Raw genomic sequence first — 72,089 nt, forward strand, 5'->3', positions numbered from 1 at the left:
AGTAGCTTTGTATAAATCATTCCCATTAATGATTATGTCTTCCTGATGTAAAACCTTAACATGAAGTGCACAACAATTGTTCTACTACCAGGGTAACAGGTTCTGTGGCAGTAAAATCAACCACAGGCTAGGTGAATCATAGAATCATAGAATCATAGAATCATAGAATCAGTCAGGGTTGGAAGGGACCACAAGGATCATCTAGTTCCAACCCCCCTGCCATGGGCAGGGACACCTCACACTAGATCAGGCAGTCCCAGTCATTATTGGGTAAATAGCTATATAGGAATAACTAGAAGTTGTAGGATCCCAGTTAAGTTTGGTGCCACTGTCACTGTGACAGTACCCATGTTCCAACTCAGCTTTACTTACTAGGAATCAGCCAGTCTCTTTCAGTCCTGGACCTCATTTTCCATTTTATCCATATAAATTTCCTTGTGTCTCTGACACTGGGTCACTCAACGAACCATCTGTATCGGGCTTAAAGAAAAGCACTGAGCTTAAACCCTTACTTCTGGAGGGGAAGTAGAATTTTGTACCAGAATTAGCAGTAATAGGCTGTTATCAAGATCTGGATAACACTCAGTTTTACAAGGGATCAAGACTGGGGCTCTGAAAAAAAAAATAAAAAAAAAAATAAAAAAAATAAAAAAAGGAATGTATTTGTTGCTCTGGAAAACTAAACAGCTTGGTAGATCTCAAATGCTCCAATAAAATGTCGGGCACTGGAGATCTGTTTGCACTCCTCCCATTTTCATTCTGTTCTTTTACACAATCCTGCCACAGACCCTCCGTGTTCTTCCCAGTGACCCTCCATGTTCTTCCCAGGGACCCTCTGTGTCCTTCCCAGCGGCATTCCGTGTTCTTCCCAGGGACCCTCCACATGCATGGAAAGAGAAGGCTCAGGCTTGGCAGAAAGTAAGGCTGAGCAGTTTTTTCTGCTGATGAAGCAACAAAACGTCACAGGGTGATTTCTTTTTGCCTGAAGTAATGATTGCAGTGTTGTAGGAAAGCAACTAGTGCCAGAAAGTTAATCATCAGTCCCTTTGCACACTTGCTTCCCACACTCTGAAAAATCAGTTCTGTGTGTTAGTGGAAGCTCCTCATACTGCCTTTGCATCCATGACACTGAATACTCTGAAGTGACTGCTCTGCATTTTACCATCCTTTTCCCTGTAGTGTTAACTGTGTTCTTAGGCAAATTAAATTCACACTGGTGATCACCACTGAACTGCTCAAATTAAAACAGGCTTCAAAATTTCATTTCATTATTGCATCAAAGTATGAATTACCAAGCTCATCTAGAGATGCTCAAATGGAAAATGACACAGTCTCTTACCACACAAAGAGATCACTTGTTAGGATTACATAGATGCAGAAATCTTGACTACCACTTAGGAAAGGTCTTTTTGGAAAGGACTGGAAACACAGTGGAACTTACAAATCTTGTGTGTTGAAAGCTCAAATCCTTATTATTCTTACTTAATGATAACTCATAGCATGACTCCATGCAGCTGAGGAAATAAATCCCTTACCTCCTTATGAGTCCAAGAATAGCTCTTCCTGAACACAGCAATTGATGAGAGCCTTGCCCAGATTAATGCAAGTGCTTTCTAGTGCACTCTGCTTAGAGGATCTCATCTTTCCAGTATTTGTTATGCTTATCTGAGCCTCTGCTTAACTCCTTTGCTCTTCTATGTTTCTCCCTGAAATATTGATTTTGATCAGAGGCCAGAAAGAAGGTGGAGTTTTCCAACAGTCAAACCACAGAAGCTGGGACTGCGAGAATTAAAGACATCAAGGAAGAGAGTGGCTGCTTCTCTGGAATCAGCACTTCACCACCACTGCAGGGAGGTTTCCTAAATGTTCACAGCCATTAGCTAATTACAGACGCTTGAATCAGCTCTCATTTCGCTTCGTTTGCAAGGCCTTTCTTCTTTGCCTTGTCACAGTTTGGATTCCTTGACAGAAAGCATCAATACTCAAAGTGAAGGAAGAAGTTACAAGACTCATCAATCCATATTGCTGTGTCTTAGAGTTAACTACATGATGGTGCTTTGTGAGGCAATGTGGGGATTGCTCGCTAGGCTGTGCAGACAGAGCCCCTACAGCTGGGAAGCACACTTGTAGGGTTAAGATTCAAGCATACCCTCCTTCCCCCACAATGCTCCAAAGCTTCTGGTTTATTTCAGAGTCTGTATACCCTAAATAACATAAATTTGGAATAAGCCTCCAGCTACATTCCTCCTATGCATGTTTAGATGACATTTGCAGTAAGACAAATATACAAAACAGCAATAAAGGTGTATCTTATATCCTCTGAGACCAGAGGCTTGGTTTTCTTTAGCAAAACTTCAGTTCCCTCTTTCAGATACTCAGAAAAGTTGTATTCAGCTGCCAGTAGCTATTTAGCAGTTAGAGCACAGTGGAGGGTGCTGGGTTCCTCCTGAGCACTAATCTCACAGGCTGATGCTCCTTCATTCTGCAGGGCTTTTCAGCAGCAGGAGTGTCATGCAGCAGGACTATCTCCCTTACATGCCTTGGAAGACATCCATGTTCTTATCACATCTTCCCAGAGAAAGTCAGAAGCTTGGATTATTTGTTTTTTTGAGAGATTGCCTTCAGAGTCTCAGCCAGGCACAGAAATGCCTCCAGAAAGGGGACTGTGAGGTGTTGACTTCAGCTCCCTGCCAGGCTGCACTCAGAACATAATTCCACTTCAGACAGGCTTGAATGAAGGAGAGCTCACACATCTGAGATGTTCTCAGGACATGTGGATAGGAACAACTTGTACACAAAAGTAGGTCAGAATTGTCAGAAAATTGCTAGAATTGTCAGAAAAATCAATTTGGATGGGGCAATCTTCTTCAGGTGTGTGGTATCACTTTCAGTGACATGACTGAGCAAAAGTTGGAAATCTATCAGTTCTTCCAGTCTAGGCAACAGGTGGCTTCAGTCATGGCTAATCATATTAACTATGCTGTGCAAACTTCTCCCATGCTTGAGGATAATACAGGTGTGGAGATCAAGGAATAAATTCTATTTCTAGTAAGATTTCCTTTCTGTTGTCTTTTCTTCACCTGAGATACACAAAATGCTCATTACACATGAAATAACTGATCTTGGCAAGTTTGGTTTTTTTTTAAAAGATGAATACCATAAGTTTATTTTATGCTGGAAGCTGGACCATGGGCAACTTATATGGACCCACTATCATCATATAGTAGTAGAACCAAGAGATTCATATTTTTATTGTAGTTATCTAATAGCAAGTTGGTTTTTTTTAATATTTCATCCATAGGTTTATTTGGTTTCAGTGAGCAGTCTGAGTGACTCTCACTGAGCTAGCTTTAAACTCAATAGCTTAAAAGCAAGTTATCTGTGTTGAATTTGAAGCTGAGTTTCTGCCCTTTCTCAAATAAGCAAAATTGAGATGATGGAGGTTCCAGTGGTTGCTGATTTTGCAGTTCCTCAGGTATCTTATTTAAATCACAGAATCATAGAATATATCAAGACTCACTGTGAGTTGCACTGCATATCTCAGAACTTACCATTTACCCATAGCATCTCCAAAGGAGATGTCTCAGTTCTTTTTTCAGGAATTAATCATATTTTGTATTAGTTACCATGGCTTCAGAAGGGAATTCAAAGCAGCAACAAACTTCCCCATTACAAGAGTGTTCCAGCTCAGAGGTGAAATCTCAGAGCTGGTTAGCTAGGAGTTACACACAGAGGATGTTAGGAGTTGGAAGGGACCTCTGGAGATCTTGGAGTTCAAACCTCCTGCCAGAGCAGGACCATAGAATCTAGCATAGGTCACACAGGAATGCATCCAGATGAGTCTTGGAAGTCTCTGGAGAAGGAGACTCCACCACCTCTCTGAGGAACCTGTTCTAGTGCTCTGTGACGCTAACCTCATGTTGAGGTGGAACTTCCTGTGCTGTAGTCTACATCCATTGCTCCTTGTCCTATCACAGGGTGCAAGTGAGAAGAGGCTGTCCCTTGTCCTTCACAGCATATAAATGTCACAGATGTAATTCTGTTTCCAACAGCAACAAAGAAGACACAGATGAGGCTAGCCTGCCTTTACCATTTCATCTTCCCAAGTTACGATTTTACTTAAGCTTTTCAGATCTGTATCTCAAATACTGTAGAAACCAAAACCCACCAAGCCTGTGTGAGCTCACTCTGTCACTTCTTATCCACAACTTCTGTTGAGGTAATTTTCCACCCACATACTTTCTTGGACCTCCCATGGACCTTTCCAGGGTCCCTTCTTACCTCCTTCCTTTCCATGAGCATGGAGTCACCTAACCTGGTGAAGCAACAGTGACTGGTGGCAAGCAGTGCGTGTTGTCAGCAGGGGACAAGCCACCAGGCTAATGCTGACAGCAGCTAGCAGGCAGCTGTGGTGCCCATGTTTTAGAAGGCCCATGTCCTGCTCCCTATCTCTACCCTCTTTACAGATCCTTGCCATTTCAGTCTTGTTGAATTCTTGCACTTCTAGTTTCTCTGAGTCCTTCACTTTTCAGCACAGCATGTGGAGCATGGAGGAGAGGGGCTGCATGGCCCATGGGATTTATGCACAAGGTAGAGGTCCCAAAAGCTGCAAAGAATCCAGTTGAGTCAGCACATAGAAGCACAGGAGGGAAATTATGTTTGCTTTCAACTCTTGCCGTGTCTACAAGAGGACTCCCTGGTGGCACCTGCATACAGGCTCTGGAGGTATCCCCCAGACTCTCAGGATTTGTGGGTGAGAATGCTGCAGCAGGGCAGAAGTGCAACTGGGTGACCACAGGGTGACCCCCTCCCTTGATGCTGGCATCTTGTTTCTCTTGATCTCACTGGCATAGTGTTCAGCAGGCAAAGAGAGGCTCTATGGAGAAAGCTTAGCTCTGGGATGATCCTTTCTGTGCAGGACCATCTACATAGTAAGCTGCTGAGGTCCTAAGGGGAGGGTCCTGGACGATGCATGATTTTGCTCAAAGGGGCAACCAGCCAGAGCTTTAGTGTTTTGACAAAGCCAAAGAAGCACAGCACTGACCCGAGGCAGATAGATTTGACTGTGGAGTAACAGCCAGGCTCAAGATACGTCATGCACAGGCAACCTGCACCTTGCCATAGCACCTGGGCAGTGATCATTCCTGAGTTTCTGCAGTGGCATGGAGCTCAGTGGCTGTCAGCCCTCCTCTTCAGCATGTGTTGTAGCAGAGGGATAGTGTGTCATGATAGGTATGTCACTGTCAGCATCAGTGGGGAATCCCAAGTCTAAAAACCCCTCAAAAGTATTTTGTATCGCCACCTACAGCAATAAGTGTAGGTTATAAATTTTGCATGTGGTCACTGTGTTTTTCCAGAGTGTGTAGGTGGCTGTCAGCTTCCTAATCCTGGATTTATTGGCAGCAATGAGAGAAGAGAGGAGGCTCTCATCAGGGACGAAAAGAACAAGCCTATTGTTGACTCTTCTAGTGGTGGTTAGATTCATTGGAGTCCTTACAGGCTCCTGAAGATGGTTCTGCAAGAAACTCCCTGATGTTTATAGCACAACCCAGCCCTGCCCTCAATCTCCCTTTCTCATACCCACATATCGAAGGATAATTCTGCAGCAGTACCCTCATGGCCACTGATGAGGAGCTCAGACAATCAGGCCACGCTCTCTCTCCTTGCAGGGAGATTTCCCAGGGCAGCATCTGACATCTGAAATAGGAAAGGGATAGTTTGGGAGAAATGGCAGTAATGGGCTACAGCAGTGTTCTGCCTGGGGCTGAGACATATTGGGGGCCAGCAAGTCCCATTTGCCACGGATGGGAAGCCCAACTTCATTTCTAGGACTCCTTCCATAAACCCTCATTTTCCCATACAAAATAGTAGTTGAGACTACAAAACCACAAGCTGAAGTTGACAGCATTTCCATCTGTAGCCAGTTGAAAGGTACAGGGAGATTTTACTGGAGCAGGTCAGCAGACCCAGGGTGAGATACACCTCCACACCTCCAAACTTTCCCATCCTGTAGCACAGAAAGACATCTTACCATTCATATGTAGCATCTTTCTGCTGTGACACGAATTCTAAAGCACTGTGAAAAATCAGCAGGTAACAATGCTGCTCACAGATTGGCTCCAGCTCCTGGATCTCCACAGCTGCTGTGCCAGGCTATAATTTATTATTAAACAAATGAGAGTTTATTCACTGTCCTCCATAGATTTTGGTATTTATTTCACAAATAAGAGGACTTTTTTTTTCTGTTTATGAAAAGAAAAAGTGCCTTGATCTGGAGTGCTCTTCTATGAAAGCCAGGCAAGAAAACACTTTGTAAGAAAACAAAAAGTATGAAAACCCAGAACTATTTCTTTGCATTATTCACATGCACTCTGCTACCCAAAGACAGTCAAGCTTAATTCAAGTGTTTCACATTGTGCAGACATGTGAGCAACTGACAGAAGTGCATAACTTAAATGTTGCTGGTGTGAGTGGAACTCTTGCATCCAGCAACAAGTATTATGCCATATAAATAAGTGACAGGTTTGGAAATGAACTCATTTTAAAAGACCTTGTCAATTTGAAACCTAGCCCCTCTGGAAAAAAAAAAAAAAAGGCATTTCAAAACATTTTCACTTTGATCTCTTCCCTGAACTTTCCCTGTCATTCTTAGCATCTTGGTTTTTTGTATGGTTTAAACTTGTTCCCTCTTGTTTTGTTGTGAAGAATCCACATACAAAAACACACACAAAAAGCTACAGAGGAAAACCAATCAACTGTGAAGATTGACATGATAAGGCAAAACAAGGAAAGTGTCATGACTGAGGAAAACACTAACATAAGAAATCAACATGGTATAAGCTGGTCAAATAATTGTTTCAAGAACGGGAGAGGGAAGGCAGGAGAGGATGTTAGATGACTTTATCTTCGTAAAACAACTCCCTGACATACCCACAAGAACACTGAGCCCCACCTCTTTACCAGGACAAACAACTCCCATCTTGCAAGCTCTGCACAGACCCCTTAACCCATGCAGAGTCACACTATTTTAATGTAACAGCACAGTTGGGAGCCACCATCAACATGCTATGCCTTGGTGCAGGGAGCTAGGTTTTCACAGAGCCGTCTGCAGCAGCACTGATTCCAGGCAAAAGGGTCTCAAAAGGCTTCTTAGCATTTCCCATTTTTGGCTCCATCCAGTGCTAAAAAATGACTCTGTTTAAACATAACTCACAGCTATCTCTTTCAGATCGTCTGTAAAATGTTAATGTAACGTGTTCCTATTTACAGATCCTTTTGCACTGCAAGAGCCACGTGAATCTGTTTCTATAGACAGGAGGGTGCCCAAATTAATCTAACGTGGAAGAAGGAGGAATGAGGAACCTTTGCAAAAGGCACCGTGAAATCCGCCCAGCGCAAGCGAGCCCATTCGCCGTGTGGGCAGGCGGCGTGATTAGTGATGGGCGACACTGTCCACCCTGGTGCCACAGAGCTTCTCGGTTCCGTTCTACGAGCCAGGCAAGATGTGACTCACGCAGTTTGCTTGCAAAGAAGGAGGACCATCTGCTAGTCATGAGCAGATGACAAATTGACTGCATTGCGTCTTGTCGCTACTTCCAAATTTGTAAGTAAACACATTTTGTAACCTCTCTCAGAATATTTGAGAGCTTCGATAATGGAAAAGTTTAAATTTATGTAACGCACCCGGGGTTGGGGGGGGTGTGGGGTGGATGGAAGGAGGAAATGTTTTATTCTGAATGGGATTCGAAAGCGCCCGCTCCAACTTGGTGCCAGCTCTCGAAAACTCCTGCCTGCGGAGCCGGGCGCTCCCCCAGCGGGGCCAGCGCGGCGGCGGCGGTGCCTGCGCTCCCCCGGGCGGCCGCCGCTCCGCGGTGCAGCCCCGGCCGCCGCCGGCTCCCGCTGCTCCTCGCTGCGCCCACCAGCACCCAGACCCCATCGCGAATGCATCCCAAGGCCGGTAGCCTCGTGCGCGCCTCTGCTAGCAATGGGAAATCTCTGATCCGACCCCAGCCCCCTCCCAGTCCAAGCCCCTGAAGCTGCCCTGAGGCGTTTGGTGGTGGGCAGCAGCTGCCCCGTGGGAGCCCTGCTGCTCTGTCACAGACGAGCCCAGTCGCCAGCAGGTTCTAACACAGTTTAAAGTGTGCGTTATGGCATCCTACACTGCCCAAGGAGGAGGGCAAGGATGCTGGGCAGCAGAGAGGCATAGGGTTTTGGCACCAGCACCTGCATCGGGCACCTCTGTGACTCAAACAGGCCAGGCCAAAGCTCTGGTTGGTAGTTATGTGTTGAATTTAAGCTTTCACATCCAAAGGAGTCTAAGGAATTTAAGCACCCATATCTTGCTCTTTCTCAGAATAAAGACTGAGAGAAGCAATGCAAAGAGCTATTAGAAAACTTTTGCTTGGCTTAGGAAGGCTATTGTCCAAAGATACACCCATGCTTTCTGAAGGACAAGAGCCTCTGGTAAACAAAAAATTTCATTAATTACAGCTATGAAAACTGTACGTTAAATGAGAACGTAAGAAGGCCCAAAATAACAGGACCATCTTCATCGTACATGAGTCCAGCCTTTAATTGCTCTTAGATATGATACAGTCTCCACTGAATACAACTTTATTGTTGTTAGAGAGGGACCATCCTTTTCCAGTTGATCTCATGGTGAATAACTGCTTTGCTGAGAGTCTCTGCCATCTGGACCAGACAGGATGATGAAGAACTAACCATGCTGTCTCTGAAAATTCAAAGTGGGGGAGTAGGGTGATGATGAACCCTGGGGGTGTGCAATTCATGTTAGGTATCCCAGGAAAACCCTCTGTTGCTATTCTGCCTCCTCTGTCCCAGCTCTTTGCACTTCAGTGCCTGTATTCCCCACTGCCTGACTGATTTCCTGACTTGCAGCTTTCAGAACCTCTGCTGTTTCTGAGTTTCAGCAATGCTGATCTTCCGAATGCTGGATGATGCAAGATGTCCCAGCCTGTCCTCAATCTCCTTGGTCATTGTTTACACCTGAGGAGAGAGAAAAGCAGCTAGAGGAAGAAAGTCAAGAGACAAGCAAGAGACCTCTGCAGCCCAGCTTATGAAATTGCAAGAAATGCACAGACCTGGGGAAAGCACTGGAGTCTCTCACTAGCCAGGCACCCATGAAGCCATCAGCCTCACTTGGAGGCCTGCTGGCTTCTCTTCCCTGATGGCATCTTCCTTCTGCAGATGTTCCTCTTCACCCACTCCACTTTTGGGGAACAACTACATCTGCTTATCTCTCCTGCTCTCTCTGTATCTTCATGCAATCTCTGTGCAACCTCACCTACAAGCATAAATGCAAATTCCCTTCCCCTGTCTATTTACAGATCTGCTTCCTGGCTCCATCTCTTTCAGTGTAGGCCTGTACCTCGACATCACCAAAAGATGCTTCCCCCCCCAAACCCCCCTTCTCCCCTCAAATGGGGCCCAGTGTTGTGGGAACAGAGCTGCTCAGCTGACAGCCCTGGGACATACTGCACGTCCTCAGCAGCATGCTGCCTGTCCCAAAGGCATTCCTAGGAGACATCTTTGCCTAAGACTTCTTCTCACATCTTCAGTGATTTTATTTTTTTTTCTGTATACCATCTTTACACCGTGGCCTTTCATCTCCTTTTAGCTAAAATTCCCATACAGGCTTCTGGCATTTCAAATCTCAGCTACTCCCACTTCTTTTTCTTTCTGGCCTCAACAAATACTGTCTCATCCAACTTATATCCAGCTTGAACATTGCTATGAGCATCCTTTCCTCATGGATAGCTTTGTCTGTGCTGCTGCTGCCTCTACCCTCCTTCCTCTGTTCTGCTACATGCAGCAGAACCCCTTTCTTCTGCTCAAAGCCCCCCAGTGCATCACTCACTAAGCAGATATAATTTCTTTCCTCAGCTAGCTCTCAATACAAGCCTTGCTTGCTTACTTGATAGATTTTCAGACAAGCACCTTTGCCCATTCACTCCCACCACTCCTCAGGTGTGAGACAGGCACATCACAAACACCCTCGCAGCCGCTCCCTTGTCTTCTGTCAAAATCATCATTAAAAGCCATGGAGGTTCTCCCAGATCATTTTTACTGTGGACTGCCCTTGTGCTGAGCTCATCTTTGATCTGCCAAACACTGCTGTTCCATCATTTCCTTCTGCTTTCCCTTCTCTTTGCCTGCTTTGTCGTTTCCCCTTGCCTGTGCTTCAGTGCTAAGCTCTCTAGCACACGGTCCATCTTTTTTCTTTAACCATTCAATACTCAATCTGGTGATGTTCCAGTCCTTGGTAAAGATTCCTGCAGACTATGGTACATCACTAAGATCTATTCCCTGGCACTACACTGCCACTCTAGGCACTCACTGGTTCCTGGTAGTAATTTGTACTTAACTTTGTTTTAGTACCTGAGTTCTGAAGGCAAGAAATCTGTAATATCAGTTGCCTCTAATCATGGCTGTCATTAAAAGTACTGGTAGACAACCCATAGAAATAAGTGGTATAATTCCTTGTCTCAGAATGAAGATTTGGGGTTCTCCAGTGTTACATTCTTTAACCCATTTTGCTGAAATTTAACGGAGTTACTGAAGTTTCATTTTCTTTCAGCTGGTAACCCCTCACCTAGTTCAAATGATTCATCCCCGCTGCATTCACTGCCCAGGAATGTTGGCTTTCAACAAACTACAGCAAATAATGTAAAATAAACACGAGTGTGCTTTCATCTCACAACAATCTGGGTTAAGTACATATTTCACACACTGCACCACAGGATACGTTAAATTAAAATCAGAACCACCAGATCTGGAAAACCCAATGCCAATTCAAACCACTGCCAAGTTATTTATGTATTCACTTATAGGCAACAGTGGGCATGAGTAGCAACCATTGCTTCGTTAGCCTTAAAATGTTCCATTTGACAATGTTTTTTCTCCATTAATTGAGGCAAATCAAGACTTTTAAATTGAAACTACTCTTAGTAGAAATTACTTTTATATCCCGTTGAGTTCCCTGAGATCCTTGAACAAATCTGAGAGCCTGCAGAGCCTACAGTCATGTCTCCATCTTCCTCTTATTTTAGTGTTCTACATTTTGAAAATTACTTTCAGTCACACTCTGAAAAAGCAACCTGGAATGGCTTCCTTGAAATTATACATGCATTTTTAAATGTCTGCTGCTTCATGCTGCCAGAATCAAGAAGTCTGGATCTTGCATGTATTCATTTTCTAGTCAAAAGATGTAGGGGAGCTACATTTGGACAAAATACTGTGAAAATTAAAAAAAAAAAAAGGTTGCAGAGACTGAGGTCTGTCAGGAAAATATCCATGGACTGGGCAAGACTCAGTTTTAATGCACTCTTACTCTAGATTTCCATAGTGTAACGTTTTATGAATCTAGCTTCTCATTCCAGCAACACGCAGATAGGAATTGTGCTTGCTTGTTGATTTATTTTGAAGATATGCAGAACAGGCATTATATTCCTTTAGACTTTACTATAAGACTAGAGATTCCCTAAAATTTTGAAAGGCTTTCTTTAAATGCCTTGTTACTGGGTTCAGACTTTAGTGGAGTCTAAAAGCCAGCAATTAAATTCTGGAGCTATCAAGAGGAAAAGACAATTATTGTAGCTAATCTCTTCTCTTTGCCTGCTTTATGGCCTGATTAGGCTACTGCTTTCCTTCTGCAGTGTCTGCTTGAAGAGAAGAACAGGGATGTTTTGGGGGATTTCTGGTAATGCACTCCTTTGACAGCAAGACTCAGCTCTTTCTGAGTTGCTTGGAAGAATCTGCGCTTATGGGAATGACTGAAGTGTCCTGGGGACAGAAAAAGAAACAACTTCATTTTAATAGGTTAATGGTTCCTGGATCCTGAAGGATCTACCACCTGCCAAAACTTCTGCTTGCTTTTCTTCTTTCAGCTTTCATGCTGTTATAAAGCTAGACAACATCTTTCCCTGACCAAGGAAAACCATTGACCTTTAGTGGTATTGACAAATACAGAAGAAGACAAATCCAGATACAAATATTTTCACCCATTGCCACAGAAACTCTTTGAGAGCCATATAGCCCTGTCTGGTCAGCTGAAATGTGAACTCAGTCCCTTGGCTGAGAATGGATGGAAAACCTTTCTCTTGCTAACAAAGCAGCACTATGTACTCTTCCACCCAGCACAGGAGGAGAAACATCTCTGTTCCTGAAACCTTGCTTCGTTTCTTTTTTAGATCAGATTTTGTATAAGGAGGAAAGCGACGAAACTTACTCTTAGGACTAGAGCCTGGAGGAGGTAGTGATAAGAAGAGCAGAGGAGTTGACTTTAAAATATGTGCAGGTTAGGCATTTTATTCTAGCTGTGTCTTTGAGAGACAAATTAATGTTTGCATTCCCAGAATCAGAACAGATTTTTCACAACTCTACTGATATAATTTAGGTTTAGAGCTCAGTTAAAATCCCAATACTGCCACAACTGACATTGGTGAAGAAAACAGGACATAGACGTTAGCAGCTTCTCCTTCTTCAAAATAAATTAATAAATAAATCAAAGACAAATGACAAGGTTTTCAAAATTACAGGAAAATTCAGCCTAAGATATTTTCTCAGTTGGCTTAAATGATCTTTGGATGCAGTGCTTGGAGACAATACTACTTCTAGAGGAAAATGTTATAATGAGGGAGGAGAGAGCACTGAATTTTAAAGCCACTGCAGAGCACAATTAGGTCCTATGTTCCTATGGACACCTACACATTCACTTAGAACAGCTTTTCCACTTCTTTCAATAGTTGAAGTCCTCCAGTTTTGTCTATATTACACATTAGGTGACTGGTAGGGCAGACTTGTACTGGGAGATGGGGAGCAGAAGCAGGTACATCACTGGAAAACCGAGGGAGTTCAAATTTTTATCCACACTTCTTTTATACCACTAATTGGTAAGTTAGTACCTCCATAGGCCAGCCCTCTACAGAGATGAATGGAAACCTTCCATGGTTCACTTCTCTCCCATCAAAATTAAATAAATGAATAAATAAATGAAAGCTAATTTGTTAAAACCAAAGGGGTGTATTTAACTGGGGTAAATTCAAAGAGAACTCATTTTGGAAACCAAATCTTTTTACAGTAAGTTTTCTAAGAAGGTCTCACCTGAACCTTCTGGAAGCAAATGTTTCAGTTTTTCAGTCTAAAACACAGCTTACTGGCATAGGAAAGAAAAAAATATTTATCAAGGTGGAGTAAGAATGAGACATTGCATTTTTATCAAAATGAAACTTTGTGAACAATTCTAAAAGATTTTGGAGTTTTTCTTTTTTTATAGGTGCATTTTGAAGGTTTAGTTTGATCTCACAGAAAATCTGAGAGAAGAACGGAGTGCCTTTGTTCCATTCTGAGAAATAATTTTTCAAACCCATTTCTTTCTCTGTAGACAAAAAAAAAAAAAAATCCACTGTCACCCATCCCTGATACTCATGAGCCTGTACCTTTTGTAACGACAGAGCTGGAGTAGGTGCTTTGTGGGAGCATTGCCAAAGAAAAGTCCTGTGCTGACAGGGGAATAGAAACTTCAGCTTATGGGTAGGAGTGGGTGAGCCTGAGAATTACCCAAGCACGTCCAAAAATTGGCAGCCTGGCTGGAAACCATCCAGGATCTCCAAGTGCCCAGAGTTTACAGACCAGCCCAGGAAACAGCCTGCTTTAACAGCTCTGGGACACCCAAGAGGCCTTTTTTGGTTAAGTGCAAACCTTTGCTCACACGCACATGCCCCACCTTAAGCAGCAATCCAGTCATTCTCAAAGAATGTCTTAAAAATAATTAAATGGCTTTACATCATGTTCCAGGAGATTAAATTTCTTAAAGCTACCAGCTTATAAGGTAGCATGTCAAAGTAATAAGAGGTCATGCATGGCATTATTTTCTACTTCCCATAAGGAGGAGTATCCTGCTACCTTATTACCCCTTTTCTTTGTTAAGGAGTCCTGGCTGAGGCTAAGTAGTGTCCCCTAGTCTCTTTAATATAAGTGCAGGATGCCTCATTTGGGATTGCTTTACCTCCTGTTATATCATGGATGTCTTCCAAACATGTGTGAAGAGCAAAAGTATGTCCTCCTCACGTGGAATTTGGAGATTCCCTTAATTTCTCCAGTGTTTGTAAAAACAAACAAGCAAGCAAAACAAGGAAATCCGCTAAATAATGCCAACATGGTACCTGCTGAGCTTGGGGCCCTATTTAGTTTCTCTTTTCACTTTTTTTCACTTTTGTAAGACTTAAATATCTGCATTTAAGACTATCTGTGTTAGATTAAAAAAAAAAATGTCATCAGCAATAGCCAGAAACTATTACTACAAACAGTTCTTGGAATGATGTGCTGTGAATAAATGTCTCAACCCCACAGTGAGAGAGAAAGGAGAATACATGATGGGGCACCCACAACAAGACATCTTCAAGGCAGGCTTGGCTTGCACATGGGCAGTGAGGCTCTCCCTGCCCAGCCCTTGGGTTCACTGGCAGCTTGGACACCCCTGCACACAAAAATGAGCAGGGCATAGAGTACTGGATCACAGCCCAGCTCCACTGATGGTGCCACAGGAGTTTGATGCAGCACTTCTCCACACTTCCCTTCCCTCTTATGCCACTGTTAGAAGTTTTTTGTTGCTGTTGGCTTGGGTTGGGCTTTGGGGTTTTTTTTGTAATGCCTTTCAGGTTGGCTTAACTGTGACTCTTAGGGGAACCTCAACTTTCTTTTTACAATAGGATAACCAAAAAACCCATAGGTGCCACTGTTGACCGTTACTCTACACTGCAACCCTGCGTGCTCGTTACAGTCCCTGACACCCCAAACTACAGTACAGATGGGGTTCTAACAAGTAATCCTGAGCAAGCTGCTAGTTTCCTTGGGGGGAGAAAGGGCATAATGAAGAATAAATATCCCAGGCTAAATGAAAAAGCTATTCCAAATTTTTCTCCCTCTTCTCAAGCACTTGATGGAAACATTATCGAGGAGGAAATAGGTACTAAAAGAGAAAATGACAGTCTATGAGCTTTGTGTCAGACTCAGAATATGAAAGATGAGAAAGGAAAGAAAGAGACAAAAGAAAGGGAAGAAATAATACCAAAATGAATGAAAGAGAGGAAATGGCCAAGATATGAAAAGAAAGTGAGAGACAAAGTGTCTGAGAAAAGAGGGGGAAGAAAATGTGAAGGAAACATGTGAGGCTGCGAAATAGTAGCTGTACATGTCTCTAGTGGAAAATAGTCATTATGGGGCACATATAAGCAAATATGACATTAAAAATTACACAATAGCAGATCAGTAAAGGCCGTGGGTAGGTCTGGATGGTTCTCCTCTAAATAAGGCAGCTGAAAGTCAGCGTTCCCTCATTGCAGGCATTGTGAAGCTAAAGTTCACTTGTACTGAAATGTTTCCTTACTTTGTATCATAGCCTGATAAGTGATTTGTTCCACTGGGAGCAAACCTTTTATCACCATAGCCCATGTGTGTTTTGTTGGCACAGTATCTGAAGCCCAATTATTCAATATACTTTTTCAGCTGGTGTGTATTTGTTTGAATTTTTAACAAAGGCAGGTTAAAAGAGTGGTTTTGGAAAAATTCTGGTTTGCACTTTCTCAGCTCTTCTTTTGCTAATTTCACAGCAAAATCCACTTTCTAAAGCACTGAGGAAGCTTAAATTACAAATCCTCTGCGTGTTTGTAATACTCCACTCACCCCCAGACGAATGCTTCTGGCAGTCATCATTCTCTCTGCCACTGTGCTGATGGGCTCTGGAAAGGCCACACACAGACACCTCTGCTTTCACTGAAGGACCACTGCAGGTACAATATATGTAGCAAATCCAAATGCCATAGACACAGTAAGCAGCTGGTTATCCCAATGCGAGTGCAGCTACTGCTTGGTAGTAGCTTTGACAACACGCTCACACTTGTTAAATCCCTCCTGTTCTTGATTTTATATGATAAATGGTAGCTAAAGCCATAATATCTGCTCTTTCTACCTTGAAGGAATCTTCTAGCCATAAAGTTTAATAACCAGGTGTCCTGTTACAACTAAAACTACCTGGAAATGGCACAGAACTTTTCCAAAATGTGCAATGGAATCATCATGCTTTTTTTCTCAGCACGTTTTTTTCCCTCATTCTGAATCTATTTATACTGTAACTTTTCTTTTGCTAGACTTCTTTCTCTTTGATTCTTGAATACAGCCTTTACATTAAAAAAAAAGGAAAGGAAAGGAAAAAAAAGGCCCGTTCTTTTCCTTGTACAGACATGTATGCCTCTGTTTAAAACGAAGAGCATCACAACTTTCTAGTATGAAGCATGTGATGCTTTATGGTAATAGCATATTTGACCACTTTGACCAATAGTCTTTGTAAGTGAAAAGTATGCAGAAGTTAGGCAAATATGAGTCAATAAGTAAATATTATGCACCAAGAGAGGCTGGTAATAGTTGCTCTACAGCACAGACTTGGTAAAAGTTGATGGTAGACTAAGCAGCCTGCGTTCAACAAACTATTTTCCGTCTTTGGACCCCCCCAGCATTCTTCTCATTTAGTGATGGCTGACACAATCAAAGCCATCCCCAGGCCACTAACCACATGCCTTGCAATGCACCCCTAGGGATTTCCTTGGAGATAAGTTGCAGATTGAGTCGTTAGAGTGCTGTTTGGCTGTAGCTCTGCTAGAAATCAGAGGGTGAAAGTAAGGAGAAAGCAATTAGACAGCAATAAACAAGTGTGGCCCTGGGTAGAAACCAAGACCCAAAACCTCTTTTGGACAGAGAACTTACTGAAAAGTTCAACCATCACTTCCCAAAAAGGAAATGGACTTGTTGTTTGTTCCCACTTGTCCAGGAAGAAAAGCAACAGAGAATAAATAAACAAGATTGCCCCAAATAAATATTTGTCTCTAAGTGTCAGTTTCAAACCAGTATTCTCTTGGAAATGAACTGGGAAGATCCTGAATGTTGTCTCTTCTAGTGGGATGTGAGAAATACAGGATGCAGCCACTGGACAGCACATGGACTTTTGAATACAGAAAGGGGGAAGTGGGACACTGCAGTGAAGACCTTTTTTTTCCTCATTTGCAAAAATCCTCGGGGCTAGATAAGAAAATGCCAGTGAGAGAGAGTGTAGGATAAGGTCAGTCTCACTTCTCAATGTGATCACACATTTCCCGTTCTCTCAGCCAGGGCTGTTGACCTGGCTGAAAACCGAAGGGAATTTTGCCATTTAAAAATGTTACATTTCAAACAAAAAGACTCAAATTTCCTACAGAGCAGAAAATTCACAACTTTAGGAGTTGTGAAAAATAATTAGTGCATTATTCTGAGACCTCATTTGAAATGTTGTTATATCTTAATGCATGGGGTTTCTTTTTTCTATTGATTAAAGGCCAGGCAGTGGTAGAGTGCTGCTCTAGTGCTCTAGTACTCACGTCACTACTGAGTGACGTGATCTGGCACCACTACCAATCCCTTCCACAGTCCCTTCCAACCCAAATTATTCTATAATAATTTCAGTGCAAGAATGTTACAATGATCTTGGGACAGTGAGGACCATGGGCATTATGTTCAGCAGGTAGTCAGCAGGCACAAGGGGGTGGTGGCATTGCACGGATACTGGCTCCATTCCTGCTGAGCTCCTTTGGACGGGGGGACACTGTGAAATCACAGTGCTGCTCACCTGTGGCAGTTTTAGGCTGTGCCTAGAAAATTTTTCACAGACCTTGAAGAGAAAGTGGTAGAATGTAGATGAATCAACATTGGATGCAAAAGGGAAAATAATGATAAGGTCTAAATAATCCCATTGGACAGACTACTAACATCAAGTTAGTTGCATAAACTAACTTTCTCTCTTTTCAACTTCCTTTGCTCTACCTCTGCTACTGCTACCTCTGCTTCTGCTACCTCTGCTTCTGCTGCCTCTGGCTTCTGCTACCTCTGCTTCTGCTTCTGCTACCTCTGGCTTCTGCTGGCTTTGCTGACCTTGAATATGTTCTTGTTCTGGTTAAGTACTAACAAAATACTCTTTGCTCCTTTCTTCTCTTGTCCCGTGTACAGGGGGGAGGGAAGGGAGCAGGGAGAGGGAAGCTGTTGGTGGCTCCCTGGTTTTGTCCAGGGGGGTTCTTGTGTTGTTTATAAGTTGTATATATATGTAAATATTGTATGTTTTGTATATATTAATTGCATTCCATATTTCTAGATTGTAGTTTTGCTTGTAAATATTGCTTCATTTGCTTTCCAACTGAACTGGGCTGGCAATTTTATGTTGGGGGGGAATTTCAACCCACCACATCACCACACAAGTTGTAACTCAGATTTACAGGGCCGTGGAGGAGACGTGGGAACACAGATTCACTACATCTCCTGTACATCTTTACATCTGCTCACTGCCCCCTTGCATAGCAATCCCTTTTAGACTCAAATTATTACATTTTAGAGGTACGAAATGGGAAAAGATCTCTTGAATTACCATTCCTATTCCACTCCTACAACAAGTGACCACATCCTACAAGGATTTTCAAAAAACCTACTCAGATTGCACCTTACAATGTTGGGCTTTTTAACGACATGTGCTTAGCACAGATATTGAAACCTGAGGTCATGATAACATTCTGACTGCAAAATCTGAAGTAACCTTTGAAAGTGGTATAAGAGGGTTCTTTTCTGCCTTCAAATGACATGTTATACCACAGTGACATTTGCCTTCTCCCTCACTGTGGCACACTGTCATTGTGTTGTTTATCTTTTGTTCACAATTGCTTGCAAAGGTCTTAAAAACCTGTGTTACACCACTAGCCATTTTTCTTGTTCTCTGCTACATTGTCATTTAGCATCATTGCTCAGCTGAACATTCCTGAGACAAATCTGGATGCATGGGACAGCAACAGTACTTGTTCCAGACACATTCAGCTGAGGCAGGATTTTACAAGCATTTCTGAAAACCTGTGGTACGTTCTGTAATGATCCCTCTGCCCAGAAGTTTTATGAAATAGTCAGGTTTCAAGGCCAGGAGTTATCATCATGATCATCTGCTCTAACCTTCTGCATAACATGTCCAGTATTTCATCCACTTAGTCCTTTAATACCCCTAAGAGAATTGCTGTTCTCTCTTATGTGAATGAACTCTCCTGAGCCAAGTAACTTCTCTTTAAAGTAAAAATATTCCTCAAGAAAACTCAGCCTTGCTTACATCACCTCTCAATATCAAATACCTTCTCTTTACGTAAGAGCTAATAAAATATGAGCAAGCTATCTGCTGACTTCATCAGTAAGTTAAGCAAATGGAGCTTCAACTCTGCCTTTGTGAGGCATAGTTTTCCACATATTCAAGGCTTTTTTTGTACCCTCTTTGAATTCTCTCCAATTGGTCTCATTCATTTTAAAGACAATGTACTCTGGAAAAGGTCTTGGAGTCAGTCTAGATATCCAAAACATGGCTGCCTATTACTGACACTATCCCAGGGGTCAAACCTCTTGTCTGGAAATGTGTAGCTCAACTTCCCTGTGCTGCCCATGAGGAGCTGCTTTAGGGCCTGGGAGCTATGAACCATTTCTTTGAACCTCCATGAGGAATCCAGGTAAAAAGCAAAGGTCACAGACCAAAGCTCCAGGAACCAGAACAAGAGAGAGAGAGCCTGCTTTTGAGGACATTTCTTTCTCACCAGTCCTGACACAGTTACCTGTTTAGGAGGTAGGGGTTCATATGTACATTGTCACAGCATTAAGGAGTTGCAGATCAGGGTCAGAGCCCCACTGTGCTGGACATTGCAGATCCAAAACCTAAAGCTGCTCCCTGCCTTGTGAACAACAATTTCTATCAGGGTTGTTTTGTGTTTTGGTTTTGTTTTTGTTTTTTTTTTGCTACAGACTCAGAGTGCTCACAGGGCTTTTGCTTACTGTTTGCCTCACTGTGGTTCAAAGTAAAAATTAGAGTAATGATCAACCTAGTTCTTCTGTATTTTTTTAATGGGTGCCTTACTTGCTTTCTTCCAACCCTCCAGGAGTGTTTCCAGCAGTTCAAAGGGCTTTGTGTGCTAGGAAATCATAAGCAGGTTATCAAATCTAGCTGACTTGTATATAGTAAAAATAATAGTAAAAACTTGTTTTCAGTCCTGCCCTAGATTAAAAAGATGTATACAAATATTTATATAAACAGAAGAGGGAGGATCAGGGACCTTCTGCAGGCATTAAAAAGAATGATGTAAGACTTCATTAGACTTTAATTCCCTGTTTAATTCCCAGTCACAGCTCCACTTGCCATGACTGGCTAGAAAAGATGTTCAGTACAGAAACTGGGACTAAACTCTACAGGAAGCAGTTGTGAAATATTTTTACTTTAGAACAGCTTTGTGAAAGCAGAGATTGTATTCATTGCTTTCACTAGGGGGAAGAGGTTCTGGGATGAGGAAGAGTTAAAATTCAGGGATACATGCCCTTACTTTTCTCTTTATTCCCTGAATAGTAACTGAGATTACTTCAAGCCATATCATTCAACTGAATTCATTTGGAAACAGGTCCAAGACTGAAGGAGAGGGCATCCCATCTGAAGCTTGACTTGCATCTCATAAAGAGATGGAGAAGATGTAACTGAATTTGATTCCTATTTAATATGGTGGACTTGGTTTCAGTTCATCTCTAAAAATAAAAAGTGGTTTATCTTTATTTAGGAAAGAAAAGCTGCAATAAAAATGAGGAAGCAATCAGTAGAGAGCATACTGGGAAGATTCTGGATCCTGGTGGCCTCTCTTCTCTAGCTGCACACATAAATTCTCATTTTTGTTCTGTGCGTACTCAACAGGTCTTGGATGTGGCTACTGTTTGTTATTTGGCAGATTCACAGTACTGTAGCCAAAGCACCAGCCCAGCTTTCTGGAGGAATTAATTCCATTTCAGCCTTCATCCATAATGTTGAAAAAAAAATCACCAATACAAACAGAAAACAGAAAGGTGATGAGGCAAATTCATTCAGTCAAGATTATAGCATTTCAAGTTTAGAAATGGTATGGATTTTTAAAACTATGTAAATTTTTCAAGAAGCACTTGGTGCTTCTTATCTTGCAATGAGTTTTCCTCAAATAACAAATTGGATGATTTTTTTTTCTCAGTAAAACCAAAATTAAATCCTTTAAGAGCAGAAATAGCTTTTTAGGAAAAAAAAAACCCAACAACCAAACACAACAACAATTAGTGTATGTCATCACTGCACTTCAGAAATGAAGCCCATCTGCTCTTTGAATCTTACTTCACTGAGCTAGTGTGGGCACACAGACCCTCAGTGAAGGGAGAAGAGGTGGCAGAGGAGAAGTGGATGAAAAGCTCAGCCAATGAAATTCAAGAGCAGTGCTCAGTGGAATGGGTGAAAAACAGTAAGTGTGAATGTCAAGCATGAGGTAAGAAAAGACATCCAGCTAACTTTTATTCAGCCTGGAGGGAATGTTTGATTACTCAGTCAAATTTAATTGTGAGCCCCCAGAAAGTGTGCCCCAGAAATTGTTCCCTGCACCAGAAATTGCAAGGCCACCTCTGCCAGTCTGAATCTCAGGATCATTTCATCATGTTGCAGATCTGCCATCCTCCCAGGAACCATATGGACCAGAGTTTATGGCTCTTCTTACAGGAACCGGAAATTATATTGCTACTGTTTCCTTTTGTTTCCTAGAGGGAAAGATGCTATGGAATTTTAAAGAACCAAGTGGAAAGGCAATGGAATAAAAGGAAAAGGAAGAGGCTCTGAGTGCTGAATTACTAGAGAGAGGAAGAAAAAATTACCCGTTTTCCAAACTTCCAATGCTTCCAGCAAGAGGGAAGAGCCACCCAAATGCTAAAAGCAAAGGAGTAACAGTAGTGGCTTGTAAGGTCTAAACCTCTTCCTCTACTATGTGTGAGGTTTGCACTTTTCATCTGTGTATGTGTATATTAAATTAAGTTATATGTGGGACAGCGATGTGCCCTTGTGGCCAAGAGGGTCAATGGCATCCTTGGATGCATCAGGAAAAGTGTGTCCAGTTGGTGTAGGGAGATTCTTTTCCCCTCTAATCTGCTTTGGTGAGACCACACCTGGAGTATTGTGTCCAGTTTTGGCCTCCCCAGCCCAAGAGAGACAGGGACCTGCTGGAGAGAGTCCAATGGAGAGCTACAAGAATGACTGGAGGACTTGGACATCTCTCCTATAAAGAAAGACTGAGAGAACTGGTTCTCTTTAGTCTTGAGAAGAGAAGACTGAGGAGATCTTACTAATATCTATAAATATCTGAGGGTTGGGTGTCAAGATAAAGGTAGTGGTCTTTTTTTTTTGCTGATACCCAGTGGTAGGACAAAGAACAATGGGTACATGCTAGAATACAGGAGATTCCACCTCAGCATGAGGAGAAACTTCTTTACTGTGAAGGTGGCAGAGCACTGGAACAGGCTGCCCAGAGAGGTTGTAGAGTCTCCTTCTCTGGAGACTTTCAAAACCCACCTGGATGCATTCCTATGCAGCCTGCCTTAGGTGATCCTGCTTTGGCAAGGGGGTTGGACTATTTGACCTCTAGAATTCCCTTCCAACTCCTAACTTTCTGTGATTCTTTGACTACTAGAGAGCTTAGGAATACCAAAGGGCAAGTGATATAGACCTTGTAATCACTTAATTGGTAACAGGACATCTTCTCTAAAACCTGCTCCTGTTTTTGTGATGAATTAAGCAAGTCAGAGGAGATGTTTTCTATAAGACAACACTGGCACTTCAAAGGGCATAATGGCCATCGAAAACTTGCTGTTGAAGTTTAAGCACTCCTAAGTACACCTGATGAGTGTCAGCACTGTTCCTGGTACCCTGCAGCATATAAAAAATACTTAACTCTCACTAAAGGAATTTCATGCAAATGCCCAGCCCAGAACACCCAGGAACTAGTGGGAGGGCTGTGAAATCAGTCACAAGAGTACAAGACTTCTGTTTTCCAAAAATGTCTTCCTAATGTGGATCAAAAATAACCTGGACTCTCAGGATTCTGAGTCCTGCTGAAAGTTACCTTAAAAACGCTGCTCTAGGTTTTGCTTTTGAAAATGTTGTGCCTGAGGACAATTGAAGGCAGCCCAGCCTGTGGAAAGCACACCAAGGGAACTGCAGAATCCTTGAATGTCACTGGATTTAGAAAGCAGATCTTCTAGCCACACAGTGTCCCTAACTTCCTGCTTACAAACTGCTTCAGTGTTGACTCAGTAGGAATAACACCATCCACTGAATCACCCACCCATCTGCAACACCTGCTTCTTCCTTAGCTGCTACGCCTGCCTTGTGATGACTCAGTTTAGCTGCTCTCAGCTTGTGAGATGGGAGAAGACCATACCTTAAGACACATGGGCTGAGGGGTATGAAAGGCCCCCTACTGATTACCAGCTTTCTGCAATCTGGGAGGCAATAATCCCTTGTCCACTCCCTGTGACCCCACACAGTTGGGGGTTGTTTTGTAACTTTTCCAGCCCTGCCTATCTGGAACACTTTCCTGCCGAGACACTGACTCACTTCCTCTTTAGGAAAAGCTCACCCAAAATCCTTTTCACTTTAGCTTATAAACTATTATTAACTCCATCTGTAAAGTAAAACTTTACTCATCAGTAGAGCTAGCTGGGAATTTTCCAGTGATGCACTTTTTTTTTTTTTCCCCCCATTGGAAGCTGTTGATTTGTTAAAATATAAATCTTTTTTAAGAAACACACCAGTTTTGCTTAGGTTTTCATCAGAAAAATTGCCTGCATCCAAAGAAAGAGAACAACACAGCTTAGCCAAGATACTAGCAGTTAGGTCACTGGCATAGCAAAACTGGGCTTTCTGGCAAAACAAGGACCTGAATCTGGTTCCCCTATGCTACACAATGCTGTAAGAACAATCATCACTTGGGATGGAGCATATTCACGGCCTCTCACTCATGCTGTTCTTTTAACTGACCAACCAGTGGCTCAAAGACTTGGTCCTGATAGCCTGTTTCCTACCAGTGCTTAACTCTAGGCAACTAGCAATTCAGGAAACCCATCACTTTTTTTGTCTCTTTCTCGTTTTCCTAAGGAACTTCTAAAAGTCTCAGGTCGTTTCCACATAGGATGAGGATGCTTTTAAAATCTTGAAAGTTTACACAGAACAGGAGAATTAAAAAGTATCCCACATCAGCTGTGTCTTTAACAACAATAGTCATAGAATGCTTTAGGTTGGAAGAGATCTTTAAAGTCCCAAGGAGCTTGTCACTCAATTCACTTTACAAACACATGGGCTTGGAGCCAACATTCAAGTGTTTTTCTCAGAACTGGTAGGAAACATCTTTGTGATATACCTCCATCAAAAAAGTGAGTACATCTGTCAAAGGGATGTAGGCATGAGACACTTCAGAGGAAATATATTTAATACATTTCTGATGAGTGGAGTGATGAGCTTCTGTAGCTAATGCACACTCAAAATTTGTTGGAACATCCTCACAATTGCACGTTTGGATTCTGCTATAGATAAAGCCTGGTTCTCTATCCATGCATCTGTGGTTTTTTTCATGGGCTAAAGAAGCAAGACTCTATTGGCAAGCGTAGCACCTTTTTCTTTATTTTCCAGACGTGGCTCAGGATGAAAATGTTTCAGAAGTTGCTTGAGACACTTACTTAAGAGCCAATTCTAACATTTAGAGATACATTCAGTAGCTTATTCTGTGTCTTCATCTCTTTGAAAATGTGCCTTTGTGCAGTGAGAGAAAAGCCATTCTTACCTGAATTATATCTCTATTCTGTATTCCCATAGTATTGCTCAGTAGGATTCGTGCCACTAATGGAACTCTTCCTGCTCATTGTAATCTGTTATTCGTCAAGCACTGAACTTCTGGGCATCTTACAAACTACAGGTTGCCTCCCATCTAACAGCCAAGAAGTCCTGGGACTGTGTACCACCATAGTGTTACAAGAACAATCGTGTGCTGTTCAGCACGGCTGCAAGCACCCATTTGACCAAAATAACCAAACAGGGTGGTATACATCCTTTTGGGAAGCTACAGTTGCCATTTAGGTTGGAATACCCTACTCTGTGAGAACACATTTTCTTCTAGTACTGTTTAACTGTGAGACTCCACAGTGAGAAAGGGCTTATTTCTTCTAAGAGAGCTTCATCCCTGAAGAGATCTCATTTCTAGGGAAAATGTCTGTCATCTGTTTCTAGAAAAGACATTCTTTCTTGGAGGTTTAGCCTTGGCCATGTCTGATTTCCACTTCCATGCTGTGAACCCATGTTGACTGCTAGAACAAAAGGACAGGGAAGGGAAATGTCTGTGCAAACGAAATTTGTAACCCAAGAGTGAAGAGTCTCGAAAGGTTTTGATTGCAAAGGAACAGGAAAGAAAAATTCCAAGCCAATCTGTCTTTTCCACCTCCTCTATTTGTCAGTTGCTCCCCCTCCTTTAGACTGTCAGATTTCACTCTCATTCTACTGTATGGGCACATAAATCTTGCCAGAAATGCTTCACTCACTTAACACCTACCTGCTGGAGCTTAGATTCAGAGAGTGGTGGGGGGGACAACCTCAAACCCTGGTAATTGTTATAAATCACAGTGTTGCTAATCTCTTTTCAAGAGAGTCAAATGTAAAGTCATGTTCCTTCTTGTGAAAACATTACTAGCCTGTGGGTGTCAACACAACCCTCTTTTCCAGGAAATCTGTTGCATCCCACAGTGACTTTGGAGAAATTGCACTCTGATGACAGTGAAGAGAGGCTGCTAGAAAAACATCACACGCCAATTCCATACAACAGCAACTTCCACAAGCTCTTGTTTTTGTAAGGTCAGCTCTCTCTAGTCTCACAAAAGGCAGAATTGAACTTCACTGAGATACGTATTTTGGGACAGTTGGTTTTACAGCATCATTGCTGTGAGTTCTTTCCCTACCCCAAAACTACATTTTCAGTTTCCTTATTAATTCCATGCCAAGAGAAACTACCCCATTTCTTTACAGCTCTCATGAAGAGTAAACCACAACTTCAACCACCTGGGTGCTACCTTTATACATTCTTTTACATCCTGTGTTCTAACAGTGGAGTTATCTCCTCCTCTAGGAGGACACCTCCTCAGCACCAAGCAGGTCAGCCCGGGGCACCTACACTGCTTTGATAAAGGTCTTGATCCCTCCTGATGAAAAGACCATCTCTGGTCCTACAATCCCTCCAGAAACACATCTACTTATAAGATCTCAGGAAGACCCCATGCTGCTTCAGATTAATCTCTGAAAGGTGTCCATAGACCAATTGCAGGGAAAGACCCTTTTCTATGAAGCATTTTCACAATTGAGTAAAAGAAATAAGAGATGCTTTAAGAAGCAAGGGCAGAGCCTCAGGCAGTCAGTATCCGGTGTATTACTGAAAGACAGCTCCCTTGAAGTACTGTAGCTCCACTTGAAGGAATGTAGGACTTCTTTGTTAGAAGCAAGTTCCTCATTTACAGGAAGATCCTTTGAATTGATCTGTGTGATGAGGAACACCATAAACTAATCTGAGATCCTTCTAGTTCCTGCAATGACCAGTCTGAATCCTTTGCGTTTACAATTTTTGTTTATGTGCTTCGTTATTATGTATTCATTTATTTGGGTAGAGAGAAAAGTTCCTGTATCTATTTGTGAGTGTTGGAGTAGTGTCTAGAGCTTAGACCACAACTTTGCCTTGGCTGTGTTTCTGTCCAAAATAATGACTCTGCTTGTGACAAGTTCATATGAAGTCATGGGGCTGTCTGAGAATGTTTCACTCTAGACAGCACTTATCCTTTCCAATCTTCCTGCTTCCTTCTCAACAGTTATCTCACTGCCAGGGTGAAGTCAAGACATCACCTTTTCACCCTGCCCCTCAGTTCAAGACAGATTTGAGTTGCTTGAATGTGTCCAGAGAAGGGCAACAAAGCTGGTGAGGGGTCTGGAGCACAAGCCCTGTGAGGAGAGGCTGAGGGAGCTGGGGGTGTTTAGCCTGGAGAAGAGGAGGCTCAGGAGAGACCTTACTGCTGGCTGCAACTACCTGAAGGGAGGTTGTAGCCAGGTGGGGGTTGGTCTCTTCTCCCAGGCAACCAGCACAGGACACAGTCTCAAGCTGTGCAGGGGAAAGTTCAGGCTTGATCTTAGCAAGAAGTTCTTCACAGAAAGAGATTTTGCCCATTGGAATGGGCTGCCCAGGAAATGGTAAGGTTGACATCCCTGGAGGTGTTTCAGAATAGACTGGATGAGGCACTTCGTGCCATGGTCTAGTTGATTAGTTAGGGTTGGGTGATCGGTTGGACTTGATGACCTCAGAGGTCTCTTCCAACCTGGTTGAGTCTGTGGTTCTGTGAACAAGCAATAGCACATACCACAGTCTGCATCTGTCAGCCTACGCATGCACACCTTAAGGCCTGAACAGGCAAAGCTGTGTGCTCACAGCCCCTAAGGGTGAGTTTTGCTGCTGACAGATGTACATGTCACCATGGGATACTTCATTACAGGAGGGCTGTCAAAAAAATAAACAAACTTTGAGCTACCAAACCCCAGATTTCTTCAAATGCAGCTATTCATGTAGAAATATGTACCTGACTCAGAATACAAGAGGAAGTAATGAGTTGGTTTTGCTCAACACATTATTGTTCACTTTCACCTCCCAAACAGGAGGAGGAAGAGGCCACCTCCTCCTTTTAAAACATACCTTCTCACTTTATTATGCAGTGAGGAGGTCTGGGGAACTGCAGCTTGAGTGCTGCTGCCTTTGGTAAAAACTCCACATTTTCTTTCTCCTTGTTTATGATTCTCTCCCTCCTGTGTTTCAGGCTCAGAAGAAATCAGCACAAGAACTGGCTTTTTAAAGTGGCTTGGGGCAACCATCCCACCAGAGACACCACTGGAGTCCCTACCTCACAGCACCAGCCATCCCCACTCCCTGGCTCCCTCCTTGGTGCATCTTCATTGCAGTGCTCTCCAAAATCTCCTTCTCCTTTGATAATATAAAAGTCTGGGAACATCCGAAGGAAACTTTTCAAAATATATCAACAATACATCAGGGAAGAGAAAAAGAAGGAAAAGTCACTGAAAAATAAATTAACCAGATGAGGAAAAAACACATACATGTTTTCAAATGACTACTTGAGAGATTTGAAAGAAGAACCCATCAGGAGGGAATCACAGAATTGTCAGGGTTGGAAGGGACCTCAAAGATCATTCAGTTCCAGTGCCCCTGCCATGGGGAGAGACACCTCACATTAGATCAGGTTGCTCAGAGCCCCCATCCAGCCTGGTCTTAAAAACTCCCAGGGATGGGGATTCCACCACCTCCCTGGGAAACCTGTTCCAGTATCTCTAGTTTTCAATTAATTGTTTCCTATCAAAAATCTGCAGTAAATTTTGATTCTAATATGCGTGTTCACAAACTGGCATCTGTTTTCTTCTGGTTCATTAATCCATTCTGGGAGGTGACAGCCCATAGCATGATCTCCTGGCAAGGCAAGGAGGTAGTTTGAGCTTTGTACTCAGCTCTGGTGAGGCCACACCTAGAGTATTGTGTCCAGTTTGGGTACCTCCATACAAGAGAGATGTGGAGGTGCTGGAGTGAGTGCAGAGGAGGGCAATGAAGCTGTGAAGGGCCTGGAGAATAAGTCTTATGAAGAGTGACTGAAGGAGCTGGGGATGGTTAGTTTGAAAAAAAGGAGGCTGAGGGGAGAGCTTATCTCTCTCTACAACTACCTGAAAGGACATTGTGGAGAGACTGATGTTGGTCTCTTTTCACAGGTAATTAGAGATAGAATGAGAGGGAATGGCCTCAAGCTGAGACTGGGTAGGCTTAGACTGAATATTAGGAAGAATTTTTTCAGGGAAGGAGTGGTCAGGCATTGGAATAGGCTGCCCAGGGAGGTGGTTGATTCTCCAGCACTGGATATGTTTAGAAGTGTTTGGATGTGGTGCTTGGGAATCTGGTTTAGGGGTGAACCTTGTAGAGCAGGGTTATCAGTTGGACTTGGTGATCCTGAGGGTTTTTTCCAACCTGAATGTTTCTGTGATTCTGTGATTCTGTAAACTGTAGATCCACTGACACCACATGGTACCATGACAATTTACACCACACAAGGGCCTGTTTGACCCTTTGAATTATCTGGCCCAAACATTACAGTTTGGATCCAAGTCAGCTTAATTTTGATGGTTAGCATCCTTCTTGTTTATTATTTACACAGCAGCAGAAATTTGAAGTCACAGCCAGGATGTTGTTCGTGCAGCGTTAGACGCTGTGACAACACATGCAGTGCTATTCCAAAGAGCTTTCATTCTTACTCTGTTGCTATCTGACATATTCCCACACCAAGTCCCTCCAAATAGATTTTCACCAAGTGCTTAAATGGCTAAGCTTTGGCCAAGAAGGCACCATGGAATTATTCACAATGGCAGACTAGATGAAATGTAAGCATCCCCAATTCATCCAATTATTTTTCAGTACAGGCTGAGGCCAGAAGGGACTCTGAACGTCATTATTCTTGATATTCCAGACATTCTTGTTTGGAGTTTGGTTCTATGGAAAGAAATAATAGTTTGTTTCATTGACAGCAGAGGACAAGTAAAAATTAGCACATTTTATGGGACATAAAAAAGTCCATTAGAAAATGATGTTTAGAGAGAGGCATTTTTCATCATGCAGCACAACTCTTCACCATGTTTCAAAATAAAAATATTGATGAATGTCACATGGTTATGCTTACCAAACACTGTTTTTTGAGTCAGCTATAAGTTTAGAGACATTGTAAGAGAATAGTATTGGAATGTGATGGAGAAAAGAAGGGGGAAAGCAGTGGTAATTTAAACTATGTATTTTTATTTCTTTTTTGGGGTTTTGTTCTGTTTTGGTTTTTTGGCTCTGTTCAATGAAGAAATTAATAATGGTTTACTGTAAATTGATTTTGGCAGGGATTCACTTTCATACTTTAGTTCATTTATTGCTCCTGTAAAACTGAACTGCAGCTCAAATCTAAACCATACATCAGACCAAGTGCAAGCTCCTGCATCTGGGTCGAGGCAATCCCAAGCACAAATACAGGCTTGGCAGTGACTGGCTGGAGAGCAGCCCTGAGAAGAGGGACTTGGAGGTGCTGGTGGATGAGAAGCTCAACATGAGCCACCAGTGTGCCAATCACATCCTAGGCTGCATCAAGAGAAGCATAGCCAGCATGTCAAGAGAGGTGATTCTGCCCCCCTGAGAGACACCACTAGTTACTCTTCTCCATCTGGACATTGAGCTGTTGACCACTAGCCTTTGGATGCAGCCATCCAACCAATTCCTTATCCACTGAGCAGTCCACCCATTGAATCCATATCTCTCCAATTTAGAGAGAAAGGTGTTGTGGAGGACTGTGTCAAAGGCTTTGCAGAAGTCCAGATAATGGCATCCATTCGTCTGCCCTTGTCTCCTGATGTAGTAACTTGTGGGTGCAGCTGGGGCTTCTCTCCCCTGGAAATTATTATCCAGGGAATAAGAGAAGGGCAATCTCTTTAAAATTACTTACAAAATGAAAGTTGAACAACTTCAACTGTTTCCTGAATGCATGTGGAATCTGTCTGGAAGAAACTCTGTAAACAGAACTACCAGTGAATCCAAAGTCTGTTTGAATTTTTACTGTAACATGAGTTACATTTCTGGCTTATTCAAATTTATGTGAAATTGAGATAAACTTCCAAGATTCAGTCACTTTTAATAGCATGAGATACAGACTTCTCAAACCTGCTGTGAAAGCTAAAACCTGGGCCAGCTTTTCATCCACAAGCTGAACTTACCATCAGTAAAAAGATGTTGCTCTCTTCTCTCACTTCCTATACTGTTTAAGGAGGGGAGAGGGAGGAAAGAGGAAAGAAAAGGAGCAGTATCCAGGACAGCTACAAAAATTCTTTCTGAAAAACACGATCCTTTCTCATGCCAGTGCTTCCACTTTGATCTAACCCTTTGTTTTATGCATTTACCAGCCTGCATGCATGTGCCAAATCTGCACAGGAGCTACACAACCTCTTTATGAGCAGGTCTAACTTCAGAGGTGACCCAGAAACTTGCTCAGCAAAGCACTCGCCTGCCACCCGTCAGAGGCTGGGTATGGCTGAATTGGCACCTTAACCCATACCAAGCCATCTCTGCCAACTCCACACAGGATTTTTCTAACTCCCTGTTCCAAAAAAAAAAAAAAAAATTCTCTCCAGCCAAAATCCCCTCCTGGCCTGCAAATATGTTCAGGCACACACCTCTGTGCTGTAAATGAAATATCTGGCGTATTGCAAAACCATACTGAAGGAGCCAACTGGAACAGAGCAGAGCTAGCACTGGGAGAAGGTGTTTGAGCTGTTCAATTTATTTACTACACATATGTCATATCCAAAGGAGCATGACACATTTCACTGTAATAGGCATGTTGGTGAGTATGAATTTATCACCTGATCTTTTGATAACCACTGACAGATACTTCGAGGACGACTGGCATTAGTAAGGTCCCACATGCTTAGGAGTACACAACTGTGCAGTAAATTGTGGGAGGCAGCACCTGACCATTTAAGACATGAGAGTCTTTCCTAGGAACAGTTCATACTTGCAACTGAGCCTTGCAGGCAGAAGATACTCCTTCTACTGTGTCCTGAGTAGGTAGCTCTTTATGTTTCACAAGCCTGAGCAAGAAATAAGGGAAAGAACTTTCAAGAGGGAAGAAATGGAAACGCAGCATCACCTTGGGAAAGAATAGCCACTCTCTGTATGAATAAGAGGCTTCCCTGGGCCAAATTCAGCAGCTGACTTAATTTCACACTTTCTATACATGAGTGGCAAACAGGTGAATGCAACTTCTACACATGTGCATCTTCCCCCTTCTGCATCTGCATATTCCCATCCTCTACATGTCAATGCCCAGCAGGCCCTTTACCACTCATGTCCACATTTACAATGATCAGTTACCTTGGTGCTCAGAGTGCATAGCAAGCTTGCCAGGGCTCCCCATTGCTTAGAAAAAATGGGTTCTGTCCCAGAAGATTTTTGGACCCGCAGCAGTCCATTGGGATAATCACTCCTAGCTGTGATAATTTCCTAACTGGCCTGCAGCTGGCCTGTGTGAAGCCTTTGCATTTGGGCTTTCCTTTCATTCACCAGCAAGGGGAGCAAAGGACACTTTCCTCCTTGGAACTTCTGACTACAAGGTTTACAGGTTGAGATTTGTTTGGGATTTTCCTCATTTGGCAGCCAGGTCCACTAACATCTTAGACCATGCTGTTACCTGAGTCCCCAGGGCCAAGCCTGCTGTGGTGCATTTTACTCAATACCCAACATGGAGAGACTTTGGTGGAGCAGCATCTTCGGGAGAAAGTACCAGTGCTTTTCTAAATTCCCTGAGCAACTCTTGCAAGTCCCTATGGGTGACTCAAGCCCAGCAGGCATTGCCCTGTTACTCTGTGAATTTTTGGCCTGCCATGTTAGGAGTCAGTGAAGGACTGCTGCTCCATAGGGAAGGGGAGCCCAAAGCCCAGCCTCCTAACAAGGCATGCATCAACTCTGAGGCTCATTGGACTCACTGCGCAGTTCCCTGTCCAGGCAGAAATACAACCTATCAAAAAGAAAGAAAAGGGTGGATGTTTCCTGACCAAAGGAGCCAAAATAATTCATGGCATGGCTGAAAAGTACAAAGGAAAGGCCAGGATCATGCAGGAGAGAGTAGGGGTGGGTTATGGCATGAGTAGAGGAGAAGAGAGAAGTACACATGTAGTGTTCTTGGAGATGGCAAACCATAGCATTGATTCACCTGTTGCAGGTGAGCACACATTGAGCACACATTGTTATGCAGCAGAAGAAAACCTGGTTATCAGCTCTATGAAAATGAGAGCTGCACATCCTCCCCCATGTAATAGCAAGAGACTTCTCTGAAGCATCTCGGTGCTTACATGAAGATAAAAAGCAGTCCCACGCCTGTTCTTTCCCTTTTGACCTACAGATGGGAGTAAAGAGCTCTTTACCTCTCAAGCTACGAATCACTGGGCTCACAATAAATATAGCAAACTCCACTGTAAGAAAGTGAAAGCCATAGGAAGTCAAGAGTCAAGAGGGATAGATTACCACATCAAACAGTCTTGGCAATATTTATGTTTTTCCATGCATTTATAAATTTCATGTGGTGCAGCTGACTTAGTATATAACCCAGAGAAAAAACAAACAAGCAAGCAAACAAACAAACAAACAACATTGGCCCAGCTTGGAAAAATCTCACATCCTTCAAGGTATTTGTCTAGGCTCACCAAGCTCATTTTTGGTTTTACATTAATATTCTGCAAGGACCCAGAACTAACCACACACCAGCAATTTCAGATGAGGCAATGTGGTACTTGGCCAAGTTTGCAGAGAACTCTGGATCCTGTCCCTGCTAGGTGAGTTTCTGGCCCTGCTAGGCTCAAACCCCCAGGTGATGTAGAGAGCTAGAAACTAGTTATGTTGTAGGCAGTCACTACCCCATGCCACTTTTCCAGAACAGCAGGTAAGTAACTACAGAGCCACGGCACACAGACAGTCCTGGTTTCATCTCCAGATGATTTTCTTTGCAGCTTGATGAAGGAATTTGCTGCCTAGTTTCCCCATCTCCTTTTCCTTCTCTCCCAAGTCCTGATGAAGTGCAATGCTTCTGTGCAAAACATGCTCCCATTGTTTCCCCTGCAGCACACTGAGTGCTGCACAACTTGTCTCCTTGATTCGGATCAGGAAGAGCACCAAGCAAGAGACTTCAAAAGCTCCATCTGTTTAGCCTGTCAAAGAGAAGATAGAGTTCTGTTTTAGTATAAGTACCTTATGTACTTTAATGGAGCAGAAGCCAAACATGAATCAATATCTGGGAGTTAAGTCTGGAAAAATTCAAATGAGAAAGAAGGCATGATATTTTAAGATGATTAATTGCCCAAACTGTGCCTAAAATACCACAGAAAGAGGTGAATCCTTTATCTCAACCCAGGTGCCTTTCTGGAAGACAGTCTCTAGGCAGATACAAGATGCCAAACCCAGGTTAAGGGTGGCTAGATGAAATTTTCTGGAAATCAGAATACTAGTTTATTTGGCCTCAAAGTGCAGATATTGACCAATCACTTGGGTTTAAAATGTATTTAAGTTAAATACAAAGGATTCCAGGTAAGAAAATCTGCTCGAAGATTAGAAAGTCAGTCTGTAGTTTATACTGTTCAAAGCCGGTAAACCACAAGAAAAAATTGTAATATTCCCTTCACCATGGAAACACAAATACACTGAGAAAAAAACCAAAAATGTTGGTTGTTGTGTGGTAGAAGACAAAATGGGGCATACAGACTGCGAAAGGAGTTGTTACAAATGAAAATAAAAAGAAAGGGTTGAGGCAATCTGGGTAACTTTGTTACAAAGACAGACCACATAAAGACCCAAGGACTCTGTGTGTAAAATGGATCCTGTAATCACAATGGGAGGAAAGCAGCAGAAGACACATTTCTTGAGAAAGATACTGGCAAACTCCAAAGACCACACTCAGAAAGCCAGGCATGCAACAGCAAGTCAAGGAGAAAGGCTATAAGGTAGCATGACAAGATGGAAAATGATGAAGGTTGAAAATCAAGGTATCCAAAAAGTTGGGTCAGCAGTTATTAGATTAAAAAATGTATGCCATTTCACAAATCTGAACTAATTTTAAAAGCATTCACTTCTCCTGGGACTGTGGAAGGACACCACTGTGAGGTTGTTGGTGACCATTTTTCAGTCAGGTGAGCAGTGTTGCTAAGACACAGATGTGATTTTCCTGATTGCCTGAGCCTGGTTATCGTAACTAATCTATTAGAAATAAATGCCTAAAATTACTATTTCACTGTGGACACAGAAATCAATGCCACAAACCTGAGGAACTACATGCAGAGAAAGATAGCTATAAATTTGAAGCTACTGTTTTGATTTCTGGGAGACCAGGGTCACAGCTCCTGCTTCAACTCCTATTCCCAAGGGCCCTGTAGCAGGGAAAGGCTTATGTGAATTCTGCCTTCTAGAGAGGAGGCTCAGGGGTGACCTCATTGCTGTCTACAACTACCTGAGGGGAGGTTGTAGGCAGGTGGGTGTTGGTCTCTTCTCCCAGGCAACCAGCAACAGAACAAGGGGACACAGTCTCAAGCTGTGCAGGGGAAGTTTAGGCTTGATCTTGGAAAGAAGTTCTTCACAGAAAGAGAGATTGCCCATTGGAATGGGCTGCCCAGGGAGGTGGTGGGGTTGACGTCCCTGGAGGTGTTTAGGAAGAGACTGGATGAGGCACTTAGTGCCATGGTCTAGTTGATTAGTTAGGGTTGGGTGATCAGTTGGACTTGATGATCTTGGAGATCTCTTCCAACCTGGCTGATTCTGTGATGCAGCACAAGCATCTTCATACAAGAAAGTCTCAGAATCCCTTTACCTCGGGAAGGGAGGCAGGCACTGTGGCATGCCTCTGCTTATTTACATGCCTGAAAAATGTCAGACAGCTTGTACCCAAAACATGTCTCTGTAGCTCTGCTGATCCTATAGGCTAGATGAGACCTCTTACATGACCCCTGTGCTTAGTGTCTGTGCTTCAATTCCTTATACCAGTAGCAGTATTTCTATAGCTCACTGAAATGTCACTAGGGTAAGTCCACTAACATCTGTGGGAAAGTTGCTGAGCTGTAGCCTGGTGAAGCAGGGTGCTGCCCACACCATGAGCAGAAGGAAGCTAAGAACTAGGAGTTCTCAGAAAGAGATGGATCACTACCTGTTCATTCCTTTATATGTCTTTTGGCCTATAAATTTTGTTGTTGCAGAGTCTTGCTTCTCTCCAGCAACTCCAAATTTCCAAAAGAAGCTGACAGCAGCTTGTCTCCAATAGTCCTCAATTTCCAGCATGTGTTCTGCTCTCCCTTGTTGAGGAAATCAGGAATAATTGGGAGTAAGCAAGGACCAAGGCTCCTTCCCATGTCAGCAGCTTCTAAGGGTTCCCAAAGTTGTGGGACACTGCAGCCTGTTACTGAGGGGTAGCAGGGGTTGGGTAAGCACCTTCTGCTTTACCTCTTTCTTTCTTCTGACAAAAAGCAGCTGTGTTTTTTTTTTTTGTTGTTTTTTTTTTTTTTTCCTTCAAAGCAGCCACAGCAGTCAGCCAATATTTGGTACCTTAAGGGTTGTTTCTTATGGGAAAAGAAGTTCGTTCTGAAGCCAGGTTCTTTGTGCAAAGCTGATTATTGAAAGAGGATGTCAGGAGCCCTATTTCCCTGAACTCAGCATGGGTGAACAATAGAACGCAGCTTCTATTTCAAGACTCTTTTCAACCAACACAGCTCATAAAACAAGTTCTTCTTTCTCTTGGTTTCCCTCTCTTCACAGCTTTATCTTAACAGCAGATGACAAGTAATTTTTTGGTGTGTCCTCATTTTCCATCTCTCTGGTTTTTTGCTGCAGACAGGACATGCACACTCATCTGGTGTGAATTCAGTCCCAAGGTTTTTTGTTCTCAGTGTTCTCATTCAGGCTACCATCAGGAACAAAGACAGCATTAATTTGTCCACAGTTTCACTGTCTAGAAGGTGTTATGCTTGTCAGATTCAAAGCAGAGATGTGGCTGCATATGGATCAAAGATGAGATACACTGAGGGCCGTTCACTCATCACGTTAATACCACCTCAGCTGTAACTTCCCCATCCTCTCCACTTGGCTTGCTGACATGTGCAATGACAAACCACTGAGGACAGTTTGTTTCCTCATATAGATGCACTTCAAGATAAAACCTCCATTTTCTAAAACTGTTGTACCAATTTGTGTCCACTTTCTAAGGGCACAGAGTCAAAAAAGGGAAATAGTTCTCTTGAACATGAAAAGGTACTTCTGTGAAGTACTTATGTAGTTCTTTTCTCTATACCCAAAAGACTGCTACATTGTGTTGCTAAATTGCTTGTTCTCGTGTGGCACGGCTTATACTTGATTCCAAGCTAAAACACATCCTAGCTCAGTGTTCTGGAAGGCTGTACATAACAGACAGGTTGACAGTGAATAGATCTTCAACTCATAAGATAATGCAAGATGCAGTACACAAGAAAGCATATGCAAAAGCTTCCGTTCAGCTCCTCAATCACTACTTGGCTTATTACCTCTTTTCCAGGTTGGCTTGTAAAGTGAGATGTCTCCTGTCAAACTGAGCCTTCACATTTTGAAAAGCCTTCTAAATCAGACCTGTGATAGAGTAGCACATAGAAGTGAACTGTCCAAATACATTTTTTTAAAAATCAGGTCAGAGAAATCCTGTCTATGAAGAGGGTCAAACAGTAGAAAAAGAAGAGAAGAGGAGAGAACAGAAGCAGCAGGGGTGTAAGGTGGGGGAATAGTATGGATGTCTTTCCTGTTCTCATTGAGCCTGAATACGAAATTAGTGAGGGGAAGAGGGAGAGAAGAGGAAAGCAGAACTAGAACAAAACTATTTTAGGCTCCTTTATTACTGACAATCTTTATTATTTACATATAAAGCCAGACTGGACAAAGAACTAAAAATACACCGTGTCTCATTGGGAACAATCCTATACCAGCAGGGAGATGTAGCAGTTGACATAAGTGGCCTTTTTCTATCATTAGCCCTTGTGATTCCATGCCCATTTCATCCACAGCATGTATGCTTCTTACAAGTCTCTCTGCAATAATAGTACCAGAAATACAATCCACTGCAGTGCTTGTTCTCTACACTGCTGAGAGGCTGGCACTTTTTAATGGTTGCTATATTGGTATGGACATTGATGACAGATGCCTTGATACTCCTCTCTAGCCCACCAATTTTATACCAGCATGGTGCAAACAGGGGAAAAAATATATCAGCAGAATACCTTATGCAGGTTTGGGGGGATTTCTACAGACAAGAACAGATGACACATTCTGCTACAAAAATCCTGGAGAAGATGATCACTGTTATCTGCCATTGATATATACACAACTTAACTTGGCAGCTTTTAAACAGGTTTCCACTTTCTCCCAGTTCTCTAGGCCTGGAGTTATCTGTCTTGAATACTAAAGAATACTTGTCAGTCTTGCAGCAGAAACTATTTCTACAGGGCAAATTCCTATACATTACCTGATAATAATAGGGCATCTTCATTACCAAAAGTAGGAGTCCTGTGAAGAGTTTCTGTTAATACTAAATTAGTCCCTAAAGCACTCTCTGGGAAGGTAGAAGGCCATACAGTGCACCTAGTGCAGGTTTTGAGCTCTAGCCAGCACTTGAATATCATACAGTCTTTCCCCTTTGATGTCCCCACTTGGCAGGAGACTCAGCTTGTTTAAGTATGTGAGTACTCTAATTGAAGCCAAAGTACTCAGGAACTTTGTTCAATCAGTTTTTCTGTTTCAGGATTTTCCCACTGAGGTTATCTGAAGACCATCTCTGATGTGGCTTTCTGGTTTCTCTGTATTATTAAGGAGCTGACCTGGCATGATGTGCTGGTCTATCCCAGGAAAGTATTATCTAGGATGACATTCCTCTCCATACAATCAGCTTCTTGTTGCAGGCTTGTGGCTTTGTTGTTTGGTGGGGACAGTTCTCAGGGAGGGGAGATCTTTGGGACTGGCTGGCTCACATTTCTTATTGCAGATGCTCTTGCAGCATCTGCAGACCTTTGAAGATCAAAAATCAATCCAAATACAAATAAGGGTCTTAGAAACATTTTAAATTCCAAGCTAGCATCATTTCAATTCAAAGAAGAGATCTTTTCTATGCACAGATTGCCCAAGAGTTCATTTAGGCCCTTCCCTCAGCTGGATAAAGGGTGACTGTCACATAAGAGTGAGAGCCCTGAACACATTAATCATGAGCTCACTTTGGTTGGTTTTGACCCAGTTGTATCAGTTTAATGAGAGAATAAAGAACACTCCTCATGAAAGTACACACCTCCTGCCCAAGCTGTCTAGTCTGTGATGTTTAGCATTCAACTTGACTGATGTTTATTGCAGCACTACATGCATGGGCAGGTGTATCAAATGCCTGTCCCTTGCATTTTGGATTCCAGGCACCTGTCATGCCATGGCTTAACAGCAGGAGCAGTGGCCAAGGCAGCCTCTGCAAAAGTCCTGAAATGTTGTTTTTTTACAAGCTGAAATATGGAGTGATAACTTCAGGAAGTTTGTCCATATTTTGAATAGGTAAATGAGGGAGGAAGCAAATACACAGATACAGAGCAAGTGAATTATTTAAGCTGGCAGGCCAGGAATGTAGAGATGTAGGATTTTTGGAAGAAGCTGAACTGGACTGTACTACTTCTTCATCAACAGCAAAAGCGTGGGTGTTCCGAATGCTATCAAGTCTTGGATTTTGGCATGAAATTTTAGGCCAGTACAAAAAGAAAAAAAGAAGAAGAAAAAAATCTGTTCAAATTAATCTTCACCAACGCTTCTGTACGTTAGCAATGTGCCAGTTATATAATAAAATGAAGCTGGGCACGTTGCCTCATGTTTGGCACTGTGGTCTATTTGCACTCAGCAGAGGTGCCTAAAGATCATTGGGCAGCAATTGGTTGGAAAGTCACACTATTGTTGCATGTTCTTAGATTATTAGTCACTCTTGGACAACTGTGATAATGCCACACAAAGGCTGAAAGAGCCAGAGGGCTTTTTTAAACCTGCTTCTCTAAGCTGATGAGGTTTGTGTCCTTCCACTGTATGCATATTTTTAATTGTGTGCAAGTACGAGTACCTGGAAATACTTTTGGAACCTGCTCACCAATTTAAAAGAAAAAAATCTTTTTCTTTTAAAAGAAGAGGAGAATAGATATCAAAGACACAAATTGAAACAGCCTGAGGAAGAGATAATTAAAACCTACATGGAGGAAAGGATGGGCAAGAAAGAGAGAAAGAATGAGAGACTATGAATGACTAGCTATGGAGAAAACTTCAGTTACAGTTCATCTCTTTGTGAAAATCATAGAATCATAGAATCAGTCAGGGTTGGAAGGGATCACAGGAATCATCTAGTTCCAACCCCCCTGCCATAGTCAGGCACACCTCACACTAGATCAGGCTGGCCAGAGCCTCATCCAGCCTGGCCTTAACCACCTCCAGGGATGGGGCCTCAACTACTTCCCCAGGCAACCCATTCCAGGCTCTCACCACTCTCATGGTGAAGAACTTCCTTCAAGAAGAAGAAGAAGAAAGCTGATCAAACTCAAAACAAAAACCACAGTAACCTAGGCTTCCTTTACTCCAGTGCTACGGGAGCTTTGATTGGTGTTTTAATTTCTTTAAGCAATGACATATTATTCCTGCACTGTATTCCTTTCACATACTACTCAGCTACATATAAAGGGGCTTTGAACAATGGGATTCTGGAATATTTAACAGATAAATTCAGAAGGGAGAGAGAGATTCTGTTGTACCAGTAGGACTTACCATCTCCCTTTCCTTGGCATCTAAAGAGAATTCCATTAGAGAAGCAAGAAAGCATGCAAAGTAAACCGCAATTTTTTCCCTACTGAGAGCTTCAGGCATACAAATGAGTTCTTGCCAGATAGCAAGTGAGGTTGTATCATTTCCAAACAACTGACTAAAAAACCCCAAAATTTTTAAAAATGCAGGCACCTTGAGGGTCCTCTCAGACACAAAACAACAGAGGTTATTTTGTAGAAGTGAGCTTTTCTTTTGGATTACAAATGTTGATGCTGAATTCACTTTCAAACATGTTTGCCTGTGTGTGAGTATGCATGAAATTATTAATCATTGGAAGCAAGGATTCATAATAATGGAGTTATTGACATTCTCTTGGCTCTGACATTGCAGATGTGATGCTGACAAGAAATGTTCCCACTGTTTGATGAAAGGGGTTCCCAGGAAATGCTAGTAGTAATCACTCTTCAAGCAGAAGATATTTTCTGTCATCTGGTTCTTGACAACTATAAATAAAGGAGTCAGTCTGATTTTTATACACTATTGCTACACTGTAAGAGACAGAGCGATTCAGCACACTGTTTGCATTGAAATCCATGTACACAGTGATGAGATTATAAAAAAAAATATGTATGCACCAGAATGTTTGTGTTTTAAGCAGTGTTGTTACACAAAGGTTCACAACAGCACTTTTTGGCCTTGCATAATGCAGAAATTCCATTTCTTGTGCTGTGGCTAAAGTGTGTCAGAAACAAATGTTGACATGCATGCAGAGGATAAAACTAGTATTTGTTTGCTAGCATAAAAGAACTGCTATTAAAAGCTACCAAAGTGAAATGCTACTGTTAATTTTCTTCCCCTTAGCTATGCTAAACTAAGCTCTTTGAAAACAGAAATACTGACAATACAGTGCGATGATGCAGGTATGCTGCTCACCATCCAGAGATAGCCAGGACTGCCAGCACTTCTGCAGTGAGCCCTAGGCAGTGAGTTCCTCTGCTGTGCTCATGGTCTCTGGGCAGCAAATGTATTCTGCACATCCCAGGAATATGAGTCAGTAACATGCTCTGACACGGGGAGCAGTTATTCTTCCCTTCCCTTCCCTTCCCTTCCCTTCCCTTCCCTTCCCTTCCCTTCCCTTCCCTTCCCTTCCCTTCCCTTCCCTTCCCTTCCCTTCCCTTCCCTTCCCTTCCCTTCCCTTCCCTTCCCTTCCCTTCCCTTCCCTTCCCTTCCCTTCCCTTCCCTTCCCTTCCCTTCCCTTCCCTTCCCTTCCCTTCCCTTCCCTCTATTTCATAACCACTTAGGAGGAAAACAATAAACATAAGCTACACAAACAACCCCAGAGCTACTAGGCAGACAGGTACAGAGGTACCAACCCAACATTCTGCATTTGAACATTTCTTTTTCTGTTTCCTTCTTATTCAAGCTCTTTTTACATTCTGTGGCCTCAATCACCATGACTTTCCTCATTGTCATCTGAGTTCCCAGAAAAGCAGTTTCCTCCTCCCTCATTCCTTCTAGCTTCAGGTTTGTGGCCATTCAGCCACATGGAATCCATCCCCTGGCCATCTGCAACACTAGAGAGGGCAATACCAGACAGAGAGTAAGAACCAAAAACTGAGGAAGCTGAAACCACCAATGTTTGTGTTACCAAATCTCTTATGAGAATAAATCTTCATAACCATAGACTAGCACTGGAAGATTATGCACATCTTCGAAAAGCAGATTTGACCTTCTGGCCATTCCCCCTCCTCCACCCTCTCACCACCCTCCCCCAATAATCTGCACTTCAGATTTGCAACAGTTTTTACACCAAATCCTTCACTGCATCATGGCAGTACCTGTTTGCAAGCAAATGGGCACACTGGGAGGCACGAGTTCTCAGGCTGTTTAATGACTGTACCAAGCATGGATGTGTCATTACTGTTCTCTCAAGGCATCACAGAGCCTTGCACAAAGTCATGTGAGAATGAGAAATCAGCTGAATCTGATCAGAAGGACTGGGATAATTAAAATGAACTCTGTGAGGAACTGTTTGTAAAATGGCATGCAGGATTCTTCCTTTATCAGCTTATTATTCGACCAAGTCTTTGCAAAGCTTCACTGTCTCCACTGGAGCACAGCGCAAATAGGAAAACAGTTTCATTTCCCCCACCCAGTCACTGTACTCCATAATTTAAGCTGACCATACTTTTCCATTCTTCACAGAAATTTTCCACAGTATGGATAGGGGCATATAAATTGTTATTAAAATGTTCTAGCTGAGGAAAGGGAGGCAAGCTGGCCAGAGCTGTTTGGAAAGAGCAGCCCCAACGGCATCTATCTTCTCCTGAGCTTGCTCAGAGCGTGAAGAAGCAAAGAGATAATAACAGATTTCTGATGTTACAGGAAAGGCAAGTTCAGCAAAGAATTTCAAGACCACATGGGGAGGTTTTCTTGGAAAGTAGCTTTCTTATTGAGAGATAAACAGATAAACCCAGTATTGGCAGGAGACGTGGAATATTACCCATTCCGTGATGCTGCATTGTATGCAAAGGGAAATTTCAGTCAGCAGAGGGGAGAGAGGAAAAAGAAGCATCAAGCTGGCTTGTTGTAGAAGGAATGGATCCAACATGACATGATATACTGCTGCTGCCAACAAGCCAACCAGTATTGGTTTTTCCCTGCTGTCCATCTTAGAGCATGGTAAATTCTCTTCCTTTCCCTACTGTCAGGGACTGATTTGCTAATACCCTGCTGGCAGATGCATGACAACATTTGTTTTGGTTTTGTCCTTTGCTTTTTTTAATTTCTGAAAAAAAACTAGACACTTGGGAAGAAACAAATGCCATCCACTCATCCATTTTCCTCAGTTTAAGGAAACAGGGACAACCCCCTGTTGATTTAAATAACCTTTTTCAAAGTAAAAAACAACAACCAAAACCTGCTATGACCTGTTTTGTGAGGTCCCACCTGGAATATTGCATCCAGTTCTGGGCTTCCCATTTCAACAGGGACAGGAATCTACTTGAGATAGTCCAAAGGAGGGCTACAAGGATAATTAAGGGACTGAAGCACTGCCTTGTGAAGAAAGGCTGAGAGACTTGGGGCTTTTCAGTCTGGAGAGAAGAATACTGAGAGGGGATCTAATAAATGTATATAAATATATGAGTGTTGGGTGTCAGGAAGGAAGGGACAGCCTCTGCTCACTTGTGCCCTGGGGTAGGACAAGGAGCAATGGATGTAAACTACAGCACAGGCGGTTCCACCTCAACATGAGGAGGAACTTCTTCCCTGTGAGCATCACAAAGCGCTGGAACAGGCTCCCCAGAGAGATGGATTCTCCTTCTCTGGAGACTTTCAAGACCCAACTGGATGAATTTCTGTGTGACCTACACTAGATTCTATAGTCCTGCTCTGGCAGTGGGGCTGGACTTGAAGATGCCAGAGGTCCCTTCCAACCCTTAACATCCTGTGATCCTGTGAAATGCAGGATGCAACAGTCTGTGCTCCATAGCTACTGCTGACCCATAGCAAACAAGTTGTAGGGTAAGGACTTATAATCAATGTGCTCCAGGTTTTATTGTAAAATATAGGTAGGAAATCAAGGCCAGTTTATGGTCAAAAACATAATCTGGCTGGAGACCTGTACAGTGAATGCTTTTCCATTTCTCTCTTTTTTCATGTCCTCCAACACAAAGAATTTTCTATCTAGGACTTTCCAAGTTTGCCAGAGATGTCCTGGGCAAAATGCATGTGGCCATGCAGATTCAGAGGCATGGTCACCTCCACTATGTTGGACTCACTTGTGCTTGGGTAGAGCATCCACCTAGGATTCAGATTTCCCAGTTGTCTTTTTTATCTGCCCAAGAACTCTGTCCAGACAGGATCTGAAAAATACTTGTCCATTTTGCCTGAATTTCTAGGTGATCAACAGTCCAAAAGGAGTGATATTTCCAGTCAGAAAGTGAAACAGAATCAACAAAACCCAGACACATGACAATTGTATCTCTCCCAACACAGATGGACTGGATGCAAGGTCCCCTGGAAGGTACTTTGATCTTTGTACCTCAGTTTCCTTTATTTACATTACATTACAAACTGGAGTCTATTTGTGGTGGGTTGAAATTACACCACCACCACCCCCAACTAATCTGGAGAAAGTACCCCCAAAATAAAATTGCCAAGCTAGCTCAGTTTGGGATGGAGGCAAATGAAGGCATATTTACAAGCAAACTACAGTTGTATCAATTCCCACTTGTTTCAGCAAATCTCAGCTCAGCCTTGTTTCTGCACTCCTGTCAGTGAGCCCTGACTGGCAGCTGAGGAAATTAGAGAGTGGTGCCTAACTGCAGGGTATTGGAGAGCTAAAAGTAACCTCGAATGCCATACAGTAGTCAGTATGTAAATGTGAGGCTTGACATATGTGTAAGAGGTGCCTCAGTGGAAAGAGAGAAATGGAGACCAACCTTAAATCCATTGCTGATCACAATTCAGAAATGAAAGAACAGGACCACGGATTGAGGAGTTATGGGTTCCTGAAACTCTTTGGAAGAGGAAACTGCACCACTGAATTCAAGCACCACGACTGAGATCCCCAGTTTCCAAATTCTTTCCAAACTGGCAGTTTAGCCAAACTGTCCTGGGAGCAGCAGGTATGTTTGCAGTAGAACAGATGCTTCCTGGGAGCACGTAGAAATCACTCCACTTGAGGAGAAATTTGTCATAGCAATAAGGTAACAAAACCTCTTCCCAGAACAAAAGTTCAAACCTAACATAAAACAATCGAATGCAATTTTTTCCTTATTTTCTTCATCCTTTCCCCCTCATTAGCCACATTACATGCGTTCGAAGGAATTTATTGGGTTTTTTCAGTGATGTTTCATGGGCAAAATGTGCAAATTAAGGATATATCAGACAGACAAAAGGTCAGCGACCAAAGCCAAGTGGATAAAAGTTTCTAAAAGCTAATAATTTCACAGATCCTTACAGTTGCATTTTGTTTGCTTGCTTGCTTCTTGTTGTCTGCTGCATAGCAGATTCTGTTAAGAATCCCCAAAACTGATGTTTTTATGATCTGAAGCACTCTGTATGTTATTTATGTCAGAATCACAGTATCACAATATCACAGTATATCAGAAGTTGGAAGGGACCTCAAGAGATCATCAGGTCCAACCCCCCTGCCAGAGCAGCATCACTTAGGGTAGTCTGCACAGGTGTGGTCTCAGCAGGTGTGCTGGTTTGAGGCCAGACAGAGCCTCTCTTGCCCCAAGAGGGACCAAAGAATGACACTCACACAAACAGATTGGAGAGTGATGGAAAGTTTAAATGGAAAAGCAATTGGTGAAACAAAAAAAAAACAAACTACAAGCATAGTGCCAAGGATATCCCAAAGCACAAAGCCCCTTACATAACACCCAAAGGCTTCCCAATTCTTCCCTTCTCCCACCTGAGGGTCTACCCAAACCCCCCAGGGCTCTTTCTTCCCGCCCAATGCTAGGCTAGCCTCAGGCTGGCCAGGCCCGATGCTGCCCCCCCCCCCCGTCTCCTCCTGGCATTAGGCCTAGACAGGCCTACGAGGCCTGTAGCTGCTCCCCCACTGTTACCCAATAGGGAAGCATCTCCCAGGGGATCAGAGAGGGAAGAGGCAGAGAATGGCTTTGCAGATGGGTTGATAGGGGGCAGGATTTATGGGTCGAAATACACCGTTTCCTCTGTCCACCTTACTGGGTGGACACTCGGAGCACCGGAGGTGTGACTTATGTGGCAGTAGCAGGAGGCACCCAGCCTGAACTGCCACACCAGGGCAGAGTAGAGAGGTAGAAGAACTTCCCTAGCCCTGCTGGATACAGCTTTCTTGATGCACCCCAGGATCCCATGGGCTCTCTTGGCCACAAGAGCACATTGTTGTTCCATGGAGAACTTGCTGTCCACCAGCACTCCAAGGTCTTTCTCTGTGGAGCTGCTTTCCAGCAGGCAGCCCCTAACCTGTCCTGGTGCCTGTTGTTATTCCTCCCCAGATGTAGAACCCTCAATAGAACAGTTTATATAAAAACGAGGTGTCTTGCAGCAGTCAGTTCAAACTGAGCAATTTGTATGCAAGTGGAACTAATAAAAATAATCATTTTTAGTAAGTCCAATAAAAATGATTGCCAAGTCTCCTGAGCCTCATAGAAATACTTGCAATAAAGACATTTTTAATAAAATTTTTAAAATATTTTTTTTAAAAGGAAAGAAATTAAATATATATCATCACAGGATTCAAATGGAAAGCAAACATTTTCTGAACAACTGAGGAAAAGAACTTACACCTTGATTAAAGTCTGTTTTAATTCAGTTATTGATGCAGCATGGATATGTTAGTAAGGAATATTATTTATTTTTAAATCTTAGATTGTTCACTCAGATCCCATTTATTCATGCAGTTATTCCAGGAGAAGTGCTTAATCCCAGGGAAATTTCTCTTCCCAGACTTAAGGAAATAAGGCAGATATTTAAGCCTCTATTGCAGCATCTCCATAGTAAGATATAGAAGTATCTGGTCAGAGAAAGGAGATGAGGGAAAATGCTTTCCTTTTACTCAGCACTCCTTTGCTGAGAGTCAGGCTCAGCCCATATCCAGCCTAACACAGATGTGACTGTAAGAAACTTTACTTCCTATTTGCCAGAAAGAGTCTGAAATACCACTCTAAGAAGATGACACTTTTTCTAAAAAATAAAAACCCAAACAAGACAAAAGAAAACAACCAAACCAAACCAAACCAAAATAACTAAACAAACAAAAAAACAACCAAACAAAAAACCCCAACAGATTTTCTGGGTAGAGACTACAGTATATTTGTATGCTGTTAAGAGAGTGACCCTTCACTGGAATAGCAAAGTACACAGCTAGCTAGTGTTCAGCTGAGTCAGCATTAGTAGTAAAGAGACAGTGCTTCCAAGGAAGGAAGCAGAAGATGCGTCATTAGTTTTGGGAAATCAAAGTCCTCTTTCCCTCTGATTGTGGCAGGGACAATTTTACAACAGGTACTCCCCCTATTTCAGTTTTGTTGATTGTGGTTGGTTTCATTCCAGCTTCAGAGGTTGAGTTATGACATGGGCATTTGCTAACGAAATCTCTTCTGATTCACACTCAAGGATGAGAGTTTTATTATTGATATTAATATTCAATGTATTGCATGCCAAGATTGTTACTTATTAAAAAAAAACATATTTGAAGCTTGGGGATTGGACTAGATGACCCTTAGAGGTCCTTTCCAACCAAGACTATTCTATGACTCTATGACTCTATGATTTGTTACATGGTGATACAGTAAGTGTGATCTGCAGTGTGTCATTGCAATAAAGAAAGAAAGCTGTGTCCAGCAGGTCTAGGGAAGTTCTCCTACCTCTCTACTCTGCCCTACACACCTGGAATACTGTGTCCAGTTTTGGGCTCCCCAGTTCAAGAGCCAAAGAGAACTGCTGGAGAGAATTCAATGGAGAGCCACAAGGATGATTACGGGACTTGAGCATCTCCTCTATGAAGAAAGACTGAGAAACCTGGGGCTGTTTAGTCTGGAGAAGAGAAGACTGAGAGGGGATCTCATAAATATGCATAAATATCTGAGGGGTGGGTGTCAAGTAGAGGGGGCCAGGCTCTTTTTGGTGGTTCACAGTGATAAGACAAGGAACAATGGGTTCAAACTTGAACATAGAAGATTTCACCTCAACATGAGGAGAAACTTCTTTACAGTGAGGGTGACAGAGCCCTGGAACAGGCTTCCCAAGGAGGTTGTGGAGTCTCCTTCTCTGGAGACTTTCAAAACCCACCTGGATGCATTCCTGTGCAGACTACCCTAAGTGATGCTGCTCTGGCAGGTGGGTTGGACCTGATGATCTCTTTAGGTCCCTTCCAACCTCTGATATATTATGAGACTGTGATTGCCTTTGCAGGAGGCAAATGGGCACTTACCTTACTGAGCCTATGTCTGCAACTAATCCAAGGCAACAACACTGCCGTTTGCTATGCCGTGACATCCCTTCTCTCACAGCATGTGAACTCATGCTCTGAGGACCTGCTTACACATCCCCTCTGGGTAGATGGGGAACACTTGACAGAGGGTTCTTATGTCACAAGATTAAACAGTCACTTTCATGCTATTTTTTTTTCTTTAAAGTACAGAAAGCTGTAAGTAAGTGTCTGCTAATTTGCCAGTAAGAAGGAAACATAACTTGTTAATGCTTGCTTATAAGGAAAGTCCTCAGTCAGATTTCTCAGACAGAGAAATCATGTTTATAAATAATTTCCAGGCTATGATCTGGCTGGAGGTACTCAGTGTCCATGGGATTTGTGTTTTGAATTACATTTTTGGTAAATGGACTCACTTTTTGCCTTGCTTGCCTTACGCTTATAAGCCTCTGAGAGAATCCAGATAAAAACGTTCCCCTGATCATTCACCAAAGATGTGCCCACCCAAATTCAGGTGCCTGTTGGTCAGAAAAGCAGAGTAGCTGGGTTAGACAGCTAGTTGCTGCAGAAGCTATTTCTCCTGTTTACTGCAATTCCTTCAGCCTCTGGGGAATCATGACTATTAGCTGTGCAATCATTACATCAGCAGGAACAAAATCATAGAACTGAGGCCTCCCCACCGCAGCCACAAGCCCAGATGATGAAGACAAAACAAGAAGTGTTGCCACTAGTCATCATCAGGCAGACTTAGGCTTGCATATTTGTGGGGTACACGAAATGAATGACTTTTGGCATGGTACACACTTAGTCACTAATACACAAACGCCAGTCATCCAGCCTACTGTTCTACATTACCAAACTGTTTTCATATTCTGGAAAATAAGTATTCCTGTGAAGTCATCCCTCCCAGGCTGCTCTCTTTTCCTAGATCATATCTCTTTCAACCTGTGAGCAAAAGTCTGGACAGCAGCATGAGAAAAGGAATCATTAGAGACACTTAATTAGCCTCTAACATTTTGACTCACAGGTACAAGAGTGGTCATTCCTGATGTCAAGGTTGCCAGTGACATATGGCAGTGTAACACATGTCTGTCTGAAACAGAAATAAATGGATGTCTAAAATGAGCAACCAAGCTCACAGTGAGACATAGGTGAGGTAGTTTGGAAGATGAGATCAACCAGTTATCTCTTGACAGTACAGTGTCATTTTTTGTGAGCTGTTTCTTGATTGAGGACAGCCAGAACAAATTCAGTGACAGTGATCACCAGCAAAGAGGAATATGTCTTTACTGAAAGTACTTTTTTCCTCCTCTGATGCTTAGTGATGTACTCCATCAGATTCAAGTCCACTAGGGGGTCAAGGAGGCTGAATCAGATGTCAGCTTCACAAAACAAGTCTGGAGAAATACCATCTGATTTTATCTTCCAAATGACACAGTTGCTATCATAACCTCTCAAACTTTCACTCACAAGTTGAACAACTCATGTTAAAATATTGACAGTACACACCTGCTTGATTTCTTGTTCTGACCATCCCCAAATTCCCCAGATCTGTCCAGAGAATTAATGTTAGTCACATATCTTTTCAGGAAACTTGCCCATCAAGTGCCTTTAAAAAACACTAACCTCTATTTTGTGGCAATGTAAAGCAGGGAGAAAATCCCTGCAATTTTCATACACACTATTTTAATTTCTTCATTTTGACCTGCAGGTATATTACAGGTTACTGTTCTCATGCTAACAATAAATTTAAACATCAAAACAAAATGAACTCAAAGAAGGTCCTGCACTTGGGTCACAACAACCCCAAACAATGCTACAGGCTTGAGGAAATGTGGCTGGAAAGCTCTCTGGCAGAAAGGGACCTGGGGGTTCTAATCAACAAGCAAGCAGTGTGCCCAGGTGGCCAAGAAATCTGATGGTGTCTTGGCCTATATTAGAAATGCTGTGTCCAGCAGGAGTAGGGAGGTGATTGTCCCCTTGTGCTGAGCTCTGGTGAGGCCACACCTCAAGGGCTGTGTCCAGTTTGGGGCACCTCAATACAAGAGAGATGTGGAAGTGCTGGAGCAAGTGTGGAGGGAAGTAATGAAGCTGTAAAGGGCCTGGAAAATAAATCTTATGAAGAGTGACTGAAGGAGCTGGGGCTGGTTAGTTTGAAAAAGAGGAGGCTGAGGGGAGACCTCATTGATCTCTACAACTACCTGAAAGGATGTGATGGAGAGGCTGATGCTGGTCTCTTCTCACAGGTAATCAGCGATAGAATTAGAGGGAATGGCCTCAAGTTACAACTGGGTAGGTTTAGACTGGACATTAGGAAATTTCTTTTCAGGGAAAGAGTGGTCAGACATTGGAATGGGCTGCCCAGGGGAGGTGGTTGAGTCACCAACCCTGGATGTGTTTAAAGGTCATGTGGATGTGGTGCTTGGGGATCTGGTTTAGGGGCGAACCTGGTAGAGTACGGTTATCAGTTGGACTTGGTGATCCTGAGGGTCTTTTCCAGCCTGAATGTTTCTGTAATTTCTATAATTAAAATACTGCAACTTTATTGAAACTGAGACCTGATATTTCTGAAATAATCTCAACAAGGTATTGTGCCAGTGATATAAAACTGTTTAGTTTTACTGTGCCTTGGAAGAAGAAGAATCATTGGCATGGTACCACAATGTTCCCTAAGGCAATCATGCAGATTAACCACAAACACAGATAAAAATTTCTCAAGGGCAATCTCGGCATATTTTCCTAACCACAGAAGGCATGGAGGTAAAATAACACCCATTAGCCCTTTGTATAAACAGTTGCAAGTTATTGAAGATACTGAAATAGAAATTTCATATAAAAAAATCCTGGATTTTGGGGAACTGCAGATGGAAAGCTGGGAGCCGGCAGCTACTTCACGTTCCACAGACAGGGTTTACATTACAATGCAGTGATCTGATGTGACAGGGATCATATGCATTCCCAAAGGCAGCTCCTCAGGCCCACAGTCCTTGAGTAGTCATGAAAATAAGGTGTCTCCTGAGACATTTCAAACCTAAGGTTGGAGAGAGAAGGGCCATGTGGTTTACAACACTCTTGGATAAATCCAAAGTAGCCTTTCCTCTCATGTCACACCAAGACCATTCATGAAGTATCCAGTTCTCTTCATCACAGCAGAATCATAGAATCATAGAATCAGCCAGGTTGGAAGAGACCTCCAAGATCATCCAGTCCAACCTATCACCCAGCCCAATCCAATCAAGTAGACCATGGCACTAAGTGCCTCATCCAGTCTCCTCTTGAACATCTCCAGTGATGGCGACTCCACCACCTCCCTGGGCAGCCCATTCCAAAGGGCAATCACCCTCTCTGTGAAGAACTTCCTCCTAACATCCAGCCTATACCTCCCCTGGCACAACTTGAGTCTGTGTCCCCTCCTTCTGCTGCTGGTTGCCCAGGAGAAGAGACCAACCCCCACCTGCCTACAACCTCCCCTCAGGTAGTTATAGACATAAGTGCTGTGCTAGGGGAGTAAAATAGGAAGAAAGTATTTGGAACTTTGCCACTTTTCCAGAAAATGAATTATAGTTTTATGAAAATGCACTCTCAAGAACATTTTTAAGAGGTTTTTTTAATGTGTAGTCCCTGACACCTCCACCCTCCCCCACCACCTTCCCCCTCTCCCCCAGGAGAGTGGATGCTCAGGGAACTGCCCTGAGACATCCTCTATCTGTCAGAAGGATCACAGAGAATTTTTTTTTTTTTAATTTACACCACTTTGACAGTTTGTACCTTTGGGGCATCTGGTGTTTAGTCACACAGTCATAGGAAGGAGGCCTATTAGGCTTAATTTCCACCAAGTGTGCTGCAATTAGCAGAGATGTTCCCAATTTTTAACCTCTGTGCAAAGCAAACCCTGACGTGATGTTTTCTGTTCTTCTTGCCTTTCTTTCCCACTTTCTTTCCAGGTTAGTCTTCCTCCTTCTCATCCTCCTCTCTGCCCTCCTGCAGGACCAGGCCCCATAGCAGGTATCAGAAAGATCCAGGAGCATCAGGCTGCACCATGAGAGCTGGGGTTGGTGTGGTGACCACACCACCTGGATGCCCCCAGCATTGCTTTCCTGGTGCCGTGCATGAGCAGGGTGCATCAGGCAGGGATGAAGCTTTTGGTTTGTAATCAGAGGTGGGGAAGGAGTCTTCACTTCAGTTTGCTTGCCAGCTGGGGTAGTTAATCTCTACCCTTACCTGCTGCAATAGAAAATGGCTTTCACATAAGAGCAGTGGTTCACCTTGGAAACACTTTGCAGTCTGTGCAAAGCTAATCCCAGCCTCAGGTCAGGGTACAACCTCATCCCTGCAAGGGAAGCTCCTCACTGGTAGGGCACAATCAGAAAGGGTCCCTACCCCTTTTGGGATGATGGCTTACCCCACTCTGAGGGGCTGGGTGGGTCTGCACACAGTGATGGGGGTCAGCAGGCAGCAGGCATGTGCTGGGGTCAGCAAACAGATTCTGTCACCCTCACCACAAGCAAAGGCACACAAGATTATAAAGGTTGATTTAAAGTCATCCCAAAGTAAATCTTCAGCATTTCAGCCCTCCTGCATTGTATAAAAAAAAAAAATGTAGTGTTATTTCTTCTGCTTAAAAAAATAATAAATAATCCAAATATTAAGTCCCAGCTTCCTTATTTCTGCCATAGGGTTCCTTAGAGGGCCAGGAAATGTGGGGAGCTGCAGCATCTCAAACATCAAGCAGCAGAACCTCAAGCAACAGGAATATATTTCATGCAAAGTGCTGCTTGTATTAATATCTCTTCAGCACAAATGTCTTCAAGAACACTCAAGGGACAAACTCTCTTTGTGGAAATTTCAATATTGCTGCCTTTTTCTCTGCAGGCAAGAAATTATTCCTTTCTGAAATGGGAAGAAAAGGCGTGTGACATTCTGGATGTTTCTAAAGGAGAAAAATGAACAGCAGCTCAAGTGAAGTGTTTAACATATTTACATTGTTTGGAATGTGGTCTGTATGGCAAATTAGTAAATACACAGAGAATTATCCATCTATATAGAGAGCTCTGTATGTTATGTATAGATGTGTCTGTATAGACAGAGAGAGATGCAGCAATATAGAAAGGAATGCATTCCACAAGTGTTAGGGGATGGTGTGGTGCATTTTAGGACACTGGTCTAGAAACCACAAAACCTGAGATTAAAGCCTGGCTAGGCTAACTAAAGTTTAGTATCACCTTGGGGTAGTGCTTTATTAGTCTATGCCTTTCTTCTCTCTTTGTCTACTTAAAGTGTATCTCCAAGGACTCTCATCATCCTGTGTTGGTACAGAGCTTTTCACTGGGGGGATCTCTAGGTGCTGTCACCATCATCCTCAGTGGTTCAATTCAGTTCTCTTTTTGAGGACTGCCTGTAAATCTGGGAATGCAAATGAGAGAAGTACATTCCCAGTAGATCTAACAGCTTCCAGATTGCAAGTCTAACAGTTTCAATTCCCTCTAGTTTACAAAAGCCTGTACTTTGAAATGGCACATTTAAGCAAAAAGCTTATGCCTAGGTAAGATTTAGAAACAAGTAGCAAGTGTCTGTAGCCTTATGGATCATAGGCCTTTCCATTCTGCAGCTCCAAACGAAGTGAAACCTTTTTAAGCATCAAAATTAAGATGTTCCCATGTCAAAACAGCACTGTGAAGATAAGTGGATTTTGCAGTAGAGAAATACACAGTTCTGACCAGCAGACTCATTTAATTAAGGCTGGTTTAAACAACAGAGCTTTTCATCATGACAAGTCTTTTTGTTTGTGTATCTTGGGAAAGTGTTTTAGGAGGATTCAACATCAACTATCAACTAGTGAGTATAATTATTTAATTATCACTATTAGAGAGTGGGTAGAAGTGTAGCTGTGTAGCAAGCTCTTGCTAAGGGAGCAGCAGAAACCCCCCATGGTCCCCCATCCTCCCCACTTGCTCTGGGCAGGCAAATGAGCTCCAGCTCAACCAGGGGTGAATGGGGACATTGTTCTCTGATTCATTCACAGCTATCCTCACCAGTGAATGTCAGAGGAGTGGTCCTCCATAACTTGGGCAAATCATACAATCAGTCAGGGTTGGAAGGGACCACAAAGATCATCCAGTTCCAACCCCCCTGCCATGGGCAGGGACACCTCACACTAGATCAGGCTGGCCAGAGCCTCATCCAGCCTGGCCTTAAACACCTCCAGGGATGGGGCCCCAACCACCTCCCGGGACAACCCATTCCAGGCTCTCACCACTCTCATGGGGAAGAACTTCTTCCTCACATCCAGTCTGAACCTCCCCACTTCCAGCTTTATTCCATTCCCCCTAGTCCTATCACTACCTGATACCCTAAAAGGTCCCTCCCCAGCTTTCTTGTAGCCCCCTTCAGATACTGGAAGGCCACAATAAGGTCACCTTGGAGCCTTCTCTTCTCCAGACTGAACAGCCCCAACTCTTTCAGTCTGTCCTCATAGGAGAGGTGCTCCAGCCCTCTGATCATCCTCATGGCCCTTCTCTGGACACCTTCCAGCACCTCCAGATCCCTCTTGTAGTAGGGGCTCCAGAACTGGAGGAGAGAAGAGACTGGCATTTGTATGTGAAAATTTAATCCCCACTAATGATATGTGTATCGAAAGATTTTGCAGGCTTGCCTTATAGGTGAGGATATAGCAGATGGTGAGGGATTTTTCAATGAATTCCTTCTGAATGCAAGATAAGCAAAGAAAAATGAACATTTATGCAACTCTGTGCTGCCTGACTATTTCCCATTTCTTAAAGGCTTACATATTTGAATTCTAGTGGCTGGGCTATGGAGTTTGTGTTATAACTGCTTTATACATTGCTTCAGGTATTTAAATGTTATGTTGTCAAGGACATTGAAGGTAGAGTGAAATGTGTTTATTTTTGTGTGTGTGTATGTGGTTTTGATAAGAGAACCCTGTATTTGTTATGATTCAGTCATGATGCTTGTTAGAGCACCCTAAAGTGCAAAAATGAACTGCCTACAGACATGTGGTTCAAATCTAACATCAGATAATTAATCCTGTGTATTGATTACTTCTCTGAAAATTTTCTGAGGGATGCATCTTCTCTACAAAAAAAAAAAAAAAAAAAAAAAAAGGGAAAAAATTCCCTTAACAATATGTGACTTGGAAATAGTGATATCACATCCCTGAGTGGAGAACAGCATAGATCATTTTTTCCAACATACATGTAGGGATGCAAATCATTGTTTCTGTTGGAGAAAACTACTCTGCTTAAAATGTCATTTGCATTCACTTTCTGGTTTGATTGAAGCATCTTCATTTCTCCTCAAGCATCTTCTAAAGTATATTCACTCAGAGTAACTATGGTATCATCAGATGACAACAGCAAAAAAGGAGACAGCAGATGTTCCTATCTATGCATACATACATACATATATATATATATATGTGTATATGAATGTTTTTAAACAGCTAAACTCAGTGCCTTAATGTGACAGGGGTTAGAAGTTATGAAAGCACATATCAAAAGGAAGAATCCTACCTAATTTACTAATACAAAATATATTCATTTTCTAAGGCCATATACAATAATTTATAAATATTTTTTTTAAGTGTTATGCACCCTATAACTTATTCTTCCTTATGGTAGTTCCAGCTACAAATGAATTTTAAAAGTCACCCAGAACTCCACCCGAAACTCAGGCTGATTCATGTTGATCTACATCCACTTCTTAGGTTTTAAACATTGAAAGTAGTTCCTTCCTCTTTCCAGAGCTCAAACTGGCTCCCTCATCTGCCAAGACAACTCTTTCAGCCTTCTCTGCCCAGAGCACATCTATCACCCTCCCAAGCTCTGCTGCTGCCTGCAAGGAGCTGATGAAATGGCAACCTTCACCAGCACAGTGTATGGTGTGTGAAATGCATTTAAATACCCAAGGAGGCACCCATATTCTCGTGGGAGTGAAGGAGCCCTGCAGCAGGACATGTAGCAACAGAGATGACAGGTCCAACACACCCTGGACAAATGAGCAGCTTCCTTTAGCAGCTAAGGAGGGTGCCAAGCCTCAGGCCAGGATCTCCTCTCTTTTGCTGAAGTCACGGAGAGCTTCTCGGCAGTTGAGGGAAGAATCCAGGTGCCAAATATCAGCATGGGAGAGAGAAAGCAGACTGATGCTTTGGAAGGTGCTGACAAGCTTTGGGCGAGGAATGCAAACTTTTTGCCAGAAACAGAAAGTCCTCCTCTGCTGCCTCCTTCCAGGCTTGTTCCCTCTCCTGCGGGCAAGCACGCATACGCTCATCTCCCCTGCTGGAGCTCTTCTCAAAGACAGCTGTGAGGGTGAAATCTTTGCAGCAGCTTTGAGCACACCAACGTATTGTGGCTAGTCTGTAGTTCACAGAAGCCTGGGCAGTAGGAGCTGGTCATTTGGACACCAAAGCAAGATAAGATATTTTCACTGTCATTATCCAAATGAGATCTTGGTCTCTGTTTATTCCGATGATCTCTCTGCTTGTCTCTTGATTAACTGCACAGCGGACCTTGACCTAAAAGAAAACAAGACAGAATGAAAGAGTCCTCTTCTTGCTTTTAATCAGCTGTCAGCTTGCTTGTCCATCATGGCTGGTACAGACATAGATCTCCTGGTCTGCTCGGAAGTGCATAACTGCTGAATTGCCTGGGGAAAAAGGAAGTTCCCTTGGTCCTCTGACCAGTACCAGAAGCCAACACCAGTCTTGAGATATGGCTGATCTGACCTAATAAGAAAGGTAAGCAGCGTGTGGAGGAATGAACCTACCTACACAAAGTGGAGTATTTTAAAAATGACAAATTTTCTTTTGGATTAACTTTTCTAGTCAGCAACAATGTTTGTAACAAGCACATCTCAGATGGCAAGACTCCAGGCGACATGGTAAGTATGCCTGTGATAAATGCTCTGTCTGAAGGGCAGATGAGATCAATCTTCCATCACAAAGAGCTCTGAGAGAAAAAAATGTGAAATAAGTGGGAATAACTCCATTTGGGAGAAAAAGGGTTGATAGACCAAGGGTTCTCTTTTACTTTTATATTTGAATGTAAAAGTTTGCAAGCAGTTTTTGATCTATTAGGCCTTTCACTCTTAATGATGTTACCAGTCAAGCTCAGCTTGCAGGAGCTGGTCAGAAAAAGGCCAAGGATGTATCAGCTGTGGTAGCTGATTTCCCAGTCTAAAGATAATGTAAGAAAGGTGCATCTCCTGGACAGACCTCTGATGATCCATGAAATATGGAAGATCTTCTGACATCAAATTTTTAACAGTGGTTTGTCCCAGGGAAATTTCCCTTGCTGTATCTCCTATGTCCACAATAAGGACATTTTTTTGAACTCCTCCTTGCAACTCTTAGATTCTCTCCCATTCATTTAGTTTGGGCAAATGGATGGTTAGGCAAAAGATGCACAGCACAGTACTGAGAAGAGGACTACAAACACAGCTAAAGGACCAGTCTCCCACAGCTGAAAAGCTGAAAAGCTGGGATCAAGCCAACACATTGAGCATTAGTGTCTTTGTACCATATAGGGGAAAAAAAAAAACCCAAAACAACAAACAAACAAAAAAACCCCAAACCAGTGATTAAGTCCTTGTTCAGTGACAAAAGAGCAGTTTTCAGTGATTTCAGCTCTGTCTCTGAGTTTCCCTTGCAATTTTTCCACTGACTCTCTAACATGACCTTGTGGAAATCACTTCCCTCCACCTGCTGGCAACACTTTGTTCCATGCAGCATAGTCAGTACTAGACCTATCAGAGAGAGTCCAGCAAAAGGCCACAAAAAAGATGTTTAGGGAACTGGAGCATTCCTTCTGTGAGGAAAGGCTGAAAGAGATGGATCTGTTCAGCCTGGAGATGAGAAGGCCAAGAGAGGTTCTCCTCAATTTATATAAATATGTGATTGGAGTCTGCAAGGAGGACAGAGCCAGGCTCTTCTCAGTGATGCTCAATGACAGGACCAGAGGCAGTGAGCACAAAGTGAAACGCAGGAGGTTCTGCCTGAACATCACTGAAAGGCGAACTTTTCACTGAAGGGTGAACTGAGCACTGGCACAGGTTGCCCAGAGGGGTTGTGGGGTTTCCAGCCTTGAAGACGTTCAAAAGCTGTCTAGATGTGGTCCTAAGCAACCAACTCTAGGTTGCCATGCTTAGGCAGAAAGCATTGGACCAGATGACCTCCTGAGATCCCTTCCAACCTCAACCTTTCTGTGATTCTGTGGTGTGAGCTGACAGCCAGGGGCTTCTCAAGACCATCTCAGGATTTCAAAGGTTTCAGTATCTAGTGTGTTCAGACACTGCATATCATTCCTACCGCTGGCTTCTAGCTGGGAGTGCCAACATGACACAGCATTTGCAGTAGAGAGTTCATCTGATAAAAATATTGACATGCCATGTTTTGAGCTGGTCAGATTTCTCTTCTGTGGTTTGATAGTATGGCTAAGATGATCTATTGACTAGCTGACCTGAGAGGAGCAGTTCTGCATAGAGAGGAGGAAACGAAGAGGTTGTAAGGAGCCCCTATTACAAGAGGGATCTGGAGGTGCTGGAAGGTGTCCAGAGAAGGGCCACGAGGATGACCAGAGGGCTGGAGCACCTCTCCTGTGAGGACAGACTGAAAGAGTTAGGGCTGTTCAGTCTGGAGAAGAGAAGGCTCCGAAGTGACCTTATTGTGGCTTTTCAATATCTGAAGGGGGCTACAAGAAAGCTGGGGAGGGACTTTTTAGGGTATCAGGTAGTGATAGGACTAGGGGGAATGGAATAAAGCTGGAAGTGGGGAGATTCAGACTGGACATGAGGAAGAAGTTCTTCACCATGAGAGTGGTGAGAGCCTGGAATGGGTTGTCCAGGGAGGTGGTTGAGTCCAGGCTGGATGAGGCTCTGGCCAACCTGATCTAGTGTGAGGTGTCCCTGCCCATGGCAGGGGGGTTGGAACTGGATGATCCTTGTGGTCCCTTCCTGACTGATTTTATGATTCTATGATTCTAAGACTCAGCCATATTCAGTTACAACATTCCATGAAAGACCCAGCTTTGATCAATGGATTTGCTCTTCTTGAATATCAAGGCACACCTCAGGCTCCTTTGGCCCAGTCTCTTCCTGACAGTGAAAGAGGTCTAACAGGGTAATACATCTTCCTCTCTTACAGGAACATCAATAGTATCAGTACTAGGAGCATGCTGCATGAATACATCAATGAAGGGAATGGTTCACTTTGCATATGAAGCTATGATCCTAGGCTGTCTGCAGCTTCCTATCTGCCTTGCTTACCTTCGTTTTTCATTTTTGAGGCTTTCCTTCCCAGTCACAGCACCTGGAATCCTGTCTGTGTTGCTAAATGAAAACAGAGTTTCCAGAGTTTAAGAGAATAGCTCGGGACAAAGGCACAGCTACAGCAGTTGGCACATATAGGCAATTTCCAAAGTGGCTTCCAGTAATTTTGCAGCTGTTAACACAGCACCTTGGTTAAGTCCAGGAAGTACTAACAGTAATGCTAATCTTTGGGATAAAAAAAAAATAAATAACAAAAGAGATGAGTAATTTGCCAGCTCATATTTTCTTCATCCTAAATCACCTCTTGAAATTCATCAGAGCATTGAAAAGCAGAAGGCTGGCACGCAGCTTTATGCATTCAAGTCTTTCTATTGAAGGTTAGAAGAAATTGATATAGGACTTAAAATACTGAAATTTTAACTTTGCAGTCACTATTTTGACTGCTGTTTTCCATATGCCCACCCTGCTGAGGGAGATTATGTAAGCCTCTGCATGTTGTGTAACAAGGACACATATAGGAAGAATTTGCCTTGTGGGTCTGAATATCCTCCACTTAGGGGTGCTGGAAGACACCATTGTTCCTTACTCACTCCCTAGATGCTTATCATTACTTCCAGCCAAATCTTCCAACCCTCTTGACCTTGCACTGGACATTGGAGTCCCCTCTAACTCTCCTCAGCCATAACAACCTGGGAGTGCTTAAACCAGCTTGCTTTGCTTGCAGCAGGTGGGAGAAGCGGCTCTGCTGGCAGAGAAGAGAGAAAAGCAGTTGAAGGAGACCCATGATGAGTCACTTCTAGATGCAAACACAGCTGTTTGTTCACCCTGAGTCAGGTTTCACTCTGTCACCGTGCAGGGAAGGCATCAGCTTCAAGATGCACCAAAAGAGTGATGATCAAGGTTGAAACATTCATCCATCAGGGTCCCAGAAGCAACTGGTGGGCCTAGGCTAACATGAGCTTCACTTCTGGAGTATTATAGACCTTATGCCCAGACAACTGTAAACACGATCCAGATTCAAATAGGCACTTGTATCTGGGGAATCCTTTCCTGCTATTTTCTTCCAGGCCTACTTCTGTTATCACCAATAAATGGTGATAATAATTTAATTTAATGAGAGCAATAAATTAACATTAATTAAAAACAGATCACCAGGAAGTAGCAGTTACAGGGATGCTTCTCCCTCCTCATCTACCTCAGGAAGGAAATGGGCCTCAGACTGTCAAAGACTCTTTTTGGGGTGCAGCACTACTGAGACACAGCACCATATGCACACACTTCCCAAGGCTTGCCCTTTGTCCTGTCAGTGATGAGCTCACTGGGATATGTGGATCTGTACAGACAGCATTCTGCAGGTTCAGGAAAATGTGGCCTTGATGGTGATGCAGTGTGTTCCACAGTCCATTCTGTCTCTCATAGTCTTTTTCCTGCTAATTTGCCTGATGGAGAGAAAATCTGGTCTGCTCATCTTGGGCACCTACTGATATCTACACCACAGCCTTAAAATGGGACTGAGGCAGTTGCTCATATACTTCACCCAGCTGTGGTGGGTTGAAATTACCCCCCCAGCTAATGTGGGGAAACTAACCCCCAAAAATAAATTGCCAGATCAGCTCAGTTTAGGATGGAAGCAAATGAAGCTATATTTACAAGCAAACTACAATCTAGGAACATGAAATACAATGAACATGTACAAAAGAGACAATATACAGTTGGGTTTTTTAAAATTTATTTATTTATTACTATTTATAAACAGCACAGAAACCCCTCAGCCCCCCTGGATAGATCCAGGGGACACATTCACCTCCTCCCCTCTTCCCTTCCCCTCTCCCCATTGCCTCATACAGTAGTCAAAACAGAGATACCCCTGGTAAGGCCACAGAAGAGAGAGAGGGAGAAGTCACAAGCAGAAGTGACAGAAGAAGAAAAGAGAGGAAAGAACTGTTTATGACTCTGCTCTATATCCCCTTTAGCAATCCAATGAATTATATGGACCTTATCACAATTTTTCTTTTGTATCCAACAGTAATTTATTTTACTTTCAGTCCTTGCAGTCAGGGACTAGGCTAAAGTTCTCCCTTCAAACTGTAACACCAGCACTATCTAGAAAACTTTCATAGAGATAAGGCTGCAGCCATTGCAGGACAAAGCTTCATGAGGTTTGTCAGACCTAGCTAAGTAACACTCTAAACTGTTTTAATTAGGCACAGAGTTGCATTATTGTTTGCTAATTGTGATTTGTCTTGCAGAATGAAGAGGCTGCTGTGGTTGACACTATACAGACAGTCACCAACACCAAACACAGTGTAAAAATTAACGATGAAGAGAACTTTTACCTTTATTTTTTTTCTCAGCCTGCAAACTGAATCTCAGACAGATTGTCTGATTCGTTTAAGGCCACACTATTTGTCTGTGGCAGAGCTAGAAACTAAATCCAAAAGTTCTAAATCCCATTCAAATGTTGTAGTCACAGCATAGTGACAAAGTGTCCTCAGTTCTGAAAACTATTGTTGATTTCCAAAACTGGATTCCTGAGAATCCAACATGAGGCAGGTTGAAGAAACTTGGGTTTTGGAAAACAACTTGCTGAGCAGTCTCAATTTGGACATAGGAAAACTGAGTCATATAAAAATTAATAGTTTCATTTAAAAGTCTTTGACAAAATTCTCTTTCTTCTAATGTTGCAGCTTATTTGGTTTCCCCTGTAGTGAGGTGGGCTTTTTTGTTTGGTTGGTTGGGGGGGTTTTCTCTTTTTCTTTTTCTTTTTCTTTTTTTCTTTTTATTTCTCTTTTTCTTTTTTCTTTTTCTTTCTTTCTCTTTTTCTTTTTTCTTTTTCTTTCTTTCTCTTTTTCTTTTTTCCTTTTTCTTTCTCTTTCTTTCTCTTTTTCTTTCTCTTTTTTCTTTTCTTTTTCTTTCTCTTTTTCTTTTTTCTTTTTCTTTCTTTTTTCTTTCTTTTTCTTTTTTCTTTTTTCTTTCTCTTTTTCTTTTTTCTTTTTCTCTTTTTCTTTCTTTTTTTTCTTCTTCTCTTTTCTCTTTTTCTTTTCTTTTTTCTTTTTCTTTTTCTTTAATTTTATTTTTATTTTTATTTTTATTTCTTTTTATTTCTTTTTATTTTTCCTTTTTTTTTGGTTTATCTTCTGGGCCAGCTTAAGAAGGATAAATGAGAAATCCTCTTTGGCTTCACATATTCAGAGTCCTCATGCCATTAGTCTGTTATCCATACCTTAATACTAAAACAATTGACCATGTTATCACTAAGTAGGACCTGAGGGCCACAGTCAAAACAAGGAACTACAGTATTGCTAACTATAATTTTTAGTTGCCATGGTAATAAGTTTGGACACAAATTATCTTGTTGGTCTCTCTTTCCAGCAGCACGGCACAGAGACAATTATGTAGTCCTTATTCAAGGCATCATTCAGCAAATTTATTGCATGTTTTGCTCAGGAAAGCTGAGAGGACTGGGCTGCACATGGTGTGTGAGAAAGTATCTATTAAATGGCTTGCTTGAGTTGTAGTCAAGGAGCTGGGACTGACTCATTTTCAGAGCCTTCCCATGCCTAGTTCCTGTGCAGCGCTGGCAGGATGAGTTGCACCTCCCTACGTTCCTGTTTGCAGAATGGAGACAATGATGCTGCTTTCCCTCTCCAGTGCTGCCTGTTTATTGGAGAGATCCCTGCCTCCTACTTTCTGCTTTTGGTTCTAGCATCCACATTGTAAGGAAAAAGGGTATTTCAATGTAACAGCAACAGTTATGATTATAAAGCAGTATAGTAAGAGCAATATGAGATATTTTCCTGTAAAGATCTCCAAAAATGGAAGAAAATTGAGCAGAGGGCATATGAAAATCTTCATTTTCATTGATCTGTATGAATGAGACTAGAAACATACACTGGTAGCATCTCATATGTGCACTCAGAGAAAGTAGAATCAAAATGACAGCACGGCTGGTGTGGCTATGGGCCCAAAACAGGCAGGCAGTGATTCAGATATTTATTTTCTAATGGTTCTTCTGTAGCTTGCATTTGAGCTAAGACTCTCACAGGAGACTTCAGTCTGCTGCCAGTGGGGCAGATTTCCAATTCTTTGCAGACATCACACAAAAAAAAAAAAAAAAAAAACAAGAAAAACCTGAGGTAGGAAAACAGAATCAGAAGCCAGTTTTGGGTCTTTGAGAGGCGTAGATGGCAGCTGATCTAAAAGGTACAGCAAGGACTCTCTGCACAGGCACCTTTCTTCTCCAATGGCTCACAGATGGCCTTACCCTCAGCCACCCCATTCACCTATGGACAAGCATATATCCCCATCAAGCTGTGCTGGCTGAGGAAGCTTCAGTCCATCACATCTTCATGATGGCCACATGGGGTTTCATCTGCTCCCTGTGCAGTGCAAAGCCAAGCCGTGGGCAGATATGCTCGTGATAAGCCAGCAGCAGTAGGAGAGGTGGTTGTGATGGCAGCAGCTGCTGCTCTGTTAGTTGTACATTTCACTGGATTTCTGTAAACACTCTTCCAGACAGAGGTTACAAGGAGCATAGGTGAGCAGCAACCTGGCAGATCTGAGAGCAAGGAGCATGGGGCAGCAACAGCAGGATGCAGGCTCTGACTTCACCATTTGTCCCAGCTGCCTGTAGAGAGAATATGACTGTATCCAAAAACACCTGGGAGAGGTGTTTTGCCAAGCAGTGTCTGCCACCAGCACAGCCATCCATTCACCAAACACCTCTACCTGCTACCTTATGTTCCCATAAACAGCCCAGTTACAGCTCATTGCCCTGCCTGCCACAGAAGAGACTCACCTTGAGTAAAATCAGGCAGTGATTTGGTGACACTACGTACAGGCTGGGCCAGCTCCTTCTACTCTTATTCACTGTGAATTGTGCAGTAGGCAGTTATAATGCTAGGGGAATCAGTGGGATGAAGAATACTAATTAGTAGCAGGTCACAGCAGAATAATCTGGGAAAACATCTGTCCTTTCCCCAGAAGTGGGAGTTCCTCAGATCCTTGCCATTCTCATGCAGTTTAGGGCCTCTCATGATCCTGTGGAAAGCAAGATTTAGAATATTTACAAGCTGCATAAAAAATTGGCCTCCAAAATCGATTTCTCATCAGTTTCACTAAGCCCTAATTATAATGTAAATTCCAAAACTGGAAGAAATTCAGAGACAGCCAACAAATATGATTAAGGGGATTGGAGGATTGATTTATGAGAAAAGATTAAAAGACCTCAGAAATATGCATTTTGACTAAATGAAGACTGTGGGCCTGATCCTGCTAACTTTTCCCAGAGATGGCTCTCCACACTGAAGAGGAAGCAGGATTTTAAAACACTTTCCATGTCCCCCAGTGAGAAATTCTGCAAATCAGTACTCCAGGCTAAAGCAGAGGGAAACATTAATTTTCATCTTGCAGATAGTGAAAGTAAAAATTCCTAGTGTCAAAACTCAAGGAGTGTTTGCAATTTTTTGAGATGCTATATATGGAGGAAAAAAAAAAAAAAAACACACAAACCATAATTTATTTATTCATGTCAGACAGAAATGTGTGTGTGTATGTAAATATTTGAGATCTGGAAATTACCAGCATAACAGAAGTGGCAGAAAAATTATGTTTTTCACCTGGAAGTCAGTTAAATATCTTTGCTTGCAATTTTCTAATAGTATAGAAGAAATCTTCAGCATCCCCCAAAAGTCAACAACCTGAACTGATTAATTACACCTTTGCATAAGTACTCCACAGCTTTTTGTGTGTTTGAGGATCTACTTAAGCTCTAGAAAATATTGTAGAGGTACACAAACACCACAGGACCGAGCATATGAAACAATTCAAATGACAGAAGAAAGTGACAGGAAAATGGGAGATGCAGCACTGCAAAAGGGAAAGCAGGCAGGTAACACTGCCTGAAACTGTCCTCTCACTCCATGGCATGGCTGCCCCTTGGGACTACAGGGATCTGCTTCAGGCAAGGGAGCCTGAAGCTTCCTGGATCAGTCCTGCTTGTGGTCCTTTTCCCTTCCTGCTGTTGGTACCTGGCAGGTGTCCCATGAAAAGCAGACTTCAGGAGCAGGACTGGCAGAAAGCTACTCTTTATCTCTGGCAGAACTATGGGGGTTTTGCTAGTTTTTTCTCTCCAGACCTCCTTGCTGCAGGCTTGGCCAAGTATTGTTGTTGGCACAGGAGGAAAGATAGAGAGACTATAGAGATCACAGGATGTTCAGGGTTGGAAGGGACCTCAGGAGATCTTCGAGTCCACCCCTCCCAACAGAGCAACACCATATAATCTAGTGCAGGTCACACAGGAACACATCCAGACAGGGCTTGAAAGTCTCCAGAGAAGGAGACTCCACAACCTCTCTGGGGAGCCTGTTCCAGTGTTCTGTCACCCTTACAGTAAAGAAGTTGTTCCTCACATTGAGGTGGAACTTCCTGTGCTGTAGTTTCCATCCATTGCCCCAAGATGACCAGGGGAAGGCAGGGGCTGGCAGCATAGGTCTTTCTGGAAGCAGTTAAATGCCAGCCACATCATGAGACTGATAAAATCATCCAGAAAATTCTCTAATGGTAGAACACAGACTTTTGGGACTGGAAGTATCCTCTTGACTGTCATGCTTAAAAGGTTTTCTCAGCACCTTTGAGACAACCAGTCTGTGAAGAGACAAAAATATCTATGTCTCTGCTCTAGTCAGTTCTGTTGCATGATGAAAACAAGGGGTAGCATATAACTCACAAAAGCATTCTCTAATTACTGTTTTAATAATCACCACAAAATGAAAGAAAAAAGATTTGTCATAGTTGGCAAATAGTTTCTCCTGAATAAAAAAAAAGAAAAAGAAAAATAAAGAAAAAGAGGTGGTATTTTTCTTAAAGTTAGATTGAAATCCTTTACTGCTGAAAAGTAGCAAAAAAAAAAAAAAGCAAAACCCATTTTATTACATTTTGGAAACATCAGAACTTTCAACTTTTCCCCTCACCCCCAATTAAGAACTAAACTAATATTTTAGAAAGCAACAAAAAGTTTTTAACATGCCACTTGAATTAGAATCAAAGCCAACAGTGAGTCAAAAAATAATGAAACAAGAAAAAAATCAAGAAATATCAAAATAATAAAAAAATAATCAAAACCAATATTTGAATTGATCAAAATCTAGTGTAATGGCTCCTTCAGTAGTCAAAAAAAAAAAAGAAAAAGTTTGTGTTTTGGCTCAATCTAAGCAAGATTCCACTAACTTATTTTTTCCCTGTCTGCCCATCACTCATCAGACTCTTGCCTTGGGTAGCTAATCTCCCTGTCATGCCAGAGCCTGGCTTGTACAAAGATTCCATGCATGAAGCAGTGGCTCTGCAAAAATAGGGTGCAAAACAAATAAAGTCTCCGATCTAGGCACAGTAATTGAAAAAACTCACAGTTCTGGTACAAAACCCAAACTTGTCCCAGAGAGATGTGTCTGTGTGAGTTCATGTTGCAATGCCTGTCGATGACAGGAAAGGATGCTCACATGATGTGAGCGTCAGTTTGCTGTCCTAAGCAGCCACACGACTGTGCTGACACAACATAGAATCATAGAATTATTAGGGTTGGAAGGGACCTCAAGGATCATCGAGTTCCAACCCCCCTGTGTGTGAGGGACACCTCACACTAGATCAGGCTGCCCAGAGCCTCATCCAGCCTGGCCTTAAAAACCTCCAGGGATGAGGCTTCCACCACCTCCCTGGACAACTTGTTCCAGTGTCTCACCACCCTCATGGTGAAGAATTTCTTCCTAACATCCTATCTGAATCTATCCATTTCTATTTTTTTTCTATTCCCCCTAGTCCTATCACTACCTGACACCCTAGAAAGTCCCTTCCCAGCTTTCTTGTAGGTCCCCTTCAGATACTGGAAAGCCACAATAAGGTCTCCTCAGAGCCTTCTCTTCTCCAGACTGAACAGCCCCAACTCTCTCAGTCTGTCCTCACAGGAGAGGAGCACCAGCCCTCTGAACATACCTGAGAGAAACAGCATATGAGAAACACAGACACCATTAAGAAACCAGAGCTGCCCACTTGTATCAGCTCTGGAGAAGGCATTTCCAGGAATGACCTTGGTGATTCAACAGATTCAGGTTTATACCAGCAAACAGAGCAGAAAAAAATAATTCCCTGACTTTCTCAATGGCCCTGGAGTGAAAAAAAAAAAATCAGCCCACTATCTTTTCCAGAAACCTCACAGCTGCTTATCTGAAGCAGTTCATCATGACAGTGAATGGAGTGGCTAAATATGTCATGTAATGCTGCAATGTGATTTTTCAAGGCAGGCAGGCATAATTTCACTTAGGCAAGCAAGGGAAGGGTGAGTCAGCAGATGATTTCATAAGCCTGCTCCGGCGTGATGGCTACGAGGGTGGCAAGCAAGGCAGGCTGGCTGGTGGGCTGGCCGGGTGCCAGGCATAACCCCAACCTCGCATAAGACACAGCCAAGACTGTCAGTCTCCAAAGTCAACATGGAGAGAAGCAACAGCTCAGGAAAACTGCTGTGGGAGGGAAGGCTCTTCTGAAAGGAGCAGATGCCATGGGAGAAAGCCTCCCTAAATTCTTTGTAAACCAGGGTATGTCCCCCATGTTCTCTCTCCCCTCTCCATTGGCTGCTCCCTATTTCAGCTCTGATTTCCACAAAACTTTCTCTTGAGAAGGAGGAGGAAGAGAGGGAGAGACTTTCTGGGAGGCCTGGAAGCTGCTGGTCCCTTGGCTTGAAGAGGGACCCTCCTTACCCCAAAGAACAGGGGTGACTGCCTGCTGGTGCCAGCATTTCCCCACCCACCACAGAGCATGTGTTGGAGCCAGCTGCTCCATAGCTGCACAGGAGCCACAGCACAACAGATGTGCCCAAACCCCAGGCAGAGTTGAGACATCTCTCCACCTTCAGGATTTCCATCCAGGAGCCTGGTGGTAACGCAGGGAAGGAGGCTACCATGTGAGAAAAGTAAAAAGAAAAAAGCTCCCGTGGGTCTGGCAAGGAGTAGGTTAGCTCTACAACATTCAAATAAGGGGCAGAGAGCTGTTCTTCCTCCCTCTCTGTGCTCAGGACTTCAGGGCTTTTTTACCTCTGTCCCCATTCTGCATGAGGGGAAAGCAGAAAAAGCCAGAGTGAGGCTGTCATGGACTCTTGTTACAGGTACTGGTGCAGCAGCAGCTTCCATTGCGTGCAGGGAGATGGTGAGTCACCTGTGGAAGGAGGAACTGAGATACTCAGCCGTTATAAACCACTGCCACGGGCAGAAATATTGAACCCAGGTGCATTCTACCTCGTGTCTGAACCAAACCCAAGCAACAGCTAAGCAAAACTCCGGGTACTCATGAGGAAATGTGAAAACATCCTCCGTGAGAGAAAAGGAAGCAGCAAATAAGGGGCAGGGAGCAAGATAAAAAGACCCTGGAACCTTCACCAAACATGGATTTGTTCACAAAATTTGGAGTTTTGTCAACAATATTTCTTATTGCAATTAATGCTTCCAACTAATTTTTGCCAGTAAGCTTTGATGTCCTAATCTGGTATTGCTGTTCTACTTGATATTCAAGGATGATTAGGAGACTGGAGCATGTGCTCTATGGAGAGAGGCTGAGAGCCCTGGGGTTTTTTAATCTGGAGAAGACTGAGAGGGGATTTAATAAATGTTTATAAATATCTGAGGGCTGGGTGTCAAGAGGGAGGGGACAGGCTCTGCTCCATTGCACCCTGTGATAGGACCAGGGGTAATGGATATAAACTGCAGCACAGGAGGTTCCACCTCAACATGAGGAGGAACTTCTTGACTGTGAGGGTCACAGAGCACTGGAACAGGCTCCTCAGAGTGGTTGTGCAGTTTCCTCTGGAGGCTTTCAAGATCCATCTGGATGCATTCCTGTGCAACCTGCAATAGATTCTATGGTCCTGCTCTGGCAAGGGGGGGTTGGACTTGATGGTCTTCGGAGATCCCTTCCAACCCCAAACATCCTGTGATCCTGTGATATTTGGTTATTCCTGCACAGGTATACACTCACCATTAAATTCCCTTTTCTTTTCCTCCCTTGCAAGAAATTCATAATCAGCTCCCCTGAAAAACTGTGTAGTTCAAGAGTGCCATCTTGAGGTTTATTACATATAAGGACTAACATATTGATTGAACTACTTGTATTCAGGGAACTATTAGTGAGCTCAAGCACCTAATGTTTAAGCTATCATTCTAAAAAGGCATGACTGTATGCACAGAGAGGCAGCTCATCTCTGCTGTGCATTACCTGGAGTTAAGGAATCCAGCTAACAGAAATGTCATTTCCAGTCAAGATTTTCAAAAGCAAATAATAGTAGAGAGAGCTCTGCTTTGGGATTTTCTACTCAAAATGCCTAAGGAGATACCAGGTGTTCAGCCTGTGCTCAGTTCCAGCCATCTGAAAATCAATGACATTTCAAAGTATTTTAAGCCAGGTGCCAATGTGACTAATTACAGTTTTTAGGGATAATAATATTTATTGGTTTTTTTGTCTGTAAAATGCACATTTGCTTGCATTATTGCAGAATCACAGAATTGTCAGGGTTGGAAAGGAACTCAAAAATCATCCAGTTCCAAGCCCCCTAACGTGGGCAGGGACACCTCACACTAGATCAGGTTGCTCAGAGCCCCCTCCAGCCTAGATAATGTCAGAGGCAAAATAAAACTACGACTTTCAAAAGTGTTTTAAATCTACATGGGGAGTATATTGCTTCAGATGTTCCCATGTTTTAAAATAAAGGAGAGACTTCAATTCTTCGGGGTATGAGTTTAGGAGGTATTAGGAAATCATTTTCCTTCTACAGCATTGTCCAGACACTAGTAATCTATCACTGCAGGAAAGCAAATGAGTTGATTCTGAGGACAATTCATGTATAGGTTGAGAATTTACCGTTGAAAGTGGGATGTTGCTCTTCATTCTTCCTGCTGCAACTGCCAGGTGGCTTTTGGCTTGGGAAAAGGATGTGTGCCAACACGTTCACAATAAAGTGCATTAAGGATGAGGCGCCACAGGAAACCAGAGACCCTCAAAAATATGCATTGTTAGCACCACAAATAACCTGTGTTTCCGTGTGAAATCTTTCATTTTGAAGCTGAGAAAAACAGTAAACCTCTTCTGAAGCCATTACACACGAGGTACATTCCCCAGTTACCACCACTATCCAAACTGCACAAGTATGTTTCATTCCTTTTTAACAAGACTTTGAGTTTGTACTAGATGGGAAGTCCTAAAACTATAAATTTGACTGAAGTCTGTAGGAAAAGCTATCTACCTTCAGCTATGGAACAGTCTAAAGGAAGAAGTCCTGTTTGCTTCCCTGTGCAGTATCAGACTGCAGCAGAAAGTATTTTTATCCTCAGCATTTAGTACAGCAACAACACATCTCACAAAAGAAATCCAGGATCGTCCCTGATCAGCTTTAAACTATCAGGGACTGAGTCATATCCCAGTGTGGAAGGAGGAGTGGGTAAGAAACTGATTTCCCTTTCACAGCAAAGAACACCATGAATTTGAATTCTTTTTCTTGCTTTGAAGTCCCAGACACTTTGCCAATAAATCACAGCAGTATCTCAAATCTCCTAAACGGGATGGGAGCAGCCCACAACAGCCTATGGACTGTGCTTCCTGCCCGGACCTGCCTCCTGCCTGCCCACCACCGCAGTGCTGAGATGTCTTGGGCCAAAAGGAGAATATCTGCAGTGATCCAACAGAGGCTAAACAGGACAGCCAAGGTCAGGGGGTTTGGAGCAAATGAGGGCTATTTTCACAAACATTGTGTTCATGTTAATCCTATTCGTAGAGAATAATGCTTTGTTCTGGAAGTAGCTTGTGTTATTCCTTGAGGAGTAACGTGCTACTGAGCGTGAACAAGGTGGTAGAGTCTGCTTCACTGCTAGTGAGAGATTGCTGAGACTGAGCTGTGAGCTGGTTCACTTGGAAACTATTGCCTGGGTGTGAGCCAGGCATCTATTTTGGGTCCCTCCATAAGCAGGAGTCTCCTGCAGCCAAGCCGGACTTGTTTCTAGGGCAAGTCAAACCATTGCCCTGTCTTCTGGAAGGGCAAAGAGCAAGAGTAGTGCAATAAAATAAAATAAAGTTTAGTTGCCTCTTAGCTCTAGGGACATTCAAATAATTTTCATCTTACTACTGTAATTTTTTTGTGATCAATTCACAGTGACAAATGGGAAGGTTCAGTCAAAAGTTTGAAGATTTATGCAGAAATTAATTCCACAGTCTGATCAACTATTGAAAGCTTTTAAATGTGGAAGTTTCAAAAGACTATTTAGCCAAAAGTCATGTTTACAATTGCCAAGGATGGATGAAATTTGTGTGCCTCTTTGAGAACAACAACAACAACAAAAAACATTAGTTTTACATTTTGAAATTATCTGTCAATATCCTTTTGAAGGTTTCATTAAACTTACATTCATCATTGTATTACTAAGTTATCGTTGAAGCTTTTTGGTTTAGAGTTACTGTGGTGTATTATGGTATATCTTACACAAGGCTGGAAA

This window comes from Indicator indicator, chromosome 1 (assembly GCF_027791375.1).
Source record: "Indicator indicator isolate 239-I01 chromosome 1, UM_Iind_1.1, whole genome shotgun sequence".
Taxonomy (NCBI): Eukaryota; Metazoa; Chordata; class Aves; order Piciformes; family Indicatoridae; genus Indicator; species Indicator indicator.